The following is a 72,089-nucleotide window of genomic DNA, read 5'->3' as shown; positions in this document are numbered from 1 at the left end:
TCACATGAAGGGTCAATCTCAGGTCTAAATACCGGCATAACTTGATGATGAAAATCTAATGTTTGTTTATGGTTGATGATTTATTTTGGTAAATGTTTTCAAAGAATGTCGTACTTACTGAGCTAATTAACAATTGTATTGTGGTTGATATTTACCATTGTTCATCCTCGTCGTACACGGTGTGCCGTGTACTTGGCACGCCTACGACCGTGCCACGTAGTGCTAGAATAGAACATAGATCTACGCATTTTCGTCTGGTATATCAAAAACGATACCTAGGGAAGGTTAGGCTAGGTTTGGTTAGCCTAGGCTAGGTTAGGCTAGGTTTGGTTAGCCTAGGCTAGGTTTGGTTTGCCTAGGCTAGGTTTGATTAGCCTAGGCTAGGTTTGGTTAGCCTAGGCTAGGTTTGGTTAGCCTAGGCTAGGTTAGGTGTTTTAGCTCTGTTGGCAGTTATTTCTATTAACAAGAGTGAAGCATTTGGGGCAGCCAATCCTCAGGCATTGTTCGAGAAATGTTCCAAGGTCATTAGTGTGAATTATGTGTAAAGGGTGTTTTATTAATTAGCAGCGGGTTTTGGCGGCTGGATTAACAAGCATTTGATTTGCAGAAAACAGCACTTCCATTCACCCAATTAACATAAAGGTTGTGTTGGTGCCTTGGCAACACTTGCTCTGAGAGCAGCGGACAGGTTGTCTGTAAGCAGCTTTGGACTTCTTGAGTCTCTCATGAGCTGAAGGTGCCAGGTGGAGGTGTGCAGGACCTCCGTGTGTGTGTGGCGAGGGTTCAGTCCTTCATGACGCCTCACAGCTACACGAGACCCAGAGTGAGAGGGCTACAGGAAAAATGGAGGACGGAGGGAAGCAGGAATAAACGGAGACAAACAGGGAAGGATGGAGTGATGCAAGAAAGGACGGGGATAGGCGGGAACGGGGAAGGAGGCAGGAAAGGTAGAGGCAATTAAATTGGCAGGAAGGGGCTGAGGGTGTGGGACAGAGAGGGACAGAGTGAGGAAGGGAGGGTCACAGGGAGGGAGTGAAGCCTGGCGTTACAGTAATGGTAGCGGGGACGGTGTGAGTCTGGTCATTAATAACAGCCCAGAAGGTGACGGAGACGGGCGCTGGTTGTTGTAGGCGGGGGCGAGTGGTGACGGGCGTGGCGCGGGTAGTAACGGGTGGCGCGGGTAGTGACGGGCGTGGCGCGGGTAGTGACGGGTGGCGCGGGTAGTGACGGGCGTGGCGCGGGTAGTGATGGGGGGCGCGGGTAGTGACGGGGGGCGCGGGTAGTGACGGGTGTTGAGGGAGGCTGGTGACTATGAGAGTGCGCTGGAGAGAGCTGTCCCGCCAGGTGTCAAGGGTTCCAATGACTCGCAGAGTTTCTTGTCATATCTGGTTTAATAATTATGGATGGAGTTAGTCTCCATAATTCCTCCCAGATTGTTCCACTTGCTTACTCTACTTACACTGGATAAGTGTTGCTCTCAGCCGTATGGCGCACCATCCTGTCTCTCTCAGTCCCCTCGAAACCCAGGAGTATTTGGAATGTCTCGCTCATGTCTCTTCTATTTCTCTTTCTTTCCAGTATCACTAGCGTTAGTTCCCCTTAGTGTATCCTTGCAGCTCAGTACTCTCAGCTCTGTCTTTACTGAGCTTAAATTTTGTGTTTTTGTTGCGAGGCTCCACGCTGGCGCTGCTTGCTCTAACAATGGTCTGACGTATGTTAAGACAATGACGCAACACACGAGTTACAACACCCGTGATGCAACACAAGAGACAGGATAGAGGCCAGAGACTGTGAGATCTGGACAGGAAAGACAGGGCACAGACAGGATTGTTGCAGGAAGAGAAGAGTTAAGGGGGGAAAAAAGGCTGAAATGGGACGGGGGGGAAATTGAGGAAAGAGAATGGGGTCTGGGGAGGGGAGTGTCTGGGGCAGGATGAGACAAACAATTATTCCTCTTCTCCGGGAATAGTATGGAGTAAGTTCCGAGCCCCTATCCCACCACGCCACAACAAAGTACTCATTCATTTTCAGCGGGAAGTGGTGGGGGGAGGGCCATGGGTGGGGCCGGGCATGGGGGCCAATTAGACCAGCTTCACGAATGCAGTATTAAGTAATTATGCAGTTAAGGTGTTAGGCTGTGTGTTCTGCGGTCGGCTGAAGCCACAGTTAGCGTGCGCTGGAGGTAGGGAGGGGGGGGGGGGAGGAGGGAGAGGGGGGAGGAGCGGCGAGGGTGACGAAAGAGAGGGGCGGGGGAGATGAGGGAGAGAGGATGGCCGGGGTGATGAGAGGGAGGAGGAGGCGGAGATAACGTGAATAATAGACATTCTTTTTATTACAGAAACACAAGCACGACCCTCTTCAGAAACACCTGCACATCCCCCCCCCCCCTCCTCCAAACAATACAAAAACACCTACACAACACTAAACTACATGAAGAGTCACGTAGTTTGTGCCTAGTTATATCATACAAAATAATCCCCATCTCACTGGGTAGTTAGTCACACAGGGCCATGTTTCTTGTAGCCCGTGGGAGGACTGGAACATATGACTAGTGACCAGCAGCCTAGCTAGGCTGCTGGTCACTAGTCAACTCCAGCGTGGTCAACTCCAGCGTGGCCTAGTCGGATAGAACACGTTCTTAATCCGGATAGACCTGCGTTCAAGCCTGTCGAAACGGTTGCAAGTACAGGGCACAGATTTCTGTGAATGTCCTCTCCTGTAGAAGCATTAGTTTCGATAGACTCTCTGGATAGCCGAAGATTGGTTAATTGGATTGGAAGATTGATTAATTAAGATTGGAAGGGAGAGGTCTCAGCTGAGATCTCTCCCTTCCTGTACTTCGTGGTAAGCCTTACTCTACTAGTTCTCCCTATAACACCACCCGCCAGTTGCTTAACCAGGTAGCCATTTACTGTTGGGTGAACACAGTTGAACAGCTGTAAGTGTTGGCACCCACACAATCTTCACTGGCCAAGACTCGAACCCAGACCAAAGCGTTCGTGAGCCACGGAGTGAGCGTGTTACCACTGCGCCATCACAGTCTGTCGAATAGTCTGTAATGGCAAACATTTTGAATGCATTGTGAGGGTAGCCTCAAGGACACGGGAGTGGCTACAATAATTACAAAACCATGCACCTCATACCAGCAGGTCTGCAAGATCTGATGACTGGACATTCAGTAATATAGTGTATTAACTCATGACCCAGCTCCTGCTCGCAGAGTTTACGTGATACAGTACTAGAGTAAACTCAATGTATATGCACCAGCAGGTACACCTCTGTGTATATATCCCATCCCAGCAAATACACAACGTAAGCTCAACGTTAGTTTACTATTTCTACGTTGTTTCGTTAAAACCGTTTTGTTTACATTGTGAGGCTGCTGGAATTGTCAGATCCATATAACTGTTGATCAAAAATTCTTGTACTAGCACGCTGGCATCTTGCTGTTGCTAGTGAATGTTGTGGGAGCCTGGCACTAGCGGGTGTAGCCGAGGCGGGGTCCGCTGAGGTCCCAATGACCCTCCCTGTTACTGCGGCCTCAGCAACTTCGCCTCTGCCAAGCACACACTTAACAAGATGACAGACACACATCATTACTGTTGCATTCTGGGGGTCGCCCGTCTGCTGGGTCATCGTAGACCCTCCCGAAGACTCCCACACCGTGTCAGCAGCCAGTCCTCCTGTTTTGGCAGTACTTATAGTAACGATGAGGACCATAGTATATATATACCGACGTACAACGAAAGTAGAAATGAGTTAGATAAACCGGAAAACTATTTTCTACTTATGTTACAAAAACAAGCTAAACTAACCTTGCCTAACCTCCCTAAGCCTAATATACAATATCTGAGGACTAATATAGAACATATGTGTGCTATACTAGGCCTAGGAATTTTTAAGTTTGCTTTTTAGCTAATTTTTTTTCGACTCTATAAAGTGAATAATACAAAGATCTACTATTTAATTGCTTAGAACGGCAAGCTTTGTACTATGGTGCACATAGTTACAAAAACTACTATCTAAACAGGAGGATGGGTCGGTGTGAACCATGTCTCGGCCATGGGAAGAGTGACTACTGTCACCTCGTGACCCGAACAAGGCTTTCCAACAAGGCAATAAACATTAAACAATAACAAACTATAAGTACAGATCGCTCCACGGATAAAAATCTATATTAAGATGTTCTTGTTGAGTAAACAATTTGTTTAAAATTTTAGTGACATTGTGCCTTTAGTTCAATTTAAATATATATACTGCGTTTTAGCACAAAACATGTATATATATATATATATATATATATATATATATATATATATATATATATATATATATATATATATATATATATATATATATATGCAAACAAGCCTGAATGGTCCCCAGGACTATATACAACTGATGGTTCTGGGGTGTGAGTTTTCAGTTATATATATATATATATATATGTATTAGTGTTCAAAAGTTGCTGCTCTAAAGTGTTTGGAATTGATTGTAAGAACAGGAGAGTTGAACAAACTCCAGAAGGCCTGAGTTTCCCATACATTGAAGCTGTGTGTGTTCATCGGAACTCACTTATATGTGTAACATTATCTCAACTTGTTATGTAAGTTTCCCATTCGGCTAGGTTTGTTTGTACTTGGTGGTGGCGGTGTTGGGTCAGGGCGTAATGTGCCAGGACAATCATGACCTTACTCTTAAGACAACAATCTCCACTCAACCACTCGACACCGTAATTTAGACCTGACCAGTGACTTTCTCTTTAACTTGGTCTGCTGCTATAGACTTGCTTTACACAAGTCTACAGCAGCAGACCAAGTTAACTATGAGATGCACAACACTAGAAGCTATTAACAGTTATCTTCAAAATCTCAACCTAACTGAATCCTATGCCTTTACTGATGGTTCTGTGCAATTGAACACTGATAGAGCAGGTTGTGCATGTGCAGTATATAAAGGGAATGAAATGATCATGTCTAGTACACAGAGACTGAACAACTGAGCAAGCACCACACAGACTGAGCTGTTGGGTATTTATCTAGCCACTGAGTACATTAAGCTCAATGGTGGAGTGATATTTTGTGACTAAAAGTGCTCTGCAGTCTTGAAATAACCCATCACACTTAATGTCTGAAGTAGCTCCTAATATTGAATGAAATGTAATTTTTGCCAATGATAATAACGTTTGTATACAATTTGTGTGGATCCCATCCTATGTTAGAATTGGAAAACATGACTTTGTAGATCTATTAGCTAATGAGGCTTGCAGAAAAGAAAACATTGATCATGACTTTGGACTATGATTATGATCTAATGTAATTATTAGAAAGATAGAAATTAAAGAAATTACTTCAGATTTAGAAGAACTAAGAAATGCCCATAGACCTGAACGCTGCAGTATTAAAAGCTAAGCCAACTTTTGTAATAATAGGTATTTGTATGGTCAGCACAGTAACAGGACCAGGCAATGTGATGTAGTCATTGTGGTAATTCACCTTGGCTATAGGCACATCTGGCAGATTAGTGAGGCTGAGCCACTACCAGAATATTCAGATTGTAAACTCTGTGACAAACCTTTAATGCATTTACTAGAACACTATATTGTTGAATATGAAACCGTAAAAGATTTTAGACTTCCTGGCCTCTTGTACCACCAACTGTGTAACTATTTCATTGACTCAGGTGTTCTGGACGACATCCTAACAATTTATCCTAAATTTTCTTGTCCATTTTAAAGAATGAAGAACAATTTTATTTATATTATTTTTTTGTTGCATCTCTTATGAACCCATCCCTGCCCTTGTGTGGCAGTGCACAATAGAAAGTTGCATTTACATATTAGCATATTGAAACATGTAGTTTAATGTAGTTGACTGTAACCATGATATTTATGTACTTCAGCTTACAGTTTAGACCTATTGTCTTGTGTATGATCCTGTCCTGTGTGACAGTGAATACCAGCATTATCCTTGTTATAATAAGATCTAATAGAATTACTCAGATTAGGCAAAATTGTAATTGATTTTTGTCAATAAAGATGTCAATAATAATAATGTCTGCTGTTGTGTATGGCTCTCTAACTTAGTCTACTGTCATCTTCTCTAACTTAGTCTACTGTCGTCTTCTCTAACTTCAGACTCCATAACTTGGTTTACTGCTGACGTCACTAACTTCAGAGTGCCTAATCCATAGGCAAGACTAGGACTATCTTTCTCCGTAGTCATGGCAAGGATTATATATCTCTCGTGTGCGCTAGGAGGCCTGGCCGAGGACCAGGACGCGGGACGTTAAGCCCCGAAATCATCGCAAGGTAACCACAAGGTAACCTGCGCTTTGTTGTTGTTTTAGATTTATCTAATGGGAACTAAAATGTCTATGTAGTAAATAGGTACCTGGGAGTTAGACAGCTGCTACGGGCTGCTTCCTGGGGGTGTGTAATAAAAAGAAGGCCTGGTCGAGGACCGGGCCGCGGGGACGCTAAGCCCCGAAATCATCTCAAGATAATCTCAAGATAGCACGGACTATGGTTCTCGTGTGCAGTTATACAATATTTGTGAGTACTACAGGCACCAGGAGCCGGCGCGGAGGCCAACCCCTGACGTGCCTTAGCCTCACTAACTCACCCTAATCTTATCAATAATATGGGGAATAACAAAATTGTTCCTATGGAACAGTCATCGAGGGAGAACTCCCAGGCAGAAACCACACAACACAGGGATACATACGGACACACCCTCATGTTTATGTTGTTGTGTTGATTTAGGGGCGACGACGATCGAGGAATCGGATGCGCCCCGGCTGCCCGATATAGGGAAATAGCGAAGGGATGGGGTCCCTATAGTCTCTTCAGGCCATAGACCCTACAATGTCGTCAGGCTACATATTTTACAGTCTCTTCAGACACACATGCGCTCACGCGTATGTTTGTTTACCCGAGTGTCCAGGTGAGTGGACCAGGCGGCTCCGAGCACACACTGCCACGGTTGCCAGATCTAAATTGCGGAAAGTAGCGAGCTGACGCTCTAAAAGTAGCGAATTTGTAATAAGAGTAGCCCAATTTTTTTTAGTGAATGATATGGGTTTCAAAGTAATATATTTTGATATATAGAGTACACTACACGATGTTAATTGTTTTATTAATATTATTTCTGCACATATACACACACACACAATTATATATATATATATATATATATATATATATATATATATATATATATATATATATATATATATATATATATATATATATATATATATATATATATATATATATATATATGTCGTACCTAGTAGCCAGAACGCACTTCTCAGCCTACTATGCAAGGCCCGATTTGCCTAATAAGCCAAGTTTTCATGAATTAATTGTTTTTCGACTACCTAACCTACCTAACCTAACCTAACCTAACTTTTTCGGCTACCTAACCTAACCTAACCTATAAAGATAGGTTAGGTTAGGTTAGGTAGGGTTGGTTAGGTTCGGTCATATATCTACGTTAATTTTAACTCAAATAAAAAAAAATTGACCTCATACATATTGAAATGGGTAGCTTTATCATTTCATAAGAAAAAAAATAGAGAAAATATATTAATTTAGGAAAACTTGGCTTATTAGGCAAATCGGGCCTTGCATAGTAGGCTGAGAAGTGAGTTCTGGCTACTAGGTACGACATATATATATATATATATATATATATATATATATATATATATATATATATATATATATATATATATATATATATATATATATATATATATATCACTTGTTCCCTTGTAACTTGTAACTCACTTGTAACACTTGTATGCTGTGTTTCCTATTTTAACCTGCTATGTTAAATGGGATTCTTGTATTGTGATTTGTGTACTTGTACTCACTGAATTTGTGCGCCCCTTGAGGGACTTGAAGTAGAGGGGGGGTAGAAATAGCTTAAGCTACTCTATCCCTTTGAGATGTATTTTTTTTTATTGTCTCAATAAACATACTTGAACTTGAAGTGGACTTTAATGTTTTTTCGGCAGCTTTATTTCCTTAGTTTCCGAGCTGTTTTCTTTACCGTGTATGTTGTAATAAACTATTCCTATATTTACAGTTGTTTCTCCCTGTGAAGATTATTAAACAATGGTGATTATAAGGGCGCGGAAGTTCAGCCTGGCCAGGGCCGCCAGCAGCCCTTGGGCCCGCCCGGGCAGCATCCAGTCTTTAATTTGGCACCTTTGTGGCACCTTGGTATAAACCTAACATGTATACATACACACTGGCTGCCTGTCCCCCTACACAATGATTTATTATTACCCATTATTTTATCATTTAATTTAAATATTAAATACAATAATTTATTTAACTATTATAGTAAGTACTTAATAATTTAGTAATAAGTAGTAAGTACAAAAAATGATTAAAAAGTACAGTTTAGTCATAGGAGATTCCTAGATTGGAATTCACTACCAAATTTTAATATATCCAAGTATTTTTAATGTGAAATGCTGTTATTATATGAATAAATTGTTGTTTTAATAATATTACGCTTGACCACTTGGGCTGGACGGTAGAGCGATGGTCTCGTTTCCTTACAGGTCCGCGTTCAATCCCCGACCGCCCAAGAGGTTGGGCACTATTCCTTTCCCCCGTTCCGTCCCAAATCCGTATCCTGATCCCTTCCGAGTGCTATATAGTCGTAATGGCTTGGCGCTTTCTCTTGATAGTTCCCCCACCCCCCTATTATAATATTACGAGAGCAGTATTTACGGGCTATTCATGCCCGTGCCACCTCTTAGGTGGCTTAATCTTCATCAATCGAGAGTAGTACATCCTAACCAGACGTTATATAATGATATCCTGAACAGTTGATAAATAAAAGTAATTGCGGAACTCCAGTTATCTAATACTGATCATAAATGGCATAAAACCTTATCATAAGCCAAGGGATTTGTAGATCAGTGTTGAAAGGAAATTCGGAAGTACTAATAACACAGCTGATGCCATCTGTCGGCAGAAGAGAACACTATCAACTGGCTGGTCAACAGTGGCCATAAGATACAGCTTACGCCATCTGTTGACATCAAATTACACCTATAACAAATTCCCCCACAAAATACAACTAACGACATCTGTTTTTTTTCCAACGCACTATAAATAGCCAAACAGCAACCCATAAGGCGGGTTGTTGTGCTCGGGCAGGAGGTTCCAAGCTCCGCCCACAAATGGTATAGGGTGCATAATAAATGGCTTATCATTGGTAGATATTCTTTGTTGACATTCACACAACAGCCAATCACAGGAAGGGATCAGCTAAAGGCTCCATCCACTTAATAAATCATCTTTATTCAGCACACCAGCTTTGCTTATAACATTCTGCTTCAACTTTAATCTACCTAAAAAGTGAAATGTTAAGTATTTAAAAATATTAATATAGTGATAATTAAATACTGCAGGATGTAACGAGTGTTACAGAAACATGGGCTGGCTACCTAACTTGGGACGTTATTTTTGGGGGTTGCCTTGACGCAAATAATGATACACGGCTCTGCCCTCTTATTCGAGTAAATTATTCAGTTAGATGGAGATTTCTGTCAGGTGCAAAGCAGAAATTGTTGTTCTTTTTTCACAACAACCTTGTTGTTGCGCACAAGGACCTATTTCTTAGTTTAAATTTTATTCATAAAAGAGTGTTGGTATTCCCAGCAACAGCCAATCACAGGAAGGTATTTCTGGCAGCTCGCCCTCCTTATGGACTCAGCACATCGCTCTAGCTCATGGCTCTCTGTTTCATCTCTTGTATATACAAACTATGACTTTTTTTCGATTACCGTTATAATTAATAATAGGAGATATAAAAGTTTTTACGCAAAATGGCTAAATTCTGCCATTAAATGGACTTTGTCTGGTATACATACAAACATACACCAATTTATTACCATTCATCCATTATTAATTTCAAATGTAATGTATACTGTCTAGTTCTTTCCTCTCGCCATTACTTGGTGCAATATTTGAAAGTTGTCTATTTATTTATCGATATATCTATTATCTTGTATTTATATTTACAAGTTTCTGTGCTTGGAAGAAAACTCAGCATTGAATTGGGACTAATTTATTAAATAATATTATTTAGTATTAATTAATATTTACAATTATTATTAATTACAATTATTTATAGCTTAGTTACTTTCATGTAACTCGCAATCGTACATTCTTAACATTAATAGCCCAAAATTAGCACATCTTGCTTTTAAATTAGCCCAAAAAGTAGCAAGTAGCGAAATTAAAAATTTGGGAGCGCGGGGCTCTCAAAAGTAGCCCAATTCGCTATTTGTAGCCCAATCTGGCAACACTGCACACTGCTACACCACAGTAGCCTAGTCCAACTTTCGTTTAATAAGTTTAGGAGCTATTTTCTCCGCATTCTCCCTTTTAAATAGTTGAATAATTAACAGTCTAAGTTTGATCAATGTAACGCAGGAAGTATGTTATTTAAGTGCCTTTCTAAGGAGATTTTTATCCAGCCACTCGCAAATAATAGTTCGTCCGGCATGTGTTGAGGGCGTTGTTCCCCGCCCGGTACTGCCCTTCCTCCTGCAGTCTCCCGGCTGGGTCACAGCGTGTTCCAACTATGCATAGCGGCAGCCTCTTTTGTTTTACAGTGTGCTTCATAAACGTTCGGGCGTGAACACACCTAAATTGTGCTTGTGGGGGTTGAGCTTCAGCGCTTTGGTCCCGCCTCCCAACCGTCAATCAACTGGTGTACAGACTATCGTATATACATTTCAAACTGTGTACTGAGTCCGCCTCCACCACACCACCACTACCTAGGACATTCCATTTGTTAACTACTCTGACACTGAAAAAGCTTTCCAAATGTCTCTGTGGCTCATTTAGGTACTCAGTTTGCACCTGTGTCCCCTTGTGTGAGTACCCCCTGTGTTAAATAATTAGCCCTGTCTACTCAATGAATTCCAATAAGAATCTTGTATGTAGTGATCGTGTCTCCCCTAACTTTGTCTTCCAGCGACGTGAGGTTTAGTTCTCGTAGTCTTTCCTCGTAGCTCATACCCCTCAGCTCGGGTACCATCGTGTGTGTAACTGCACACTACTAAACAACACTACCACCATTGAGGTCCGAGGCCAATTACTCAATGAGTCCTCCCCAGACCCGGACCATTACAGTGTCTACCTTCACTTACACAGCACACAAAAATTATAAGTGCCTCACTTTACTTTCTTGTCAGTTCAAGTGTCAAATGCAGGAGTTAAAATCCAGTCTCATCGCGGCCTTAAATTAGGACTAATCCCCTGGCAGCAAAAACCCTTAGACCAGGATCACTGTAATTTTGAAGATATGTACGGCACTAACAGCCACATTAATCATAATTGTCTTGACGCTGCGGTGCTAAAGATGTCGGGGGAGGGGGAGGGAGGGGAGGAAGGGGCGGGGAGAGAGAGAGAGAGAGAGAAGGGAGAGGGAGACAGCAGCCACCAAGAGTGAGGGAGACAGCAGCCACCAAGAGTGAGGGAGACAGCAGCCACCAAGAGTGAGGGAGACAGCAGCCACCAAGAGTGAGGGAGACAGCAGCCACCAAGAGTGAGGGAGACATCAGCCATCAAGAGTGAGGGAGACAGCAGCCACCAAGAGTGAGGGAGACAGCAGCCACCAAGAGTGAGGGAGACAGCAGCCACCAAGAGTGAGGGAGACAGCAGCCACCAAGAGTGAGGGAGACAGCAGCCACCAAGAGTGAGGGAGACAGCAGCCACCAAGAGTGAGGGAGACAGCAGCCACCAAGAGTGAGGGAGACAGCAGCCACCAAGAGTGAGGGAGACAGCAGCCACCAAGAGTGAGGGAGACAGCAGCCACCAAGAGACAATATGAAGGTGTAGGCACCACCCATATTAACCACCACTCAAGATGAACTCAATGAAGCAAGCACTGTGAAGCCTCTATGAAGCCATAGATAACGGGAAGCCTCCACCAAGTAACACATGGCGGGGAAGCCTCTGTGAAGGGGAATGCAAGGAAGCAAACAATTGGCGCCCTCATTAAGATAATTTGAAAGATAAACAGTCGTTATCCCCTCAACGGTAACTATTTTTGAAACTCCATTTTTTGTTTCCTCACAGCTAGTCAAATCCCTTGAAAATTGACTCACTGAATATATAATCATTAAATATATCTAGTCCTAAGTGCATATATTCTTGCACTAACTAGTGGAAAACACGCCTCACAAAAGGGATCTGGGCCAGCTGCGAAATGAACCTTAGAGACGGAGGTACTAAGATTCAGAGTTGCTTGGCCGGCGTGGCCGAGTGAGGCCATCTAGCGGAAGAGCCGACAATCTCCCAGGTCTCATCGTCTGCGCCAACTAACCCAGATGACATAAAGCTGCCCCCGCCTTCGCAAATAAGCTTAATAGTCCAACAACAAGGTTCATGAGACATAACGACCGCGCATGACTCACGCTCTGATGTAAGGGGAGGGGAATAGAGAGAAGGAAAGAGAGAGAGAGCAACAGAATGGGAGAGAAGTCACAGGGTAGAGGAGATTAAGAGAGAGAGACAGAGAGAGAGAGAGAGAGAGAGAGAGAGAGAGAGAGAGAGAGAGAGAGAGAGAGAGAGAGAGAGAGAGAGAGAGAGAGAGAGAGAGAGAGAGAGAGAGAAACACCTGACATGAAGAAGAAAATATATAGAAAAATAGTTTTCAGACAAAAGGGCAGAAGTGTGTGACATCCGGCCTCGATAAATGATACAATTGAAATACGAGAGTGAAAGTTTACTGACGTTCAGAAGATGTGCACTCCACACGCAGGAGAGCAGGTGTTAATGGACCACTCCTGCAGGAGGACAGGTGTTAGTGGACCACTCCTGCAGGAGGACAGGTGTTAGTGGACCACTCCTGCAGGAGGACAGGTGTTAGTGGACCACTCCTGCAGGAGAGCAGGTGTTAGTGGACCACTCCTGCAGGAGGACAGGTGTTAGTGGACCACTCCTGCAGGAGGACAGGTGTTAGTGGACCACTCCTGCAGGAGGACAGGTGTTAGTGGACCACTCCTGCAGGAGGACAGGTGTTAGAGGCGCTGCTCTGGAGAAGGTCATCTGCCCCCCCCCCCCCCCCCCCTGAACGCCCAGAGGATGAACGCGTCAACACTTAAGTAGAACAGGTTCATTTTATCGAGACTGCTGACCTGAATATACCGTACGTTCAAAAGCATGGTTCTAATAATATTATGTTCACTACACACAAGTGAGAACTTGAGACAAACTGTGCAGTTGAGCTCTACCATCTTGAGAGCTAGACTAAATAAGGTCACTGCTACTAACATCTTGACTTGGTTCCTGATCTGAGTGTCAATAAAATTACAAAATATAACTTAAGAGTGGTAGTAATTTAAAACAACTTAACAATTTAGTCACAAGTTTGACAAGTTTCGCAACCCGCGTGACCTACAACCTCTAACTTAGTCTACCAGACCACACTGACCGAGTGACTCCTAACCTTCAACTTGTGCATTCTGGCCGCGTATACTACCCAGTATCAACTTAATAAATTACCCCATCAATTAAATTTGAAGTAGTTAATGATATTTAATAATAAGTTGTGGTGCCAAACATCTATTGTAGAGGTGTTAAATGTTGTCGGTAGCGTGTGGCCTGGATACTAGTGGGGGGGGGGGATTTGTGGGGGGGGGGGGGAATGTGGGACTGGGGGGAGGGGGAGAGTGTGGGGGGAGGGGAGAGTGAGGAGGGGGGGGAGGCGAGAACACCAGCATGTTGCAGCCTCAATAAACATGCGTGTGTAAGTGCGGCCTCAAACCCACTCGCCACACGCCCACACTCCTTACACCCACCAACACCTGCGGTCACACTTGCAACACCGGTACTAACACCATCACCCCTTACAATACTAGCAGCAACAGCAAACAACAAACATCCCAGGGGTGAGGGCGGGAAGTGGGTCTCCCAGGGGTGAGGGCGGGAAGTGGGTCTCCCAGGCGTGAGGGCGGGAAGTGGGTCTCCCAGGCGTGAGGGCGGGAAGTGGGTCTCCCAGGGGTGAGGGCGGGAAGTGGGTCTCCCAGGCGTGAGGGCGGGAAGTGGGTCTCCCAGGGGTGAGGGCGGGAAGTGGGTCTCCCAGGGGTGAGGGAGGGAAGTGGGTCTCCCAGGCGTGAGGGAGGGAAGTGGGTCTCCCAGGCGTGAGGGAGGGAAGTGGGTCTCCCAGGCGTGAGGGCGGGAAGTGGGTCTCCCAGGCGTGAGGGAGGGAAGTGGGTCTCCCAGGCGTGAGGGAGGGAAGTGGGTCTCCCAGGTGTGAGGGAGGGAAGTGGGTCTCCCAGGCGTGAGGGAGGGAAGTGGGTCTCCCAGGCGTGAGGGAGGGAAGTGGGTCTCCCAGGTGTGAGGGAGGGAAGTGGGTCTCCAGGCGTGAGGGAGGGAAGTGGGTCTCCCAGGCGTGAGGGAGGGAAGTGGGTCTCCCAGGCGTGAGGGAGGGAAGTGGGTCTCCCAGGTGTGAGGGAGGGAAGTGGGTCTCCAGGCATGAGGGCGGGAAGTGGGTCTCCCAGGCGTGAGGGAGGGAAGTGGGTCTCCCAAGCATAAGGAAGGGAAGTGGGCATCACTAGAGTTGCTGCCGCGGCCTTCACCACTGACACTGCTGACGTCGGCTGATGACAACGCACCGCGCATCAGTCACACGGCTGCCTCAACCCTATCATATCCTCATGTAAATTATATATGAAACTTGTCAGGGTCGTCGTCAGCGTCGTCTGTGATGGTGGCCAAAACATGTTGTCATTCTGGCTCTTCCAGAGTTCGGTCCATGCCAGAGGCATCAATGTTATGCGATCCCTTAGGTATTTCATCGCCTGAACTAATTCATGATCAACTCACGTTCCATGACTATTAGATTATTAGTTAAATTTCCTCCTTAGTGAGTGATAATTTACACGAATATCTAAAGGCTAGAAAGTGTGAAATACCACAATCTCTGGCCCACCAGGGATTGGTGGTCGTAAGTCTCTGCCCTGGAAACACAAACCGAAACTGTCTCTATTTTCCGCTTGTTACAACTTGTAATAAAGTTGTTACATCTTGGCTTAACGTGTTTATGACGTATTAGAACTTTGTTACAACTTGCTATATTGGTTGTTATAACTAGTTAGGAGGTGTTAAAACTTGTTCGAACGTTGTACCAACGTCGTAGTTTCGGTGTGTGTTTGGCGGGTGGAGATCCTAAGTCTCTGGGAACAGCAGGTAAACTAAGCGAGCCCAGTTTAACATCCGCTCGTTCAGCTTCCTGGTACAAGGGAAAAATAACACCTTTACCCAAGGGTGTCATAAGCTTTCCTTAAAGCTTAACAAATAAACAAGGTGATGACAGTGGTAACTAAATATTAATAATTGTGATTACTAGACCCTATATGTGACACAGCCTATAAGTAATATCATAGCTATTGGAGAGCGAAGCTATTATTAGATACAAAAGAGAGTTCACATACGCATGTGAACTATTGCATGAATATTTTGTTTTCATAGATACATTGCGTTCTTGTGATTTCATGTTCCTAATATTTTTCTACAAAAAAATTCTCATGGAATGATAACGCTCTCCATTATATTATATATGATTTTAATTTCTTTTAATTTGACTTAAAACTAATATAGAAATTTGATCAAACCTAACCTAATCTAACATAACATAATAAAATCAGAAATTCGGTCACCCAGACGGGATCACGGTGAATACCTGGAAGAATGGTAGACAGTTGCTGTGGGACTACACTTGGGTTTCAACTTGAGCCAGCACCAATGTTGACTTCAGTGTTGTACATCCACCCGGCGCTGCCACTCACCGGGAAGCAGCAGCTAAGTCGCGTAAATACAAGGATCTTGATCACCACTACAATTTTGTCCCCATTGCCTCAGAGACACTTGGTGCCTGGGGTAAAATTGCTGCTAGTTTTTTTTTAAGGAGCTGGGTTCTAAGCTAATTGAAACAACTAGAGACCCTAGAGCCGCCAGTTTCCTCTTTCAGCGCCTAAGTGTGGCAATCCAGAGAGGAAATGCTCACTGCATCCATGGTTCCTGCCCGCCATCTGAGGAGCTAGAGGAACTCGACAACCTGTGATAACTGCCCTTATACCTTGAATGTAAGCAATGTTGTTACCCTTTTTGTGTAATGAAGTTTTAAATAAAATAAATTGGCAAAATAAAATAAACATAGGGGGGTGGTAGGAGAAGACAATATGTGGGTGTACGCGGGTGGCCCACAAGGCTTCCCCGGATGCTGCATATCGTCTTCTTCGAGGTCGAAGGTCCTTACAAACGCAACCAGAGGTGGTACAACCTATATTAAATATATATGTATATATATATATATATATATATATATATATATATATATATATATATATATATATATATATATATATATATATATATATATATATATATATATAAGTTTGTGAGGGTACCACCTCTGGTGCCAATGTGGGGACCCATAGCCTCGGAGAAGAAAATAAAAAGTATTCAGAGGAGACCTTGTGGTTTCTCACTGAACACTAATATTATCTTCTCCTACCACCCCCCATTCTTTTGTATGTACACATATATATTTACTTTATTTGAACTTTGTTACAAAAAAGGAGTTACATATGGGTTACAATAGGTTATCATAGGTTGTCGAGTTCCTCCAGCTCCTCAGATGGCGGGCAGGAACCCTGGATGCAGTGCGCATTTCCCCTCTGTATCGCCACACTGAGGCGCTGGAAAAGAAAGCTTGCAGCTCTTGGGTCCCTTGTTGTTTCAATGAGCCTAGAACCCAGTTCCTTCAAAAAACTGGTAGCACTTTTACCCCAGGCGCCGAGTGTCTCAGAAGCAATGGGGACAAAATTGTAGTGGTGATCCAGTTCACTATACTTACGGGATTTGGCTGCTTCCCTGTGGGTGGCAGCGCCACCTGGTTGTGCAACACTGAGGTTAATGTAGGTGTTAGCCAGGGTTGATACGCACGTGTAGTCCCATACCAACTGCTTGCCATTCTTCCAGGGGTTCACTGTGATACCATCCGGGCGACCAATAAGAGCATCAGAGTTACGGGGCGTTAGGTAACGGGGCTCTCTTTCAGCTGGGCATCCAGCTGTGGTGAGGCTCCTCTTGATGTATATATATAACTTTGAATATTTAACAAATAAGTAAGTACTAAAGTCTTAAGCTTGATGCTTTACCCTAAATTAAACATGTTTTACGACGAAATAAAATATATATTGAAAGTTGTAGAAAATATACTTAGTACTATTTTGTCAAATATTCCTATAACATGTTAATATTTTGTGCTGTTTTTGTGTGGTATTCCCATTTTTGTGGTATTTTTCTAAACTTATTTTTTTAAACGCACTGTATATACACACGTGCATTCATACAGTAAAAATAAAGAACTAGAAGAAACGAATAATAATGTTTAATTTTGCTGGAACAGCATATGCTAACAAACTAATTTCACAAATTAAAGGCTGAAGCCAATTTACCATTTATAATTATTTTTATAGGCCCCAAAAAAGGACAAATTAACGTCTTGCTTAAGGGGATGAAGGACGGAAGACAGAGTGCTCAAAAGCAGGACTGCCTGCCAGTTAAAAATGGTTTCTGTGACTTGCTTTCTGCCCTCTTATCAACCTGTGTCTTCATATGATTTTTGTCTGTTAGTGCACCTATAATCTTGTGTACTCTGGGTTCCCATTCCCCATATCTCCCAGTGTTCCCATCATCCCCATGTCTCCCTGTGTTCCCATCATCCTCAAGTCTCCCTGTGTTCCCATCATTCCCAAGTCTCCCTGTGTTCTCATCATGTGTTACATATGTTTGTAGATGTACTGAAGTGTGTCAATGACCAATATCGGTTCTGTAGCCAAAGGTGTGAACTATAATTGCTGACATTTTAGGAAGATGGGCTGTAACTAAAACATGGCAAGTGGCTCATGTTTAAAATGTAAGCTGGAACACTAAGTTCATTCGTCATAGAATTCATCAAGCAGAAATATAAATAAGGATTTAAAATTTACCTTCAGCCTATGTTTTTCAAAGTGCATTGATTAATTCCTCTCTTGTATAACGACATGAAAGCATCAGGTTCATAGCATATGTTTAAAAAGTATACACAAATTCAAACACTGTTAATATGTTTTTCGTACTTTTCAATATTTATATTACGCTACAACTCTTATTTATACTTCCCTCCGTAATCAGCTGTTCAATGTTAGGCTAACATTTGTGCAGTGACACCTCGGTAATTATCCAGCTTGTGTCAACAAAATTATGGGATGAGCTGAGCTGAGGCGCACCGATAACACCCACCGGTCACAGCAACACTGAGTCGGCCCCCTCTCACTCCCTCCTGATGACCCCTCCCAAGGGCTCCCAGCGTAGTCCCCCACCCCTAGGGTTCCATGGCTGGACCCCCACCCCAGGGGGCCCCAGCATGGACCCCAAAACAACAGGCCTCTCGCTGACGAGCCAAAAGGATAAAAGGCGACAGCGGCTGCTTATGTGGAAGGCGCCTGCTGTCATATGCTTAGTTCTGGCAACGTCCCGTCGTAGGCTTCGTGTAGCTGCCTACGCAACGTATAATTGTTATAAAGTTGTTTTCCCTGGCTTGACGCTTGCTTTTGATAATTACTTATGTACTTGTTCTAAAGTTCAATGTTTCCAGAAGTTGGTGTGTACTACACGTTCGAATATTTTGTATATATATATATGTAATTTGTAATATTTCTTTTTTAAAACAAATTTTCTTGAGGCTACACAATATAACAATTCAGCCAGTCGGCTATGGAACTCAAAAGTTCAGCACTTTTAAATACGAAATTACTTAAGGAAATTTCTGTTTCAATCCTTCCTTCGTAAGGAAGATATATATATATATATATATATATATATATATATATATATATATATATATATATATATATATATATATATATATATATATATATAATATGTAACCCATCCTCCTGTTTAGATAGTACTTTTTGTAACTATGTGCACCACAGTAGAAACATTGACGTACTAAGCAATTAGATAGTAAAACTTTATACTATTCACTTTATAGGCCAAAAAAAAGAAGCTAAAATACAACCTCAAATATTTGTAGGCCTGGTACCTTACCTTGAGGTGATATCGGGACTTAGCGACCCCGCGGCCCAGTCGTCGACCAGGCCTCCTCGTTGCTGGACTAAATCAACCAGGCTGTTAGATGCGGCTGCTCGCAGCCTGGTTGATCAGGTATCCATTGGAGGTGTTTGTCAAGTAATCTCTTGAGCACTGTTAGGGGTCGGCCAGTTATGTCCCTTATGTGTAGTGGAAGCGTGTTGAACAGTCTCGGACCTCTGATGTTGATAGCTCTCTCAGAGTACCTGTTGCACCTCTGCTTTTCAACGGGGGTATTCTGCACATCCTGCCATGGCTTCTGGTCTCATGTGATATTATTTCTGTGTGCAGGTTTGGGACCAGTCCCTCTACTATTTTTCACGTGTAAATTATGTATCTCTCCCGCCTGCGCTCAAGAGAATACAGGTTTAGGCCTTTTAGTCGGTCTCAATAGTTTAGATGTTTTGCAGAGTTCATTCTAGCAGTAAAGGATCTCTGCACGCTCTCCAAGTCAGCAATTTCTCCAGCTTTGAAAGGGGCTGTCATTGTGCAGCAGTATTCTACTCTAGAGAGCACTAGCGTCTTGAAAAGTATCATCATCGGTATAGCATCTCTAGTGTGAAAGGTTCTTGTTATCCAACCTGTCATTTTTCTTGCAGTTGTGACGGCTACTTTATTGTGTTCTTTAAATGTAAGGGCTATCGACATGAGTACACCCAAATCCTTTACATTGCCTTTTCGTTCTATGTTCTGATTTAACTGCGTTTTGTACGTGGTTTCCGTTTTTATATTTTCATTTTTTCCGTAGCGTGTATGAGCTGGAACTTATCTTCGTTAAACACCATAGCACATGGTATAGCACACATATGTATTATATTAGGCCTCAGATTATTAGGACTAGTTAGTCCTGGAGATTATAACTAAGCTCCATCACTAATCGATCCCCGGCAACTCTCGTGGTGCAATTTGAGCAATGCTTTTCATGAATGCTTTCTTTCACATTAGTAGGCCCGAGCATGCACCAAGATTTGATGAAAAACTATTCCCAAATTGCACCACGTGAGTTATCGGGGACTGGTTAGTCAAGAAGCTTAGTTAATGAGCTCCATGCATTGGTTCTATGGCTGGCCCAAAAATACCATAATACCAACACGGTTATATTCCTCAGTGCATAGTTGAAAAGTGGTTTAATCAAATAAGTTATCTTAGAAACATAACTTTAATAATTACAATACATTAATACTAATAAAGTATGAAAAATGGTTATCTTGAAGAGGAAAATAATAAGTCTGAGTATATAAATGAATCTTTATTAGTAGTACTGTATGTATAAATATTTCCAGTACGTGTACACGCTACCCTGTGGGTTAGTTCATGTATTGATTATATGCGTAGGAACATTGGCCTCCCTTGTGCTCGGGCCCAGGCTAGCAGGGACTGTTAGGAAGTGAGAAGGCTTTTGGGGTGCGTAGAACCTTTGGATATTGTGGGGGTGGGGCCGTTGGGTATAATGAGGGTGGGGGCGTTGGATATAATGAGAGTGGGGCCGTTGGGTATACTGAGGTTATCTTGAGATGATTTCGGGGCTTTTTAGTGTCCCCGCGGCCCGGTCCTCGACCAGGCCTCCAACCCCAGGAAGCAGCCCGTGACAGCTGACTAACACCCAGGTACCTATTTTACTGCTAGGTAACAGGGGCATAGGGTGAAAGAAACTCTGCCCATTGTTTCTCGCCGGCGCCTGGGATCGAACCCAGGACCACAGGATCACAAGTCCAGCGTGCTGTCCTCTCGGCCGACCGGCTCCCAAAGGGTGAGGCCGTGAGGCCGTGAGTACTGAGGGTGGGGCCGTTGGATATAATGAGGGTGGGGCCGTTGGATATACTGAGGGTTGATGATGGGGCCGTTACATGTTAGATAAGACTCTTAGGTAATGTGGCGGGGTAGGATAGGCCTGTTGTGATAGTGTATGGGTAGGGGCAGGACCTTTAGGGCACTATGGAATGAGGTGAGAGTGTTATTAGCGTACTGGAAAAAAGAGAGCCGTTAGATCAGGGTAGGGGCAAGAGGGTCACATAACAGGTAGTAGTGCGAGCTAGGCTGCTGAGCAAAAAATATTTTCGATTTATTTACACTTGTTGCCTATAAAAGCTCAGGTGGCTAGTTCATTAACAAGCGACGTTGATTCTGTCTTCAAACGCCGCTTACTCAACGAAGAAGTTGCATCCTCCCACAGACAACTCTCGAGGTAATGTTCCCCGGGAAGTATTGTGATCTGTCATTTAAATAACTTGGTGATAGATCAGTGAATAACATTATATAACATCAGGCCCGGGAACTAGGGAAGAGGTGGGTTGGGAGTGAAGAGCTGACGATAGGTTTTCATCATCCTAGATAAACAGGTTACTGAGGCTCCAGCAGTACCAAGAGGCCTACCATATGAAAAGTCGGAACCAGCCTATCTAGTAAATACAAACCAGCCTCCAAAAATATAAGTCCTTATTGAAACTGCCGATCCAACATTAAAAAAATATACTTCTGTACCCCCCCCACATAACGTCTTGTATTACCCCTAAATGGCTTGCAAAAATAATACAAAAGTAACTATACAACTTAATCTAATCTTACCTAGATTTTAATAACCAGTTCTAGGCCTGATCTACGTTACCTAAAGCCTAATTTGGCACATATATATATGCTATACTAGGCTTAGAAAAGTCAAGGTTATGTTGTAGCCTCTTTCTCTCCCTCAGCAAGATTAATAACAAAATGCTTTTTATATGCAATAATTAATTTTCGTACATTGGATCAGTAGTTTCTATAAGTACTATATCATATTTGAATAACAACTTGAAGAACTAGCAACATCACTCAACACTCTTACTGAAGATCACATATTGAATTTGTAATTTATATGCTAAGTATAAATACCTTTGCACTTTTCCAACCTATCCTCATCTTCAGGTGCTCTGATATCCACTAATGCACATTATTTTAATATTAGTCTCTGTAAAAATTTAGAGTAAGCTGAAAATTATTCAATGGTCCGAGACAGCATTTGCAAAATGCAATACAACTTTGCATACAATAAAAAATATCAAATAAGGTACATAGTTTGCAACAGCTCTTAAAAGACCCAAGTTAGGTTATGTGATTTTAATTAGGTTTCGAACAAAGGCCTTTAATTTATGTTTTTTTTTACGTGTAGCCTATTTAAACAATATTTACTGTCAATATTTCTTGTTTATTAATGTTTACAGCATATTTCTTTTCCTTTTTACAAAATATTTCATACTATGACCAACACAAAATTCTCAGACTTCCTGTTAATATACACTGACTAATTTTTAACTAATATACATTAGTTAATAAGTAAATATTCATTGATATCGAGTAAGTGACAAGATTTATCCTACAAGTAATAAATAACCAACGGGCTCTCATAAAGGGGAGGAAGGTGTAAAAATCACCAATAGATGATAGTCTTCAAGCGCTTCAGATGATTCAATGAATTTAAACAAGTATTATGATAGGTATATCAACTTTCATTCAAGAATTAGGCTGTTAGTTTTTGACATGAGAATGCATATATGGTTTTATATAATCGGAGAGTATTACATTCCGGGTATTACATAACTAACTAACTTGTCTGATTATATTACATATGTACATACCTGCTCATTTGGTATCATTACCTCCAGCTGTTTCTATAGCTAGGACTTAAAGATACATGTCATATTTCCTTATTGTATATACACACTATATATATATATATATATATATATATATATATATATATATATATATATATATATATATATATATATATATATATATATATATATATATATATATATATATATATATATATATATATATATATATATATCAGACTAATGCGTCGTTTTCTGAAATTTATTACACATAAAATAACCTCAAATGTTCACATTATATAAATGGCAAGCTTCACCTTGGGTACTAGTACTACTGTTGTCACCGTGTACTCCACAAGTAACGTAACGCCATAATGCAACGCTCACATATGCACTATTTACACAGTCAAAAGACTTTAAGCTGACATCCAATGCACTACCTACCGTACGTTTCTCTGAGCCTTGTCAGACTCCTCACCTCGTATTCACCACAGATCTAATGTGTGACCATAAAACGCTTTATTGAAGCCAGGAGCTAAATAGCGAAACACTGCAGCAGACCAAGTACAGTGATCAGTACAGTCCTCAGACGTCTAATAACACAGCAAGCAGACCAAGAGCAGACATGTTCCTTTCTGTACTTCGAATCAAATTTCTTTGAAAGGTGTTACATATTTCTTAATTGGTTTAAAATAATATTTTCTAATAGAAAACTGAATTCGAGACTAGGATTGCGTCTCCTCGAGTGTATCAGCAGCAGGACGGAATCTGTAAACAAAGCTGGGGACGCCGGCCGGAGACGCCGGGCGAGGACGCCGCAGTAGACCACAGTTGAACATCCTGGTTATTGAGTACTCTTGCACTTGTGCAAGCTGCGTCAATACACTTAACATTAAGTGCGCCTGGATTGACAGCCCACCTGTGCACGAAGCTGGCAAGTCTGACGGTCAAGACCTCTTGACAATAGCTTGCCAGCTGATGCAACGATTTGAAGGATTTTCATCTTTTCCGGAGTAAACGCTCCGGCATCTTTAATTGCGCTCGAGCTTAACAAATTTTATGGAACCCGATTTATTTAACTTTCATGCAATTTTTCTAACACCAGCATCACAGTGAGCCATCACTTCTTACAAAAACAGCGAGTCCCTTATTTTTTCTTAGATGATTTCTAGTTCTGAAACCCCAGAGTCAAAGGCCCATCACTAGATGTTAGCTATAGTCAGTTTCTGGTGTACGCGTACACCAGAATTTGATACTCAATCTTTTTTACATATACTTGCAACTCTGCCACTTGGTGTGCGATGTCCTTCACAAGGCGAGGGAGGAGACGTGACTGAGGCGAGGCAGATTCGAAGTGAGTGTCTGCGACAGGGAAATCGGGATGGATTGCGGAATAGTTTGTTGCACAGATAAAGGCAGAGACTGAGAGAGGCCCTGCCCTAAGGACACAGACAGCGTTTGTGGCAGACCCTGGAAGGCCGAGCGTCGCGACTGAATATTTGACTGCGGGTCCATGGGCTTGATAGATGGGATCTGCGACGCGTTGGTGCTGCTGCCTCCCGTGCCTCCCGCAGCCACTCCTAAAGGTATACCAATTAGTAATATTAGTTACAACTGTCTTTGCATATATAATCCATACACCTATGTTAATCTTCGTTATCCTCACATATGCGATAATTACCGTTGTAGGGGACAACTGCCTGTACCAGGCTATTATGAATTTCACCCTCCTCTCTGAGGTCGAATTACTGACCTCCAGGATGCAACCCACAATTTCCTAAATCCCAAGTTCATACTTACTGCTAGGTGAAGTGCACCAGGTGAAAGGGAACGTGCTTAACTATCTTGGGACCTTACCTGGAGTGTTGGACGACTTCTCCATCTGTTGAGACTGTGAGAGGTTGGAAAGGCGGTTGACGTGGACAGGAATAGGAACTATGATCTTATGCCCCGACGCAGAACTCTTGCCCCCACCAGATGATCCGGAGACCAGACCAGCCTTCACACGCTTCCACTTGGCACGACGGTTTTGAAACCATATTTTCACCTGTACCTGTGATGGTGAACGATTTTTGAATAGCTGCATTAACCCCGTAATAAAGCTTCTTTTTTTAAGTTTATATATGCATGGGTTTTGTTGCAAAGTCTTTAACAGACTTAAAGTACATTGGTGAATTTCCAATTACTTTAGGCATTCTGTTAATAGTTACCATACCTTGCAAAGAAAATTATTTATATATAAAAAGACCAAATAACTTTGATAAAATATATAGAGTATTGAGTGAAGATGTGCACTACTCAAATGTCCTGCAGGATTTCCCTCTCACATGTGATCAGATAACGCGCGCGCGCGCACACACACACATCTATCTACATTTCTATCTAACAACAACCCGCAAAGAATAACTTCAGATGCATTATGATATCCTCAAGAGTGGATAAAGTAACTGCAGAGCTCTTGGTACCTTACATTAGCTGAGTACAAAACCTTTATCATAAGTTATGGGATTTGTATATCAATGTTCAAAGGAAATACGGAGGTAATATTACAGCTGATTTCATCTATCGGTAAAAAAGTACACTATCAGCAGGCCTGGCCAACAGCAGCCATAAGCTTATACCATCTATTCGCACAAAATTACACTATCAACAGGCCACCCTATAAGATACAGCTGGTGCCATCTGTTGCCATGACGTTGAACTACCAACAGGCCAACAGCAACCCATAAGGCGGGTTGTTGAACTCCACGAAGCATTCCCGCGTTTGAATTTTATTGGCAGAAAATCTTTGACATTCACCATAACAGCCAATCACAGGAAGGGACCAGCTAAGTGCTCCGCCCACATAATAATATCATTGGTGTTCAGCGCACCAGCCCAGCTGATGACATTCTGTTTCTACTTTCAACCATTTGAAATTGTTCATTAATTGATTATGAAATAGTTTCGGACATATTGTAGGATATTATAGGATAAAAACGTTGTTATTCTAAAATAGCGTGACCTCCTAACCTGTGACGTCATCAGGTCATCAGTGGTCGGTTTTTACGCAAAACTCGGCAACTAGATGGAACTTCTTGCGCGCATGCGCACACACATACATGTATTTTAATTTGTTTACATCAGTTTATATTGTTTACTGTAAACAGTAAAATATCAGTAAACAGTATATATATAAATATAAATAAATAAATATAAATATATATCGTACCTAATAGCCAAATCGCACTACTTAGTCTAATATGCAAGGCCTGATTTGTCTAACAGGCAAAGTTATTTTCTAAATTTTCAAATATTCCTATTCAAATTGGTTTATATGAATTAATATTATTATAATATATTAAGAACATAAATTACTGACTTAGGTTAGGTTATGTTTGATCAAATTTCTTAGTTTTTACTCAAATTAGAAAATGTTAATCATATATAACGGAAAGCTTTATCATTCCAAAGATAACAAAAATTGAAAAATATAACATTTCAGGGAAACTCGGATTGTTTGGCAACTTGGCCTATTAGGTACAACATATTTATCACTGAAGAACTCTATGATCCGACCAGGGTTCGGATCTCTGTTGCCCGGGATCACCCCTGATGTACACAGTACCACAACCGCCATCGATCGTCTTGGTGCAACCCGTCCTCAGACCAAGTCCGTTCCATCCAACGGTCGACCCCAAAGACGTTATTCTTTGGGGTCGACTCTAATATTGAAGGGTCGAAACTCAGCAACTCTGCTGAGTACAAAACTCTGGCCTCCAAATACCCGGCGGTGCCCGGGATATTCTGTCTATCCCCCCACCCCTCTTTCTCCTTTCTTCCTCCTCCATTTTTCCTCCTTCCTTCGTCTCCCCCCATCCACTTGGGCCCTCTCCCAGTTTCCCCCTCTTTTCCCCTTCTCTCAGAAAATGTATGGACCTTCACCCCCCCCCCCTTCCCTGTCACTTTCGTCTCTCCCCTTTGCCCTCCCCCTCCCCTTCACACCGCCCATCTCTTTCCTCCCCTGCTTCTCTATCCTAGCAGTAAATAGGTACCTGGGAGCTAGACAGCTGCATCCTAGGAATGTGTGTGTGTGTGTGTGTGTTTACTAGTTGTGTTTTTGCGGGGGTTGAGCTTTGCTCTTTCGGCCCGCCTCTCAACTGTTTACTAACTACTTTTTTTTCCCCCACACCACACACACACACCAGGAAGCAGCCCGTGACAGCTGACTAACTCCCAGGTACCTATTTACTGCTAGGTAACAGGGGCACTTAGGGTGAAAGAAACTTTGCCCATTTGTTTCTGCCTCGTGCGGGAATCGAACCCGCGCCACAGAATTACGAGTCCTGCGCGCTATCCACCAGGCTACGAGGCCCCTGTGTGTGTGTGTGTGTGTGTGTGTGTGTGTGTGTGTGCTTGCTTATGAGAAATATGTAGATATGATAGATGAAAAAATGTCAGGAATCAGCACACTCAACAACAGACGGTTAGGAAGGCGGAGTCCAAGGCCTTAACAGCTCGATCCTGCAACAACAAACGATATATACAAATAGTAAATACACACACACACACACGTGTGCGTGTTTATGGATGTGTATACGGTGTATGAGTATGCATTTATGCATGTGTATAGTGTGTGAAGAGCAGGAGGAAGGCTGACCTCGGACAGGTTGAGCGTCTGGGCGATGTGGGAGCGTTCGCTAAGCGTCAGGTACTTCTTGGTCTGGAACTCTCGCTCCAGCTCCATCAGCTGCTCCGAGGTGAAGGCGGTCCGACGCCGCCTCGACTTGCTGCCGCCCACGCCCGCACCTCCGCCCACGCCCTCATGGCCATCACCTGGTGTAACGTGACATATCTTTTGATAGTAATGCAACATAAAGTGTTAAAACACATTAACACAAATCATGTAATTGGAGAACCACTCAATCATAAGCGATGTTATTTGTTTTAATTGGTAATCTATTACATTTAGTGTACTGTATATATATGTATATATATATATATATATATATATATATATATATATATATATATATATATATATATATATATATATATATATATATATGACAATGTCAGACCACGGAGGAAAATGAAACAGGAATTTCCTTAAGTACTTTCGTATATTAAATACATCTTCATTCCTTCTGAAGATGTATTTAATATACGAAAGTACTTAAGGAAATTCCTGTTTCATTTTCCTCCGTGGTCTGACATTGTCACATTCTTAATCACGTGTTTATTTTCGTGATATACACACACACACACACACACATATATATATAAATATATATATATATATATATATATATATATATATATATATATATATATATATATATATATATATATATATATATATATATATATACTAGGAAGTGCCCGGCGTTGCCCGGGTGTCTTACCCCTCCTCTGTCCCACCCGTCCCCTGATCCAACCCCCCCCCCAACACCCCTCACCAGCTTAGCCCCTCTTTCTTGCAAAAAAAAATTATATTAGGAGGTATCTGGCGGTGCCTGGGATATTCTCTCTCCAAGCTCCCACCCCTCTCTCATCTCCCTCTTAAACCTCCCCCCCCCCCTCGTCCCTCCCATGTCCTTCCCTCTTTCTCTCTTCCCTTTTCCTTCGCCTCCCCCCTGCTTCTCTCGCTCCCCCCATCCACTAGGTCCTCCCTTCCCCCATTACACCCAATTACCTTCTTCTCTAAGAAAATGCATGGGTCTCTTCGGCCCTTTCCCCTCCACCTTCGTCACCTCTTCATCCTCCCCCTCCCCCTCCACGTGCACTTCTCTATCACCCTCGCTCCCACATTATAACTAATATCATAATAAAAGAGCAAATGTCACATGTCTTTATAATATTAAAAAGACATTTATACAGAATATAATAATTCCTTCTTTCGAATCTATGAGTAGGGCATCAGTCTTTCATGGAAGGGGACGGTTCAGAATTAAATTTATGTTTTATGGGATTATGGTCTTAGTTTAAATGGCACGATTTTTCTGCTAATTTTCCCGAGAAAAATTAATAATGGTGTATAATTCTATAGGAAAAATCTGCTTTGATTTTCTTTTACAAAATGTTTTCAAAGGTGGCGGCCAGTGGGGGTGCCTTAACCTTATGGGGGTGCAACCCGTTCTCGCACTTTCTTATAGTCAATATTGACTTATTGAATAAGTGCATATGTGACATACTAATTTATTGTGTATATTTTAGTTTACCTTGAAAAGCTTCATAGAAAACACCGACCTTACCTAACCTTCTTTGTATGTTAAGATAAGCATCTTATTGCTTCGTAATTACAATTATTACTTAACCTATTATAGGTATAGGTTAAGTAATAATTGTAATTACGAAGCAATAAGATGCTATTATAGGTATAGGTTAAGTATAATACTTAACCTATTATAGGTATAGGATTAGTAATAATTGCAATTACGAAGCAATAAGATGCTATTATAGGTATAGGTTAAGTAATAATTGTAATTACGAAGCAATAAGATGCTTATCTTAACATACTATGAAGGTTAGGTAAGGTCGGTGTTTTCTATGAAGCTTTTCAAGGTAAACTAAAACATTCACAATAAATTAGTATGTCACATATGCACGTATTTAATAAGTCAATATTGACTATAAGAAAGTGCGAGAACGGGTTGGGGGGGTGGGAGGGGGGGAGAGGTGATCCTGGCACGCTGTTCCCTTTTGAATTCTAGCGACCCCGACCAGCCTATGTTCATCCTGGATCCCAGACCATTGTTCCTGTCAATTTGGGTGAAGCGAGGCCCAAGCCTCTGGCCTCCAGCAACCAGGAGGACTGGTCGACGACCGGGCCGCGGGGACGCGAAGCCCCGGAAGCACCTCAAGGTAACCTCCAACTTCATACAGACACATACACATTCCCTCTTATACGTATATGTAGGCTGGAGTGAAATTACGATGTGAGTCAACGAGCCTTATACACTAGTGGTGAGTGACTGTAGCATCAAATTAGATTTGATCCCGGGAAATTTGTTTGCATTGTAAGTGCGTTTCCTCAACGACCTGTCAGATACTGCTTACTAGACAAGGATTGGCAGCCTTTCTAGCAGCACTCACTCATAGATATTCAATGTCTGTCTTTGTGCCTATGTATGACTGTCTGCCTGTTTGTGTCTGAGTGTCTATATGTATGTTTGTCTGTCTGTGCTCCCCTTTCCCCCACCCACTCACCTGTCCTGGAGGAGCGGTCGGCCGAGGAGCCAGCATCGTCGTCCTCACTCTCAACGGGGTCGATCTCCAGGTCGTCGGCCAGGTCGTCTAGGGAAGAAATAAACACCTCTTAAAACGCATTCAAAAACTCGTGCAAACTACACACTGAGCCACGAGCTAGCCACAATAGGGAAGGATTTCAGAGGCACCAAACCACTGCCCAAACTGAAACTTTAAGCCTTGCCTAGGCAGCCACTTGAGTACCGAAGAATTAGGTGATCCACACCCCGAATTATACAAATTGTCAACCACAAAACCGGGGTTGACAATTATCGGCCTAGTCGATAGAGCACTCGTCTCTGAGGCTGGAAGTCGCGTGTTCGAGGCTCCTGTTTCCCTGGTGAATGTTGCTATCCTCCACGGTATTGTGGTTAACAATATATATATATATATATATATATATATATATATATATATATATATATATATATTGTGGTTAACAATATATATATATATATATATATATATATATATATATATATATATATATATATATATATATATATATATATATATATATATATATATATATATATATATATATATATATATATATTTATATATATAATATATAAATATTATATATATAAATAAATAAAAGCTCTAATATAGAGCTTTCTGAAAAACTTGTCCTTTGATTTTAAATACATAAGAGTACATATAATTATAAATAACTTTAAATAACTTATTGCCTAATTAGTGTATCAAATACCTGTCAAGTAACATCATATTTATACTTTGAAGGTGTTGCTATTTCTAAATATCTTTGCTGCTAACCTTCTATCCTGGATTTATTTGCTGTACTCCTTCCTGATATGTCATTAACACCTGGCACGCCACACATCGAAGTTACTACACAAAATATGCCAATCAAAATTTTGTTTTCAAGTGTATAAAATTTACAATTTCCAGCAGCGTCCCTTGACCACAGCCCACGCGAGTCAGCACCGGCGTCAGGAGTGGCCAACCTACGCAGGAAGCGTACACACAGCATGTGTTTTAATTTCAATAGATCAACGGAGTTTTGACATTGCAAGTCGATAGCCTCAAAATTGCAGTGTTTCAAATTTAATAACATGACGCAGGTAATATCGATAGGTAGATCGATTTGTCCACCACATTTCCAGCTAGGCTTCCCAGACCACCATACTTCCAGCTAGGCTTCCCAGCCCACCATACTTCCAGCTAGGCTTCCCAGCCCACCAATCTTCCAGTTAGGCTTCCCAGCCCACCATTCTTCCAGCTAGGCTTCCCAGCCCACCATTCTTCCAGCTAGGTTTCCCAGCCGACCATTCTTCCAGCTTGGCTTCCCAGCCTATCACACTTCCAAGTAGGCTGGCCAGCCCACCACACTCCCAGGTAGGATTACTTCCTATTATATTCCCAGTTCCAATCACTGGTTTCTACCCAGTTTATTGAGATCCTCCTGAATAGCTTAGTCTGTTAACTCATAAGACAGAGAGCGTCTAGCGTGACACAACTCGCCCTCTCGAATATTGCATCGCCTTTTGGCGTATAAATCCCTTAAGGCAGTACATCAGTGTAGTACACTGAAGTACTACAAATCATAGTGACTCGCAAAATTGACGTGATGTCCTGTTTTCTATGCGTGGGTCCTCAGTTAATTTAGGTTTGGGAAATTTAGTACATCAGTTTAATGACGTTGGGAACTCTGGTGAGGACGGGGTGCATAGTGAGCGCCTAGTGTGGTATTACCGACAGCGTCTGAAGTGGTGGCTCTTAAGACAATAAGCACCAGGAGTAGCAACACTGACACTGCAGGCAACAAGACGTGAACGCCCCTGACCACTACACACAAATTTCAGCTCCATAAAAACGCGTCTTTGTGTGAAGAGTAATTGTGCTAATGAGTGTGGCGGCGGGCAGCGAGTGGGCCTCTCCACACAAACACTGGCGGGAAGGTGGGTGTTAGAAGCTGTATTATACGTTGTGATGAGGCTATTACCCGCCGGGTTGTCAGTGAGGCGGGGATCGCTCCAGGCCCGTGGTTCAGGAGGCGGCGTGTGGGCCGCCGGACTCAACCCTACCTGATACTTTGGTCCTCTCAGCCCTACCTGATACTCTGGTCCTCTTAGCCCTACCTGATACTCTGATCCTCTCAACCCTACCTGATACTTTGGTCCTCTCAGCCCTACCTGATAACTTTGGTCCTCTCAGCCCTACCTGATACTTTGGTCCTCTCAACCCTACCTGATACTTTGGACCTCTCAGCCCTACCTGATACTCTGATCCTCTCAACCCTACCTGATACTTTGATCCTATCTGATACGTTGGTCCTCTCAACCCTACCTGATACTTTGGTCCTCTCAACCCTACCTGATACGTTGGTCCTCTCAACCCTACCTGATACTCTGATCCTCTCAACCCTACCTGATACTTTGGTCCTCTCAACCCTACCTGATACTTTGGTCGCTTCAAGCCTTGTCGGTTCTTTGATCGCTCATAAATGGTTACTATGGGGTCGTACTGGTTCAAATTCCCCTGAGCTCTTTGCCTTAGATCAATGTCTTCTACCTTTGTACCGCGTCTACTAAATTTTGCTTGTGTAATTAGCAGGCGTTTGATGGTACGTAATTAGCGCATGGTTCCTGTTAAACAATGCATTCTTAAACAGGCTTTGTGATATCTATAGTGACAGGTTTTTATCTTTTCATATCTGGGACTGGTTTTTTATATACATTGTTAATAAAGTTTTCTTTATCTATAACACAGTATCAAACGCACAACAAAAAAGTACCATTTACTGCGAGTTTCATTAACCTTTACATAAGAATCCCCTAAAAAATGCTCCGAAAATATGTGGAGTGAACGCATCGCGATCGTACCATCCTCTCTAATGTAAACTTGCCCCCTATCAGCTGATGATGTAAACAAATAACATAACTCTATCAGCTGATGGTGTAAACATTAAAGCTAATGATTTAGACAAACAATACAGAGTAATGTCAGCTGGTCGTGAAATTAAAACAAAACATCATCAGCTGGTACTGTCAACAAACACGATGGAGCCTAACGCGAACTATATAAATAAATTTGAAAGTACTAAAATAACATGAGACCGTGTTTATCAGATTATATGATATAATAACGAGCTATTAACCTGTGTAGCGTGTTCGACATAACTAACTACCTTTATGAATTATTATGTGACTGGTTAATATGTAGCACATTGGCTTAGGGAACCCAGACAATGGTAATGATGCAGTTCCCACGCAGTGATGGCGGTGCAGTACCCACAGTGTGAATATTTCTCCCTCATTACTGTGAGGATACTCCTTCACCATCACTGTGTGGGGTACTCCTGCACCATCACTGTATGGGTACTCCTTCACTATCACTGTGGGTACTCCTTCACCATCACTGTAAGGGTACTCCTACACCATCACTGTGTGGGTACTCCTTCACCATCACTGTATGGGTACGCCTTCATCATCACTGTGTGGGTACTCCTGCACCATCACTGTAAGGGTACTCCTACACCATCACTGTGTGGGTACTCCTTCACCATCACTGTATGGGTACTCCTTCACCATCACTGTGTGGGTACTCCTGCACCATCACTGTAAGGGTACTCCTACACCATCACTGTGTGGGTACTCCTTCACCATCACTGTATGGGTACGCCTTCATCATAACCGTGTGGGTACTCCTCCATTAAAGCGAAAACTCCTTTACTGCCACAAGGCAAAAACACCAGTGGTCTGGTGATCCATCAGACTGTGAGACATAAAACCTGGTGTGCCAAGTCGTTCAGAACTGTTAACTACGTGTTACAGCAATTCGTCTCGGTTAATGATGGTCAAGGAAGAGCAATAACCGGAGCTTAATGGTGGTAATCGACGGCAACATATCATAGCATGTCAAGTATCACAACGAGGTCAAGCGAGGCATTATCATATATTAAAGCAAAACACACATTAACAGTGAGAAAATTAGTTGTGGCGATGTAATGGTATCGAACTTGCTCCCTGGGGTCACTCCAGATGCACGCGTGACCAGGGTTCGGTTCCATCTCATTGCCACAAAAGATTTTCTAATAGATATATCACACTATTGTGATTTCATTGTGCATACGGGCAGTTTTTGCTGAACAGTTTGCCACTGTCTTGTAATGTCTTTACAAGTGTACTCTGAGAATGTAAATTTTTGAGAAAATCGGTAGAAGCCATGAAAAGGATTCGAACCTGCACACTGGGTATTCTCAAGCACACTACTCGTAGTCCAGTGGTTTAAGGCGTATGCTTAGGCATACCCAGTGTCCAGGTTCGAATCCTCCTCATGGCTCCTACTGATTTTCTCATCGACACATCACATTATTGTGATTTATTTGTGCAATGTAAACTTTGGTGGAGATGAAAACGAACACCATTAAGAAATAATATATTAAAACAAGGCACGGGGCATCAGCCACAGTTAAGGATTTGCGCCCAGTAAATCCTCCCCGGCCAGGATACGAACCCATGACAAAGCGCTCGCGGAACGCCAGGCGAGTGTCTTACCACTACACCACGGAGACTGTTAAGTTCACTTAGTTTTGTTTGCGGGGGTTCAGCTTTGCTCTTTCGGCTCGCCTCTCAACTGTCAATCAACTGTTTACTAACTACTTTTTTTATCCACACCACACACACACCCCAGGAAGCAGCCCGTGACAGCTGACTAACTTCCAGGTACATATTTACTGCTAGGTAACAGGGACATTCAGGGTGAAAGAAACTTTGCCCATTTGTTTCTGCCTGGTGCGGGAATCGAACCCGCGCCCCAGAATTACGAATCCAGCGCGCTATCCACCAGGCTACCAGCACCCCCCCCCCCCCCAGGAATGTGTGTGTGTGTGCTTACCTAGTTGTGCTTGCGGGGTTTGAGCTCTGGCTCTTTGGTCTTTGGTGTGTACTCACCTAGTTGTACTCACCTAAATGTGTTTGCGGGGGTTGAGCTCTGGCTCTTTGGTCCCGCCTCTCAACTGTCAATCAACTGGTGTACAGATTCCTGAGCCTATTGGACTCTATCATATCTACACTTGAAACTGTGTATGGAGTCAGCCTCCACCACAACACTACTTAATGCATTCCATTTGTTAACTACTCTGACACTGAAAAAATTCTTTCTAACGTCTCTGTGGCTCATTTGGGTACTAAGTTTCCACCTGTGTCCCCTTGTTCGTGTCCCACCCGTGCTGAAGAGTTTGTCTTTGTCCACCCTGTCAATTCCCCTGAGAATTTTGAAGGTGGTTCTATAGTCAAAGACACATTGATTACTGACATTAACAATTCAGTCTAGAGAGGCTGTTACCCTGGCAATTGCATCACCTTAACAACACAGCCAAGGCCAATTATCATCCTGACGACAGCACACCCTTACGGGCTCACCATAGCCCGTGCTACTTGGAACTTGTTCCGAGTAGCTGAATCTATAACAACAAACAACAGCACACCCAGGAGCCGCTGTCACCTTGACAACACAGCCAGGAGTGACTGTGTTGTCAAGCGTGACAGGGGAAGCTGTCATTGATAGCCAGAGTTCTACCTGATTGCCTGTTTAGTGAAAGCATTAAAGCAGTCATCGGCCAGACCGCCAGTGTTATGGTATCTGATCTTCCTTGCTTATTGGGTACCGCTTCTGGCGCCATTTATACGTCTTTCATCCCAACTCAAAAGACATTCTGTGATGGAAATGCCTCGCAAGGAGAGAAGCGTACAGTGTGTGACGCTCGTCTGTGATGACGGGTGTATTTACGACCCGGGCCTGGGCACGCTGCTGCTGGTGGTGGTGGTGGTGGTGGTGGTGGTGGTGGTGGTGGCGGTGATGAAGGTGACGTGGGTGAGGGTAGTGAGACTAATGGTTGGTGGCAGTAGTGGTGGAGGTGACGCGGGAGGCGGGGGCCAGGCCGCTCGTGTACTCACTCTTTACTCATCAATATGAGACATCTTCTACAATAACTGAAGTTCACAATATATATCTAGATACCGTGGCAGTGTCTAGCTGTGCCTACTGGAGGCTTCACATACAAGTAAAGCTTCAGCTCCTCATGTATGCTCAAAGTCTTGGCCCATTATTATTAATGATCACTTTATTAGTAGAGTCACTTAGGATGACGGTGGACACCCCCCCACCACCACCACCACAGACCCGCACATTTTATTTAGGAGTAACGAAGATGGAGAGGTGGCGGTGAATGAGAAAAGTTAAGAAATGTTGCCACACAAGAGTTATGAGGCGGACTGTCCACCTTGCTAAGATTTTATGGGAGTAATGGAAACATGAATATGGAATAGGGTGGAAGGGAACGCAACTATCCCTTCCTTTAAGGTAACAGGAGAAAGCGCCGAGCCATTACGACTATAAAGCACTTGGGATAAGATGTTGGGATGGGATTTGGGACAAGGAATGGTGGCCAACCATTTGGACAGTCGGGAATTGAACGCCGGCATGCATGAAGCGAGACCGTCGCTCTACCTGTTGTTGTTGTTTTATATTCAGCTACTCTGAACAAAAAGTTTCAAGCAGCACGGGCTATGGTGAGCCCGTTGTACACACCTGGTACAGGAGACGTGCAGTCACTTACCGTCCAGCCCTACCATTAGGCAGGATATGGACTGGGGAAGTGCAAAAATATTCATGTACCTTACACTTGTTGGGATTGAATTCTAGCAACCATTGATTTCTCTACAAGAGTTTGTCGAGGTCTTCCTGTAACTTTCTAGTGTTAATTTTGATGGTGATGGTGGTAGTGGTGGTGTTCATGGTCTTTATGGTGTTCAAGGCGAGGTGTTCATGGTGGTAGTGGTTATTTCAAGGGTAATTATGGTGGTAATTATTATGGCGATGGTGATTATGGTACTTTGCTATCAGTGTCTACGAGGAAGTGAGGTTCTAGCTCTTTATGTCCCGCCTACTAGTATTGTTGTACCTGTGGTTGTGGTAGTGGTAGTGGCCTCAGGTTAGCCTGGAAAAGCCCAACCCGAAGCAACACAACCAGAGCACAAGACCCCTGCAAGACGCCCACAGATACATAGTCTTCCACCACCGTCTGTGGCATCTTTGGCCAGCATACACAGACGGCCTCAGGCAACACCTAGGCCACAGACGCCCTCAAGCAACACCTAAGCCACAGACGGCCTCAGGCAACACCTAAGCCACAGACGGCCTCAGGCAACACCTAAGCCACAGACGGCCTCAGGCAACACCTAAGCCACAGACGGCCTCAGGCAACACCTAAGCCACAGACGGCCTCAGGCAACACCTAAGCCACAGACGGCCTCAGGCAACACCTAAGCCACAGACGGCCTCAGGCAACACCTAAGCCACAGACGGCCTCAGGCAACACCTAAGCCACAGACGGCCTCAGGCAACACCTAAGCCACAGACGGCCTCAGGCAACACCTAAGCCACAGACGGCCTCAGGCAACACCTAAGCCACAGACGGCCTCAGGCAACACCTAAGCCATAGACGCCCTCAGGCAACACCTAAGCCACAGACGCCCTCAGGCAACACCTAAGCCACAGATGGAGGCCCTAGTGTAAGCATGAACATCCCGTTGCAGTCTCTCCCAGTACGTCTCTCAGGCCTATACTGAGGAGTCGTCTAGCAAGAGCCACTTTCCCTCCTAAGCCACACCTGTTGTTGCAAGTTAGTCGCGATTTATAACCTGACAACCATAATGTATAGTAATATAGCAGTATTATGGCCTCTTTTTATCTGTGATGGGGCGGTGTTGGCGAGGTGCAGGGGGCGGTGTTGGCGAGGTGCAGGGGCGGTGTTGGCGAGGTGCAGGGGGGCGGTGTTGGCGACCTAGGTGCAGGGGGCGGTGTTGGCGAGGTGCAGGGGGGGGGGCGGTGTTGGCGAGGTGCAGGGGGCGGGCCAAAGACGACTAAGTGCACCTCAACACAAGTGAGGTGCACTTCGACTTATGAGCAGTTTTGTAATTTGAGCCACGCCCAGCCCATGGTTGGTCGTGTCTGAGGGAGCATACAAATCCTCTTGCGTGATGCTCCATTCATCATCAAGCTCGTGCTATGATCCGTTAATCAAAACCTACGTCAGACGAGTGAGCTTTAAAATAGCCTCTCTTGTCTCGGTGAACCAAGTTTGCTGATACTGGTGACATGAATGATGGCGGAGTGTGAGTGGCGCGTGACACCGCCAGGGCCCGGCCGCCACGGGCTGTCATTACCTCGTCCTGTCAGGAGCCGCGGGCCACAGCGGCCAGCTGGGTGGCCGCCACCAACAGTTCCCAGCTTAAAAACGTTTAAGCTGGGAATTCTAATGGGGCTAATTAAGGAACTGGCATCATTAGAAATGATAATTATAAATGATGCGGTTCGGATGTACTAAGGTTGGGGAAGGGTTAAATTAACAGGTGTCTGTTCCAACGTTTCTTGACAAGCGTAATTGAGGAGACAGACTCATGAAGGCACAAACATCTTAGCTGAAAATTAAGAGATAGAGCAATTAAGTGCTTGGGATTCCCGAGATATACTTGTTAGGCTCTCTGGGGATGAGCAGGGAGCCTTAACCAGCAACTTCCAGGGATCGAGAAGACTAAATGTTCCTTGCGTCTCTGTTCTCAGTCTCAGGAGATCCTGTATGTTCATTCCTGTTAACGCACTGTCATTAAACTTATGTAGTCTTCACTGTGAAGTTTAATTATTCGCGTGCACACACGACCAAAGAGCCAACGCTCAACCCCCGCAAGCACAACTGGGTGAGTACACACACACACACACAGAGGTAGCTTCAAAGCATTATACGACAAAGAGTACTGGGAAAACGGGACACCACAAGCGTAGCTCTCATCCTGAAATTACATTTAGGTAACCACAAACACACACAGGGCCTTCCGACTGAGGAGACAGCGCTCGGGGGGTGGTAGTCCTAAGGGACAAGGTTCGATTTCCAGCCGTGGCAGAAACAAATTGGCAGAGTTCCTTCCACCTGGTGCTCCTGTTCACCTAGCAGTAAATAGGTACCTGGAAGTTGGACAGCTACTACGGGCTGCTTCCTGGGGAGGTGTTTGTTTGAGAAATATGTAGCAGTTAAGATAAAGGAAATTCGGTAAGGAGAGAGTATATTAGACAACCGACAGTTAGAAAGGTGGGGTCCAGGAGCTAACATGTCGATCTTGCAGGCACAAAGAGTAAACACTGACGTACACACACACTCGCTCTCTCTCTCTCTCTCTCCTTATAAATAACGCTGTACTTACCCTATATCATTTATTTCCCCTCTCTGCATCACTCTTCCCCTTTTTCCCTGCCCCTCTCCGCCCCCAGCCCCGGCGGGGTCCCTCCTGCCCGGGCGCCAGATAAGGGATAGCGCTGAGCCGGGGATCGTGGAGGGGCGGCACCTTCGCGCCTCACTGACTATCAGCTGTGAACAAACGTTCCTGCTGAATGTTAATGTTGACAGCCGGCCACGCCCTCCACCCCTACACCCTCGCACGCCTCCACCACTCTCCCCTCCCCCCCTGCCTCTACACCTTACTCAGCTCGCTACACTGCCTCTACCACCATCCACACCACGGCCATCCATCCACATGCTAAACTTCTCACGATACAAAAAGACTTCACACAGCCCACGAGCTTATAGTCAGAAGTCTCTACCTCCGTCCTGAAAGGTACACCTTAAACTGAGCCAACAACCTAAACCTGGCATCTATTCCACCACCCCGGAATCTACACCTACACCCTCACCACAGTATATATACGCTCCATAAGAAACAATAGTTTGAAGGTTCAATGCTTTCCAACGCTTACCGCCACCCACTGAACGGTTGTTATGTTTTGGACAGCCCATCCTCATCCAACCCGTACTCGCGAGCGTTCCCAACGTCAAGAAACTGACGTACTCAAGTACCCTAACCTAACCTACTAGAGGACCCACGAACAGAAAACGGGCCATTATGTCAACTTCGCGAGCCGCTACCATTTTCTTGTACATTAGTTTTTGGTCTTAGGTAAAGTATATGTCAAGATGCGACGTGCTATAAAGAGAACAGGCTACCTCCTTGAGGCTACCTCATCAACAAAGACCAAATGCTCGTTAATCGAGCCGCCAAAGCGCAGATTTATAAATGAAAAAATAGTTTACACATGACTCACAACTGATGACGTTTGATCATTTCTCGAACAGTGATTCGCTGACGACTTCCGTTTGAATCACGCAGCTGTAAATGCTTCAGCCTCGTACTTCAAATACAAATAACTACCAAGAGAACCTAAACGCATAACCTAGCCTAACTATACATAGAACTTTAATATATATTAATATTAATATATAAATTAGCAAACCTGTTTTTAATTCAAAATTCGCTAAAATTTATGACTGTGTCTTGAGGGACGGCCGCAGCTTTAACGAGCCTGGCCTGAGGACGGCTTGGTTTTGGGAAGGTTGCAGTGTGGACCAGGTGTGAGACAACTTGAACATGACTAACACTGGTTATGGTCTTAACATCATTAACATCTCTGGAGTAACTGTACGATTACTGAACCAAAGCGGGATGTTTCATTAACATTATTTTTGCCGTTTAATATATTTTTTAATTTAAAATAACGGAACATTGTATATAATAATCGTGAATATTAACGGTGGTTTGCAAATGTATATTAAAAATGTAACACAAATTCAGCATTGAGAACCTGACGCTGTTCATTCAAAGTGAAACCAAAAACTCACTTTATGTAATATTGTCACGTAAATGCAAACCCTCAGTAGCCCTTATGTAGACTCATTGAGACTCACGTGCTGTTGATTTATGTAAACTCATGCGAGTCTTAGTAACAATTCTGGGAAGAAGTGCAGAGTCACGCGTGAACTTGCTGTAGTCCTCCAGCTGTGAACACAAGATCCTCATATTGTATGTCCATGAGTCTACGCCATCTGATGGACGAAGTATTTTTGTATTAACACATTTAGGTACATGTGCATTTGTGCAGCTGCCCTAGACTATATGAAAGGGAGTACAGTCACATTGTGTTGGATATGTTGCGTCACATTGTGTAGGATACGTTACTCCACATTGTCCAGGATGTTGCACCACATTGTGTAGGATATGTTGCAACCACATATGTGGGGTATATGTGGCGTCGTGCACGGAAGAGAAGTGCTAGAGCGAGTAGAGTCTAAGACCTGAGAAGAGTATGTAACCCTATACGTCATTAATACTCGCTCCACAAACCCAACCTAACCTAACGAACATTAGAGATAAAACGTAATTTCATATATAGTGTGCACGAAGTGTGTGAGGTCTCTATGAGGTCATAATAGTCATGTCTGTTCTGGTTTTGAATGTTACTGCCAAGAGAAGCCTAGCAGTCAGGCCTCTCAACTATCAGGTGGCGACTATTATGCTAACGAACATTACAACTACTATGTAAAGTAAAGGCTCACAAACGCCTACATTTTCTATGCATTGGACTCGATTGGTTAGGTGGGATGCTTGGGTTCGTACGTGTCTGGTTAGGATATAAGGTTGGAATTACTAGGTAGTGGCGCCAATATCAAGAGAGCGGACTGATCTAATACGGAAATATCCCGAGAGTGACAACAACGCCGTCAGCGACTACACGGGAGGAGGGAGTTGTGAGATGACGTCACCCATGATTGTGTGTACACCGTACTTACCTATCAGTGACTATGAGGTCTAGCCATTCACGGCCCACCTACCAGCCTTCTTGTACCGGTTGCGTTATAATGTAACTATTCTGTCACCCATCGCCTTCCTTTCCACCAGCACCTATCGCACTGTTTCCATTTCCACCACCTCTCGACCGCTTTCCTTCTCACCGGCTCCCCTCCCATCCCATGGTCACCATACACCAGAAAGTTCAATGGGACGGAACTATCACACTCTGTCAATCCCCGTCCTTCTTCCCCTCCAGTTATACCTATATTTACCCCTACACCCGCACTTCCCTTACACCCGCACTTCCCCTACATGCTCACTTCCTTACACCCGTACTTCCCCAATACCCGCATAAGAAGCCTACACCCGCACTTTTCCCTTTCTTCGTACTCTACGAGGCAGCTCCTATTTATATTCACCCGAACTCATTCGTATGCGTCTAACCTACGCTTGAAACAATCCAGCGGACGTACGTCTATTATGTTACCGGTAATTTGTTCCATAAATCTACAACCCAATTTTCGAACCAGTATTTACCAAGTTTTATCTGAATCTTAAATTATCCAATTTGTATTTAAAGTTTCTCTTTCTATTTTGTGTGTTTGTGTTAAATATGCATATGCATTTACAAAATCCTTTAAAAAATGTAAAATGCAAATTTGAAATTCTTGTGCATTCACCAAGGGCAGCGAGAACTTGAAAACCTCCTGAAATTACAACATAGAGGCGTGAAAGCTATGGTAGGAAGTGTAAAATAAATCCACTGAAAACTGTGGGGTGTCATAGACACAATTAGAGAACACAGTGTCCACCCGCTTCACTGATTCTCAATAATCCTTTAATTGTAAGCTTAATTTCCTTCTTTTATCAATCTGATAAAAGAAGAATTATCAATTTATAAACGATCGGAAGTTCTGTTTTTTTAAGTACTGTACTTGATTTGGCCTGTTGTCCACAGACATATACAGTATATTATCTAACTCCCCAAGTAATAATTCTAATTGAACAATTTAAAATCCAATTCCATCCATCATAAAAGCTCCGGCACCGAATCTTTGTAATGACGTGAAACTTGCTCCTGTAATTATGATATACATATTTTTGTTTTTATTATTAAAACATTTGGATACATCTACATTTGTGCAGCTCCCCTAGATATATGAAGGGAAGTACAGCGTGTCAAAAAACTAGTTACGTGATGCAAACTATGAGTCACAATAACGTGGCTGAAGTATGTTGACCAGACCACACACTAGAAGGTGAAGGGACGACGACGTTTCAGTCCGTCCTGGACCGTTCTTAAGTCAAGTTACGTGATGCTAAAACTCCCTTAGAAGTGTTGACGCAAGTAACCCCAGCAAGCCTCTCACAATCCCTGCACTGATGTGTTGAGGCTTGAACCGACAAGCTTACATTCACACTTATGTGAGTGAATTCATAGTCATAATTATATTTACACATATTTTAGTAGCCTGTACACAGTCACTGAGACATATATAAGCTCACATAAACATATATATACCAAGCATCGTTGTTGTTAAAATTACTTGACATATAAATTTAAATCCAAGAAAGAATTTTAAATGAATGCCCATCACATTGGAGTGAACGAGCGTAATCAATAGCTCACATACAATTCCCTGCTGATTTGTGTGATTTCTCTCCATCGTGGAAGGAGACTGAACATTTACTGTACAACACCAACCTCTTTTCGCCAACAGCCAATTCTTCGATTTTCCTCAGGTCGTGATCGTAATGTTTGGTAAATAACTCCAGTAATAATACGATCAAGTGCAATAATCAACATAAATATTTCAGTTTTCTCCAGCCAGGGACCATTAAGTCGGTCAAAGCACACGATACAGAAGCTAGGGACGGCAAAACCATATTTGTTGAACATTATATATTTTCAGGAAGTGCAAGGGCAAGGGGGAGGGGCGGAAGAAGTGAGGAGGGTGTACTAGGGACGACAGGCACCACCAGACTAGTGTCAGCGAGAAGGCGTATAGGAGTGGGACTATTACCATTAGTAGCTGCGTAATATTAATATTATAAAACAGGCATACATATACTCTTCAAGAGTTTCATAAGCATAGTGTTGCATTTTTGTCAATCCTGTTGGACTTATAAGCTCCTCACAATGTATTTAGTATTAGGCATATCATATTATATATTATTTGAATATATACCTAAATATACTTGAGATTATTAATACAAACAATATCTTATATACCAATCTCAGATCGGAAATTCCACTAGTGATAAACTTCACCTCGCAAAGCTGGTAACACACCCACAAGGTTTTCTCTAATATTTTTCACTTGAGAAATGTTTGCCAGTAATTAATACGTATACAGCACCTAGAAGTACATTATGCCCCAACATGGAGCCTGCATAGAGACCTTGCTTGACTCAATTAAGTCAGGTGTAGCGTGTGATAACGCACTCAGTCACATTTAAATTTGAATAATGCACTTGTTGAATACCCGGAGCCTGTGTTGAGGCTACGCGCGCAGCTGTCCACCTCTCACATAGATATGTACACTGAAAGATATACCCTGCTTCTTGATGTATATACACTGAGGGTTTAATTTAGTTGTGGACTATGTTCAAGACTAAAGTATATTTGCTGGATAGTCAATAAGCTACTGTGGTGGCTTACATAACTCTGAGATGTTGATAGGTATTAAGATAAACACTACACTAAACCCAAGTTCTGTAAGGCTAGTGGTGTGTATCAAGAGCCATAAAACCAGTGTGACTGATTTCGCCTTTTGAACCTGAACACAATTTTTTTTTAAATTTGATCCTTATAATTAGTTATGAATAAAACACAAGACCACATCTCAATAAATTTAATTCTTTAACCAGCTGTAAGAACCAACGCAACATCATCCTAATTCTCCACATGGTCACATGGTCCACGGGTTGCTGCTGTCCACAATAGGGAAGGAAAATATACTTCTCGCACTCTTTAAACTCCAATTAACATCAGTAACCAGTTTGTGGTGGCGTTCCAGAGCAATAGAGATGAGTGTCACCCTCGATGGTCTCCTCCCTCACGGGCCAGACTTTTGAAATCTGCAGTTAATCACCATTGTACCAATCATCAGAAGAACGTTTTCAGCCAGTTCTCACCTAGACGTGCTTGCGAGCATCGGGTCACGGTTCGGTTTGGTACTAGGCTGTCAACCGCGAGAATTTTATTGCCACCACAGTAACTTACAGACTAATCAGCAAATATACCTTAGTCCTGAACATAGTCGAAGACCAGAGGAAACTTTCAATGTATATATACACCAAGAAGTGGGGGTTTACACCTATCGGTAAAGACATATCCTAAAGGCGAGGTAACGAGCCTTTCGGGTGTACCGTCGCCTTAGTTCCTGAGCCCATTATGTGCTTCTAACCCTTTCCACTACCGCCCACAAGATGGGTATGGGGTGCATAATAAACGAAACAAACTGAAAAAAAAGATCTTCGCTTTCTTTGAGGTTTCTTTTACAACTGGCTTAACCGAGTTATGGCCATCTCATCTATCACAAATTCTTCAACAAGAATCAGCGAACTTGAAATCATAAAACAGTCAGTGATTTTACAGAATAAATCTAGGAATACAGCATTTCCTTTTTGTCATTGGTCCATTCAGTTAGTATTGTTCAACGTACATAACTTGTAATGATAAATCGATCATGTTTGCCCGGGTTCACTTTATAGAACCAATCGTATGTAACACGAACCTAATATACAACACACTGTACATAAATGCATTAATAAATCGTGAATACACGATTTTATTTATGTACAGCTGTTCTTACAAGTATGTGCAACGAATTTACGACCTTGTACGACAGAAGTAAAATGACCGTTTGTATCAGAATACAACCAGTGAGCTTTTGTGTGGTTGGCCTGACATTGTAACCCAGTGTGTGGTGGGGCTGACATTGTAACCCAGTGTGTGGTTGGCCTGACATTGTAACCCAGTGTGTGGTGGGGCAAACATTGTAACCCAGTGTGTGGTGGGCCTGACATTGTAACCCAGTGTGTGGTGGGCTGACATTGTAACCCAGTGTGTGGTGGGGGTGACATTGTAACCCAGTGTGTGGTGGGCTTGGCATTGTAACCCAGTGTGTGGTGGGCCTGACATTGTAACCCAGTGTGTGGTGGGGCTGACATTGTAACCCAGTGTGTGGTGGGGCTGACATTGTAACCCAGTGTGCGTGGGGCTGACATTGTAACAGTGTGTGGTGGGGCTGACATTGTAACAGTGTGTGGTGGACCTGACATTGTAACAGTGTGTGGTGGGGCTGACACTGTAACACAGTGTGTGGTGGGCCTGACATTGTAACAAAGTGTGTGGTGGGGCTGACATTGTAACAAAGTGTGTGGTGGGCCTGACATTGTAACACAGTGTGTGGTGGGGCTGACATTGTAACGAAGTGTGTGGTGGGGCTGACATTATAACACAGTGTGTGGTGGGGCTGACATTGTAACGAAGTGTGTGGTGGGGCAGACATTATAACACAGTGTGTGGTGGGGCTGACATTATAACACAGTGTGTGGTGGGCTGACATTGTAACACAGTGTGTGGTGGGGCTGACATTATAACACAGTGTGTAGTGGGCTGACATTGTAACACAGTGTGTGGTGGGGCTGACATTATAACACAGTGTGTAGTGGGCCTGACATAGCAAGAGAGTAAGGGCCATGGCTAGGTAGCCTAGCCAAACGCCAATAACGCACACCGTAGCAGCTTTTTAAAATATTTAAATTATGAATCTATGAGATTATTTTGTTAACGGTCATCTGGTACGGTGATTCAATATTTCCTTTCTTTTTATCGTATCAACGCTGGCAACTATAAATGAAGATAATCTAAATTATCAGCTCTTCATATTTCATTCCAGTTGTCTATTATCCTCTGAAGAAGTGGTTCCTTACATTCTTGTGTCTTATCTCCGTATCTGACTGTCATTCTTTGCCCTCTAGTTCTGTTATTACTTATACTAAGAATTCTATATCTTATATCTTAGGATTATATTCCCTCTTGCATTCCTTTTTATCATGCGACGTGAGATTCAATTATCTCAGTCTAGCCTAATACCCAGTCCTGTTAATTTTACCGTTAGATTTGTATTATATCTTTGAATTCTCGGTATTCTCTTTTGTGCTTTATGAAGTGAAGGTGTCATGCTGGTAATGCGTACCCCCAGTTTAAATCCTATATGCAGGGTTCTGAATGCCTATTTGTCAAGGTTCCTAAAATTGTTAAAATGTTCGCCATCTTAACATACGCTGATGATAATTCAATGACGTACTGATTCATTGCCCTGATGTCACCCTGGTAGTCAAACGATGCTGCGTCCGTGTTATGGCTCTAGTGCAAGATGTGGATAATGTTTTGGTGGTACTAATTTTGGGAATGATCAATATGCTGAACAGTGTTTAATAAGTGTTATTTGGTACACTATGAATTCTCAGTGAGCAGTGCGAACACATCGTCACAAGATTTCCATAACTGATCGAGTAACGTGTTGTGATAGGTTTGGTGTTATACCTTCTCTCAAGTCCTTTTCTTTCACTGACGTTGGACGATTCCTCTCTAACACCATGTAGTTTTCCTTTGGTCTCTCGCCTGCCTCCATGCACATACCTTGCACTTGCTATGATTTAAATAAAATACCGTCTTTCAGATCAGTTATTTAGCCTGTGGACAATGACAGGAAGGATGCCTGGAGTCGCCCGGTCTGGGACTAGGTAAATCTTGAGATATCTTGAGTAGTCCATATCATGGGCAAATACTAAAAAACAGTATGGGGTACAAAACTGACGCCTATTGGGCTTCCTTTGTCGTGCTCTTCCATTCCCACTTTTCTTCTTTAACTGTTGCTATCCGTCTTCCGTTTGTAGGATATTCACCCATCTACTTAAGTCTTCTGGCAGTAATTCGAGTTAGTTCTTCCAGTCTGTATATAAGCCTCTTTGGTGGAATAGTATCAACACTTCTCTGACAGTGAACGAATATGCAATCCGCCCCATACATCTCTTTCATGATTATTCTGTCAATGAAGCCTCACGGGTTTGTGAGGCAAGCCTTTCTTTTCCTCCCTGTCTCCGTGATGCACGTTTGTATGTACATATGTACAGGCATGAGGCTATTTAGGATAGGTATTTAAGATAGGACGGAGGAAAGAAATAGTACCTAACCACTTGGACAGTCGGGGATTGAACGCTGACCTGCAAGAAACGAGGCCGTTGCTCTACCGTCCAGTACAAGTGGCTGGGCATTCGATTAAAATAGAACATCAATTCCACCTTATGAAAATTGGTATAGATCATGAGCTGTTCTTTATATCAAGACTAAGATACATATTTTTCTCTGCTGTCATACATTATCATATGACAAATATTTTAATAGAAATATGAAATAATACAAATTAATCATAGTTTGCTTCTATAACAAACAATATATTTAAATAATAAATACACGAAGACAGATCTTTTGTGTTTAAAACTTGCTTTTAGTATTACTATGCCAGAAGCTATGAGTCTCCAGGTTCAAAATTCTACGCAGTACATCAAACCAAGTGGCTAAAAGTTAACACAACATGTTTAACACCAACTATCCCAGATGGCAGCTGCTCAATATGCTAGCTACGTTATGAGTTGATAAATGTATTGTATTATTTCGGCTTTAGTGAACGCCTTTTCGCTTACAAAAAGGTCCTTCGATCGTATTAATAATTTACATTCATCTCTGCCCCACAAATGTATGAATAAAATAGGTACCTGCAGTAGTACCCCGGTACTACCCCAGGTTCCAATACAATATGTAGCTTGAATATCCAGCAAGCAATCCTGCCACAATAAAACCAAGTCTCCAGTGAATAAGATGTGGAATTTGAAGAGTTTTCAGAAAACATGATCAATCACTGCAAATTGTAATAAAACTAGTGAAAAAAACTTTTGGGTAGTATATTCTCTTTTAGACCTTTTGGATTCATGACAAGAATAAGCTCAGCTTACGGAACTTTTTTGAGTCAATACTTCATATTAATTGTTTAGTGTATCCAGGTCATTTAGATGACTTAAAAGTGAGTTGAAAGAGAGTGCAATTGTAAGGTAGAAGGTAGACTGCCAGGTGTACTCACCTGGGGAATTGAGTGCGTTTATGTCAGATGTATTCATCTAGGGGTGATCTTGTGTGAGTATACCAAATGTACTCATCTGGGGGATCGAGTGTGTTTATGTCGAATGTACTCATCTGGGGGATCGAGTGTGTTTATGTCGAATGTACTCATCTGGGGATCAAGTGTGTTTATGTCGAATGTACTCATCTGGGTATCGTGTATGTTTATCTCGGATGTACTCATCTGGGGATCGTGTGTTTATGTCGAATGTACTCATCTGGGGATCGTGTGTTTATGTCGAATGTACTCATCTGGGGATCGTGTGTTTATGTCGGATGTACTCATCTGGGGATCGTGTGTTTATGTCGGATGTACTCATCTGGGGATCGTGTGTTTATATCGGATGTCCTCATCTGGGCATCGTGTGTTTATGTCGGATGTACTCATCTGGGGATCGTGTGTTTATATCGGATGTCCTCATCTGGGTATCGTGTGTTTATGTCGGATGTACTCATCTGGGATCGGGTATGAAAGTGTCAGATGTAACAATCAGGCAGTTGATTACACAATCATGTTCCTCCATTAGTAAGAACCATAAGATCCAGAGTTGAATGTGATTATTTAAACAATGCTTCCTAATATTAATATTTTTCTCAACTGTCTGGTGAGCATTTTACTGTAGCTGCGGTCACATGCAACTCTGTTTTCTAGACGCATAGTAAGATGCCCAAAGACTGTTATGTAGCAATCTCTCCAACTGTCTGTAACCACAACGCTGCTATCCTACTATGCACTCACAGAATGCAATTCCACCTGCACAGTATAACAACCACCACACATTTTGGTGAAAAATATTACGATTATCAATACTGGAATAACAGTAATGCCATTAAACTTGAGTACCTTTACTAATGACTATTAGTGAGACATACTTATGTAATCAATAGCCGGAGAACAACATCTGAAACTCTACACTTCCCATCACCTGCTATTGTTTGTCACCTCAACTATGCTTTGTATATATTCACCACCTGACTGTAATAGTAACAACTGCTTGTGTTGAAACGTCCTGTAAGTTAAGACAATTAATTATAGAAAATTCGTATATAATTTACCTGGATATACGAAGCAAATAAAAATTATGGAACCTTTTTCTAAACATTTAATTATTTATATAATTAAATGTCACTATTAGTCTCAAACCACCGATCTCAGGAGCGAGAAACAGTAGCTCTATCAACTGCACCACGAACAGTCTTAATAAGGAAGGATTCCAGAAGCAACTAACTGTTGACCAACTGGAACTTTAAGCTTTCTCTGGCTGCCACTAGAGTGGGCGTGGATCGTCTAAATCCTCTGTTCTCCTGTAATAGCCATAAAAGTCTTAAAATTGCAGTTGTGCAGCGGTTAGTTGTTTCTGTAATTGTTCCTAATTAAGGCTCTTAACTACGTCTACTTAACTAAAAGAGCAAACCATGAAAACAATGGGCCATAGGGTTTACAAAGTTTAAGTATATACTGGCTAACTAAAATCTATATAAGTCAAAACAATGGGCCATAGGGTTTACAAAGTTTAAATATATACTGGCTAACTAAAATCTATATAAATCAATGTTTGACTTGTAGTCCATTTTGGAAATGTTCAAAGCTATGACAAGAAGTGTTTCGTTCGTTCAACCTAATCAAACACCTTACCAAGTCCTAACTATTCGTAAACCAACCATATATAACAAATTTAATTTATATTTCCGAAAATAAAAATGTTGTTATTATACCGTTTGGAAGATCCATGCTGGTCGTTGGTTATCTGTTGCATGAGTCAAATGCTGACTTCTTACGGAAGTCATTGACAAAACATGGGTTGAAAAAATATTAGTTACTAGAGTTATCCTAGGTGAAATGAAAGTTAATTTGGAGCCATAACCACTTTTAATACATTTTTAATCTGGATAATTTCTTCATTATAACCATTTTAAATGTTTTTAATTTAAACTAAATTAAAAATATAAATCACAAACCATCCAGTTATTGGACAAATTTTCCTATAGGCTCGGCCCTAAAACCCCGGGAATCCTGATTTAAATCAGGATTTATTAACATTTCAATGAAATCTGGATCAACTGATTACAGCCTAGCCATTTCCAGCACATTACATTCTTCATATTTTTGTTATTCTTGTGCTTTTCGTAGTAAATATTATTTGAATTATACTTCTTATTTTAAAACGGATTTAATGAAATTGTACTGTTGAATAAAAGATAAAAATACAGTTAGTACACGGGACATATTTTCCGGGGCGTCGTCCTCCCGCCATGTGGTCTTCACCTGTGTGGCGGCGGCATTTGCGCGCGGACTTCTACCAGTGCGTCGTGTGACAGTTAATTATTTGCGAGTGGAAGCGATATTTGCCAGCAACTGTGTGCCTAGAACAGTTAGAAGGCAGAACAAGTGCTCCTAGAACAGGTAGGAGGAAGAACAAGGAACATAACATTGAGGAAAAGGGTAAATATTGATATATAAAGGTTACCATGGCCGGGTGCTGGCAGACACTGGTTTGCTCTTGACACTTGTGGACTCGGGATGGCATTAACAATGCCAGCCAAAGACAAGTTCTCATGGCATATATTATGACAAAATATCTCAGTGATAAGATGGTCAAGTTCGCTCAAGCGGTTCACAAGAAGCCTACTGCTGTTAGCCTCAAATTGACGATCTGCGATATGGTAAGTAAAAGTTAAGATTTGAGTACGTAGTTAATGACTATAAAAGGAAATATTTGATAAGACATTATTTGTGAGTATTTGTATATGTATATATGTATATATATATATATATATATATATATATATATATATATATATATATATATATATATATACATATATATATAAATATATATATATATATATATATATATATATATATATATATAAATATATATATATATATATATATATATATAAATATATATATATAAATATATATATATATATATATATATATATATATATATATATATATATATATATATATATATATATATATATATATATATATATATATATATATATATCCTCACCAAACTTTGCACGGTGACTGGTCTTTATCCGAAGATTGTCATAGGTGGGTCAGAGTCGAGCCCGTTCCCCCCTTCCTCCTTAACATTAAGTGGTAAATCATACTAATTTCGAATCTCGCTAAATGAAAGACAACAGTTTTACTAAGATTGCTGGGATAAAGAGTAAAGAGGGTGGTAGGGAAGTTAATACAGGGTTTGGGAAGGTGATGGACCTCCCTTCCCATCATCACCTTCCCTAGCCTTCACCATCTTTCATACCCCTTCACCACCTTACATGTCCTTCCCTTTTTTTCTTCTTCACCACCTTCCCTCTTCTTCACCACTTTCCATCTCCTTCACCACCTTCCTCATTCACCACCCTCCCAATCTTTCATCACCATCCCTACCCGTCACCACCCTCCGAACTCTTCACCTCCATCCCCACCTTTCACCACCCTCCCAACCCTTCACCACCATCCATACCCTTCATTTTCATCCCTACCCTTAACTACCTCCAAACCCTTCACCACCCTTCCAAGCCTACACCACATTCCCTACCATTCACCACTTTCACACCACTCACCACTTTCATACCACCCACCACTTTCCCTACCCTTCACCATCGTCCCTATTATTCACCATCCTCCCTATCGTTCGCCACCTCTGCTCTTCACTTTATCTTCATCCTTGTAATCTTAGTGAAGATGAAATCTTTTATTTGGCGAGATTATTATGATTTGCCATTTCATGCAAAGGGGGGTGCATGTAACTTGGCATTGATCCAGGTATGACCATCCCCCAGACAAAGCCAAGTCATCATGCAAAGTTTGGTGAGGCTAGCCCGAAGCGTCTGGCCCCAACCTTGAACAGTCAAACAAACTGAATTTCTATTTTATAGATATAGCTTGAAAATCCACTAAATATCTTTTGTCTTTTTATTTTTATGGTCTTCGCTTACTTTGCTCTGCGATATTTCGTCCATATATCTGGTCATCATTAAACCATGGAAAAAGTTAATAATAAAATACCAAGAGTGGAATCACAGTGACTAATGACTGTTTAGGCAATAAAAGGCTTAAGGTCTAGAGGGACGCTGGAGCTGACTAAGCAGTGTTGCCCCTGGTGACCCATGCTTTACTACTTTTAATTAACCTCACGCTTCGTAGTTTGGTGGTGTGATGTTGCTGGACCCTTCTAGTGTCCTCATCAGTGGCCTGGTGTTATTCCAGCAATTATACTTGAGTAATGTTTAGTGGCGACCTGTGAGGTGTATAATTTTGGTTGGTCTTTGTATGTCTGAGTTTTAAATGTGTTGATTGCAGGATATGCTCCACGAATGTATATTGCTTTCAATAATTGCCACTTCGTTTTGGCGTTTCTGTTTTAATATTTTTGCGTTGCCACTTATCTTCAGCCATGTTATTGTGACTCTTCGATTACATATTTTTGCGTTATTTGTCATTATCTGACTTTATGAATGTGTTGTGTATTTCATACTTTTCTTAAGAATTCATTATATAATAATTGTTCCAGTTAAGGAAACTATAGAGTAACCAATGTTCTTACATCTTATTATTTCGAATTTTAAATTTTTTATCTGGGCAAAAAGTTAACAACTATGTTAGTATTCATGGTTATATGTATCATTTACCCTTGCAATATTAATATAACTAAATGAATGTTTTCATTTATTCAAATTGCAAGTTGTATCTTTGCTATATCAGTTACTGTACAATATAGTGTTTATTTAAATCTACCATATTTATACGGATATTACAAAGGGCCTTCAATTTTCCCAAATACAGTGTACATATGAAAAAATTACTATGGGGCAGATGATTTTATAATTGATATAGCACGTCATTGTGACTTCTTTGTGATATATATATATATATATATATATATATATATATATATATATATATATATATATATATATATATATATATATATATATATATATATATATATATATATATATATACATATTGTGTTTGTATATTTAACACCTAAATAATATCCCCTAGTTAAACCAATTTATTCAGTTGTACACTTCAGTCATGTGACCCTTAACTCTTAGCCTTTCGAGATATCGTAAATTAAGCTTCAACTCAATTCTGTAGTATAACTGTTTTTGTTTCTTTATTAAATAATATACAATATAACGAGCATATTTACATCAATTTACAATGAAAAATGCTACACTTATATGTATGTTATATAATTCTCAGTAAACCAACTTTCCATATCATCACCGAGCATAAGCCGTAAACCCTAAATGGTATTAAACTGCAAAATCTGAATGGGGCCTAACAAGAGTAAGGTACAGCAGAAGAATAACATTAATTTAATTGTCTGCGTTTCTGCAAATATCCTATTTGCCTAATGTTTGTTACATTCCATTGCATCAAAATATAGCGATAACCTCTCGTATGTTATTTCTCCAAGTGTCTTGCTAGTACACTCTAGCAAACTTTTAAACCTAGGTTTGAAAGTTTTCTTAAACATGATGAAAGGGACACATAATTAGTAGTACAGTATGATTGGTTGCTCCATCACGCTAAATACACGAGTTATGCTCGTCTGTCTCCTTTATGTTAATAAACAGATGAATAATGCTTTGATAGTAAAAATCATTTATGGTTTGGGTGTAGGGGAACCAACAATAGGCTACGCCGCCGTGACCAAACACCAATTAGTGAGCCCAGGGATACTTCTTGGGGAAAACATGGAGGCTTTCTGTCGCTAAATTCTGTAAATTTTGCTTATTGAAACAAACATTCAGATGAAATCAGGCTTCACTTGATGAAATCAAAGCTTGTTTTTTTTATACTAGGCTTTATTTGCCGAAACAAGGCTTTTATCTGATGAAACCAGGCTTAATTTGATGAAACCCAGTTTCATTTTATGAAACTAGATTTTATCTGATGAAACTGGGCTTCATCTGATAAAATCAGGCTTTACATGATGAAATCACTCTTCGTACAACCAAACTCCATTATATGAAACCAGGATTCGTCTCGGGAAACCATGTTTTGCATAATGAAACCAAGCCTCATCTAACGAAACAATGCTTTATCTGAAAAAATGCCCAAAGTTTCAACAGCGTTCAATTCGGTATGAGTGGACCTATAGTTTTCTTCTTTTTTTTCTGAGAGATTTTCTTGGCGATTATATCATTAACTTTTGCCATTTTCTTCCGTCATAACTACATCTCCCGTACTATTGTCACAACGTTTCTCGCTAGGTGTTCGGGACATTCATGTCGCGCAATATATTTTTGTGCTCCTTTGTGGCACATAAAACCATTTTGAATCAAAAGACGCCTTCATAATAAACATATAATGCTTCTTCGCATACAATTTGATTTACAGTTCCGATGAAGTCCCTCCGCTCACACTTTTTAAACGCCTCACAGAACTCCTCAACACTCATGCATGCTGCAAACTTTTGTACGCGGTTTCCTCTACCGATCTACTTCCTACGTGGAACAGGTGATGATGGGCGCATTACTCATAGTATAATAACCGTTGATAGTAGCCATTAATTGGGTGGGTAACCACGCGAACAGTTTTGCCCTTGGTTAAGGGACCTAGGTGAGCCTAACTGGTTTTCTGTCCCAGACACTGTTGTTGCATATCATATGAACCTTGTTTTGATGAAATCCTAGTTTTTCTAGGTTAATTTTTGTTATATACATTAAGCTGTGCGACCTTAGACAGAGCTTGAATTCATGCGCCCAGCCCATCCAGCTGTCCAATGTAATGATCCCCGACCTCTTTCGTGTCATATCTGTTCAACCTAAAGATTTTGTATGTCATCTGACAACTGTGTATGTCTGGATCATATCCTCCTTTTTTCAAGTACCATTGGGCTTAGCTCTGTCCTGTAGCTGTTTCCTCAGTTCTGGATAACAAGTATCGTAGTAAATGCCTATTTTCTCTTATTTTCGTGATATGTTTTTAGATGTGGCGACTCGACGCTAGTGGGACATTAGCTGTGTATAGTGTTCTGGAAGAATCCTATTATTGTCCACTGAAGTGCCCTGATGCTCGGTAGCGTAGCGAATGGTTCGGCGGTATGTCGACCCCCAGATCCGAGTGTGTATGTCTGTAAATCATGGAAGAAAAAAATCGAGGACAGATTTGACAACGGGAAATGACAACTTGACAACCCAGATGGGAAATATAAACTGAAAGATGCTTATGTACTCTCATGTACAAGCTATTTTGAAGCATAGAAAGCGTTCGCGCACTTTAGGTATACACTTCCTCCGTGATTATCTTTTATTAAAGATAGTGAATTAGAATACCCGGTAGGCTCAGTTTTACAGTGTAACTGATTATTTTAAGAGAATTTAAGTTTAGGAATAACTGATGTGCAGTAGATACAAACACATTGATGTTCTACAACAATATACATTATCTTGTAGTGTCATTCGGGACTATTATTATTTATGCTTCTCAATTAAATTGCCATAACTCTGGTATCCACCAGTCCCGACACTGATACCTTGCTTGTCTGGCACCCGACACAGTCTCCACACTGATCATATACCTTGCTTGTTTGGTACCCACCAGTCTTCAAACCTTTATCATTCCTGCCTGGTACCCGCCACAGTCCTCTACACATACATTTTCTGTCTGGTACCCGCCACAGTCCCTCAACCTTGGTTGCCTGGTACCTGGAACCCGCCACATCCCTCACATTAATACCTTTTCTGCTTGGTACCCGCCACATCCCCCCACACTGATACTCTTCCTACCTGGTACCCAGGTAGGGTACCAGGTAGGAAGTTTGATAACTTGTTAGCATGATACAAGCCACAGCCCAGGATATAATTTTTCAGGACATTATTTTCCCCTATTTTTCAATATTTTCAACGTAGCTTTAATAATCATGATAATAATTTTATTTGGCACAGTAAAACAGTACAGTAAATCTTAAAGTACTTTGGGATTAAGTGACAGCCGTGTCCGCTGGACTCTCGCTTTCCAGCAGACAAGGACGGTGGTACTAGAACTATAAAATTACTTGTCGTTATTCTCAGCGGTGCCGCAGTGGTTTTATATGGAGACTATGAAATGATTGATTGGTAATGAATTTGATTGATATTTTAAAAAAGTCCCTTCCTCATTAACGAGGTCGCTAGCGTCAAATAAATACAAATAATGAACTTAGCTTGTGTTTTATAGTTTTGGCGCGACTCCCCAATAGGATGAGCCAAACTGTATGGAGGAGAGACAGTGGGACCACACAGCTTACTCCTGTAGTGTGGAACATATTTTGTCCTTTTGTTACTTTGATCAGAGAAGCTTCTCAAACCACTTAACCACCTTCACAGGCAATAAACCATGCATTCGTCCATCATGACAATGTTCCTCTAAGCATGCAGGTTACATTAAATGAAATGTTAACGACAGACACACTGTATACATATTGTTATTTTATTAATTTCAATGAATTTTTCATTGTTTTGGTTAATACAGAAAGTTTATACACAGGTTCAACGACCTCCATAATGTAACTCTTTTTCGAGATCATACCAACAAACATTCCAAGCAAGTTTGAACAAAACTGAATTCAAGACAGGTAACTTACCGTACTTAAAATATATATTTGTTTACAAATGCAAATATCCAAACACACTCAGCATTCTGTCGTTCATGGTGAGAGTAGCTGGGGTTTCATCCCACTTATACTGTGTGCGGAAATTACGAAGATATTAACCACGTAATGAATCATATTAAAGCGTATAATTACGAAGAAAAATGAAACGTGTAATGAGCGATTCCGTGTCTATTTCAAAACATTTTTGGAGGTAATGGCTAGAGAAAAATTTATTTACTCAGAATTAAGAATGACAAATGAGGTTGTTATGATTATCCAGGACCACGTCGCTTCTAATTTACTAATGAGAATAATTTCCCAATAATCTTCTTACTAAGAACTTGTTTAAATAAATATAACAAAATAAATAAAGAAAGTAGTTACCAAAATTGACTTAAAGTGTTTTCGTAGTTAATATTATAGCAGATTCAATAATATTTATATTCACAATGCTTCTAAAATTAGTTATGGAAGAAAAACCTTCCCAATCAATTTGGTGAGAATTTTCAGACAAAAGAATAAACAAAGTACTGGACATTTGAACACTTCTAAGAGAATATTTATGATGAGAAATTTTGAAATTTTAAATATAAAATTTCTAGGAGGTAGGATTTATAATGAGCTTTGTGCAGCTAGTTCCAACACATGTTGGTTATATGTACTTCTTAAGATCCATAAATTTTTTTTAGCAATTAAACAAATAATTTCTTTTGTTGGAACGCTGAACTATAAATTAACAATACTTTTGGTTCCACTTATAATATACCTTTAACTAATAATATTTAAACTATTGAGGAGTTCATTACATAAATTACTTCCAGCTTAAAATAGCGATAAATAGCGTATTTATGGCACCTGACAGCTGAGTGGACAGCGCTTCGGATTCGTAGTCCGGAGGTTCCGGGTTCGATCCCCGGTGGAGGCGGAGACAAATGGGCAAAATGTTTCTTTCACCCTCATGCCCCTGTTACTTAGCAGTAAGTAGGAACTTGGGAGTTAGACAGCCGCTACGGGCTGCGTCCTGGGGGTATGTAACAAAAAGGAGGACTGGTCGAGGACCGGGCCGCGGTGACACTAAGCCCCGAAATCATCTCAAGATAACCTCAAGATAAGATATGGCTAGCATGGATATTGAATGGTTGTTTACAAATATTCCACCTTCAGAAACTTCTTGCAATTACAGATTCTTGTAATTCTTGTTTACCTACAGATTTTTGTAATTTTAGTATGAATGGGAAAGTTATCAAATGTTGGAGATTGCAAATTCACAATAAGGTTTTTCATCCGATGGTAACCTGTATTCACAAGTAGCTGGGATAGCAATGGGTTTACGCTCTTGGTCCAACTTAGACTAATGTATTTCTTTGTACGTTTGAGAAAATACTGTATTGGTTAGTCACGTGTCCGTCAGTTTTTAAGCTGATTTTATGTTATCAATATATTGATGTTTCTTTTTTAATTTTGCATGACCATTCACAGTTACTTATGCTCGTTTCGTACTTGAATTCTGAAAAATTTAAACTTGACATTTACTTATGAAATTGATAGTGTAACACTGTTGATATTTATACCGGTAATGATGGTTGAACATCGGGAATGACAGTTAAGACCACTAATAATTGATTAACACCGGGAATGATAGTTTAACTAAGTTAATATTAGTGTAACACCGATAATGATAGTTTAACACCGGCAATAACAGCTTAACACCGTGTAATGATAGTTTAACACCGGCAATAACAGCTTAACACCGTGTAATGATAGTTTAACACCGGCAATAACAGCTAAACACCAGTAATGATAGTTTAACACCCGCAATGACAGCTAAACACCAGTAATGATAGTTTAACACCCGCAATAACAGCTAAACACCAGTAATGATAGTTTAACACCCGCAATGACAGCTAAACACCAGTAATGATAGTTTAACACCCGCAATAACAGCTAAACACCAGTAATGATAGTTTAACACCCGCAATGACAGCTAAACACCAGTAATGATAGTTTAACACCCGCAATAACAGCTAAACACCAGTAATGATAGTTTAACACCCGCAATGACAGCTAAACACCAGTAATGATAGTTTAACACCCGCAATGACAGCTAAACACCAGTAATGATAGTTTAACACCCGCAATGACAGCTAAACACCAGTAATGATAGTTTAACACCCGCAATGACAGCTAAACACCAGTAATGATAGTTTAACACCGGCAATAACAGCTTAACACTGATTATCTTGAGGTTATCTTGAAATGATTTCGGGGCTTAGCGTCCCCGCGGCCCGGTCCTCGACCAGGCCTCCTTTTTGTTACACATCCTCAGGAAGTAGCCCGTAGCAGCTGTCTAACTCATAGGTACCTATTTAATGCTAGGTGAACAGGTGCATCAGGGTAAAAGAAACTCTGCCCATTTGTTTCCGCCTCCACCGGGGATCGAACCCGGAACCTCAGGACTACGAATCCGAAGTACTGTCCACCTGTCAGGCCCCCCTGTCCTTTGTACACTTGGCTGGGTAGGTCTTCTTTACCTTATAAAAGTAATCAAAACTCAGGTTATAGGACTGCGTATTTACATCCTCCCTCCCAGCAGAATTTAGTTTTGATTTATTTTCATTACAGTTTTGAAGGATAACTATTAGGAATAGTGTCGAGCAGCGTCTGCGTCAAGTCACACACATGTTTCTGACTGCATTATTAGGCGTCGTAATGGTTTTGAGATGGATTACGTACTCCTATAGCCATTCAATGTATGCCTCCATTAACTGCACATCTATTAGGAAATTTGGGGAAAAAAAATTTGTTCTACTAGGTTAGTTATGATACAGAAAATAGTTCTGTGATATATAAAGTAAACTGTGTTTGTTAATTTATGACTAAATCTGTCTTTTTAATGAAGTGTTTAATGTTAATTCACCTGTTTCTGAACGTTTAACGAGCACTAGCTTGTTTTTGCGACAATTACAATGTTTCAACGATGCTTTGTGATGGCTGTAGGAGCTGCAGATTGTACCAGAGGCTGCGCTTGAATAGTAGATAACACTATTTTGAATACCTTTCCTCGTAACCCGACCTGTTGCCGTACCGAGGCCCCAGTCTAAATCTCATCATAAACTTAATTAAAGTAATTAGTTATGAAAACGTTTTAAGATACCATTGATGTATGGCGAATGCAGTGATATATTGGCATTTTCTATAATTATTTTTACGGAATATGGCACTATTGACAGTGGTGACAACTTTGACACAGAAACAACAATATTACCGTCATGATTAACTTAATACAAAACAGGGCGTCTCATGGCACGGCATGTTGACCCTACCTGTTATACGTTTACCGACTCAGTTAACAAAACATTAGTATTTAAAGTGTCTAGTTTAGACTGATGTAAACATGTCAGCGTGTAACAAAGTGACTGGGAGGTGATTGATGATGATAATAATAACTTGGTGACTGTACCTGATTTGTCATGGTCGTGGTGATCAGAGTCGGAGGTGTTGGTGTGATCCCCAGCTGACCCAGGGCTCTGGGGACCCTCCAGGCCTAGTGCGTCCCGCCGGCCCATGCTAATGTCCCCATAGTGGCGCCCTCCCAGCCCTGGGTGCCCCAGGCCTAAGAGGGGCGGGGGAAGCGCACCTTGCAAGCCAGCAGCCAGGGCATGAGGAAGAGGGTAGTGATGCAAGGGCGGGTATGGCAGCGAGGGCAGAAGAGGAGGCGGTAGACCAGGCAGGTGTGGCAGTAAGCAGGTGTTGTACAGGTGCGGTAGGCTTAGTCCAAGGGGTGCCAAAGCCCCGCCGCCTGTGCCACCGCTATCTTTCCCTCCACCTCCGCTACTGCCACCGAGGAGGTACTCCATAGCGAAGCTTTTCCCCCTCTGACTGGTATGAAGACTGGCTGCGGTGTTTCCGGACATCATGTAACACGACTTCCGCTCTAGCCCTGCAAGTTACCCAGGAAAATGTCACAAAATTTGATCCACCAACACACTTCTCACACAATTAGTGGGATTCGTGTCGTTATACCCCAACTACTTCAAATTTTTCGAAAAAAGCGAAACAAATGGCCGAAGTAAAGTTATTTAGGTTGACTTCACTGACGTGTCTCAACAGTAGACTACAAAGACTCGCGTGGACAAGGTAAGAAGTGATCGCGGTGCACCGAACTGCGTCTCTCGCCAGCGGCAACGAATCTGATAACACCGGAGCGAGTTCGCCATAAGCCGTCGAGGTGTCGAGCTCCGCCCACCGCCGCTCCGCCCGCCCGCTTCCATTGGCCGGCCGGGAGAAGGTTAATCCATAGTCACCGCTGAGTGGTAAAGTTGGGCCGCAAGCTCCACCTTCGTCGTTACAGCACATCAAATGGGGGATGCAGCACCGCCCTGTGGTAAATTGTGGAAGGGAGATTGTGTTTCTGCAGGAAATTGACGCCCTATTATTTGCATGTTTGCTTCTGGTAAGAGCCTACAGATTTTATCAGTCCCGCTATACATCAGTGGCAATCAAGCATGATTGTCGACCATTATGTACCGATTGGGCGATACACTGCCACTAAAGAGACGGTATCTGCAGTCTCTGACGAACAGGGAAGCACAGGGTCTCATAAGAAGGATGTTAAATACGTCCACTACGAGCTCACCATAGCCCGTTCTACTTGGAACTTTTGCTCCGAGTAGCTGAATCTAAAACAACAATCCGAAGGGATTGTAGTGACAAGACTGCGCTGCTTGTTCGTCATCTCGGACTGTTACTGTACTTGAGGACAATGGTCTGGCTCCCCCCCATTCCTGGCTCTGGTCGCTTATAACCTCAGTTCGTTTGCCAATATACAGTACCATGTTCATCACTAGTTATTGAACGGAGAGATAGGCACTGCAAGACACATATTGGGACAATAAGTGATTTCAGCAGCCAAATAGTGGGTGATAATATGTGAGTTAGCATATCTCCTGATGTAGAGATGAAAAATTCAGACAACGAGAGGCTAGGCATAAGAGCTTAAATGTACTAGTAATTGTATATTATTGGTAGTTGATATTCATTAAAGTTCTCGGTAAATTTATTGAATAATACCGTCACAAACTTTGCTGTAGGATTAGTGTACATTTTTAAACCGCCATTGTGGGATATACTCCCATATTCCAACACCAACTCTGCTACTGTCGGCATGGTCCGGGTGTTGCTTTCCCTAACGTACCGCAACTAACAGTAGCTCATCGATTCACATCCTATTCAAAAAAATTATGTACAATACCATAAACTATACGACAAACGCACAATTGTTATAAAGTAATTCCACTTTTGCTTAGAGACTTCACCAAGATTGCACATTCACCTGTTCAAAGAAAACTGCGCAAATATTGCATTCCTCGTAAGGTAAAATCTAGTTTTCAGGTAAAACTCGTTTTGACCTGCGAGGTAAACAAGCTACGTATCACATGTACTAAGCAGCACTAATATTTTTAAATCACCGGGTATATTTATTGGTGGTGACATGTGCTACAGCTTGAAACTTAGTGATGACATAGGCTACAGTTTGATAAGCGCAATTTGTGCTGACTTATTGACAACATTACTCATGAGGTTATAAATTAGTCATTGTCATATAAATTACATCAAATCTAGACAATCTTACAATCTTATTGGTAACGAAGGGACCTGGTTGAGTAAGCTTTTTGAAACTTAAAGTCACGTACGGCTCAACAAACCGTCTTCAACTATAAGTAGACCTGTGCGTCTTTCCCATGTACAGCTAGAACTGCGCCTATACAACCCGTGTACAATTGTAATTTTGTACCTACAACCCGTGTACAACCAAAGCTGTTGCTACATCCCACGTACAGCTGGAGCTGCGTCTTTATAACCCGTGTATAACTTGAACTGATCCTCTACAATCCTTGCATACTTGTATAACTAGACCTGTGTCTATCTCTACAATTCCCGTACAGCTACGCCTAGACCAGCGTCTCTACAACAATTAAATTTGCACCTCTACAATCCGTGTACAGCTAGACCTGGGTATATATAACCTGTGTTCAGCTAGAATTGCGCCTCTACAAGCCTGTAACTAGACGTGTATATCTATAACTGGTTTTCTGCTCTAGCGGCAATGTCATTTTCTATTTGCTGTTCTAATTCCCTCCTTACCCTCTGGTCTCCTGGTACCTTTCTCTGTTCTGGTATTCTTTTGTTTTTGTAGATTTTTCATGCCCTCGTGCTTTGCTTCCTTCCGTCCTTTGTTAATCCATGGGTTAATCATAGCCTATCACTGTCCTTCCTTAGCAGAGGGGCAAATTTTCCAACTGTCACCCAGCATTTCTCGTCGAAGTTCATCCATCATTCAGCCAGTGTGTGCAGCCTATCTTCCCAAAGCGAAAGCACTTATTTTAACGATGTGGTCGATTGTACAAATATGGACGTGACTGACCAATAGAAAGTAGACTTTTGTATTATTGAGTTTGGACAAACCAGAAAAGTTTTTGTATTTGTTACTTATGAAACCAAACCTACCCTAACTATCCTAGGTCTAATACAAGCTGTCTGAAGCCAAATATAGAACGTATATGTGCTATACTAGGCTTAAGAATATTTAAGTTTGGTTTTAGCTTTATTTTTTCCGACTCTTTAAAATGAATAGTACCCGTTTTACTTTATATTTGTTCATAACGTCGACATTTGTACAATCTCGTCTACAAAGTTTCAGTTCTATTTTATCAGGAGGATAGGTTGGTGTGTATGTGTGATAGAGAGTTGTGTGTGTGTGTGTGTGTGTGTGTGTGTGTACTCACCTAGTTGTGTTTGCGGGGGTTGAGCTCTGGCTCTTTGGTCCCGCCTCTCAACCATTAATCAACTGATGTATAGATTCCTGAGCCTACTGGGATTGTGTGTGTGTACTCATCTAGTTGTGATTGCGACAGGGGGGGGGGTTTGAACTCTGACTCCTTGGTCCCGCCTCTCAACTGTCAATCAACTGGTGTACAGATTCCTGAGCCTACTGGAATCTATCATATCTACATTTGAAACTGTGTATGGAGTCAGCCTCCACCACATCACTGCCTAATGCATTCCATCTGTTAACAACTATGACACTGAATAAGTTCTTTCTAACGTCCCTGTGACTCATTTGGGTACTCAGTTTCCACTTGTGTCCTCTTGTTCGCGTACCACCCGTGTTAAACATTCTATCCTTATCTACCCTGTCAATTCCTCTGAGAATTTTGCAGGTAGTGATCATATCTTCCCTTACTCTTCTGTCTTCCACTGTCGTGATGTGCATTTCACGCAGCCTTTCCCCGTAACTCATGCCTCTTAATTCTGGGACTAGCCTATACCTCTGAACTGTTTCCAGCGTCGTCTTGTGCTTGACAAGGTACGGGCTCCATGCTGGGGCCGCATACTCCAGGATTGGTCTTTCATATGTGTTATACAAGGTTCTGAATGATTCCTTACACAGGTTCCTGAAGGCAGTTCTGATGTTAGCCAGTCTTGCATACGCCGCCGATGTTATTCTTTTTATTTGGGGTTCAGGAGACAGGTTTAGCGTGATATCAACTCCTAGATCTTTCTCTCTGTCCGTTTTATGAAGGACTTCATCCTCTATTCGGTATCCTGTGTCTGACCTATTTTCGCATCATATCTACTTTTAAAATTATGAATAGAGTTTGGTTCCTTAACCTACTCCTTTAGTTCATTCTTTCCCGCTTCTCTTACGCTAAATGAAAACCTAACATTTCTATGACTCATCTGAGTTTGAAGCTTCCACACATACCCCATTGTGCTGTCGGTGTTCAGTGTGAACATTTCATCTATTTCCACTGTCAATTACCCCTATGTATTTTATACGTTTCTATCATGTCTCCCCACTCCCCCCTTTTTTCTAGTGTTATCAAGTTCAGTTCTTTCAATCACTTCATACCCTATCCCTCGCAATTCTGGGAATAACCTTATCGCAAACTTCTGAACCTTTTCACATTTTCTTATGTGCATTTTCAGGTAGAAAAGTCGTTCCATGATGGGACGGCATGCTCTAAGACTGGTCTCACATAGGCAGTGAAAAGCGCTCTAAATGTCTTCTTACTTAAATTCTTGAATGATGTTTTAACTCTTGCTAGTGTATAATCCACTGCTTAGACATTATCGTGTTTATGTGTGCCTCTGGAGTTAGATTTGGTGTTACATCCACTCCCAGGTCTCTTTCTTGAGTCGTTACATGTAGGTAGCCTCCTTTCATTGTGTGCTGTCCTGTAGGTCTTCTGTACCCTATTCCCATTTCCATAGCTTTACACTTACTCGTTTCGAACTGAAGTAGTCATTTCTCCGACCATCTCTGCAACTTGTTCAAGTTCTCTTGGAGGATCCTACAATCCTCATCGGTGACAACTCCTCTCATTGATTTCGCGTCATCCGCAAACATCGACATATAAGTCTCCACTCCTGTTGGCATATCATTTACGTATAATAGAAATAAAATTGGACCAACTCCGATTCCTGAGGTACTTACTGTTTAACAGTCCAACTTCTCGCCCCTTACTGTTACTCTCTCGCTCCTGCCTGTTAGGTAATTCCTTACCCCATGTTATGGCTTTTCCGTTTACTTCCGCCTGCCTCTCAAGTTTGTATAGTAATCTTCTGTGCGGTACTGTATCAAAGGCTTGTTTGGCAGTCCAGAAATATACAATCTGCCCATCCTTTCCTGCCCTGCCTCATTCTTGTTACTTTACCATAGAATTGCAGAAGGTTTGTTAGGTATGATTTCCCTTTCCTGAACCCATGCTGGTTCAGCAAAATTTGTTTACATACCTAATTCTCTCTTAAGTATGTAACCAGTCTTAACCTTATTAGTATTTTAAGTACTTTGCAAGGAATACTTGTCAGCGATACCGGTCTATAGTTAAGTGCCTCCTGTATGTGTGCGTGAGTGTTTAGATTTTGTATATATGGATGTACTAAATTACTTAGCCTATTCTGTTCAATCATACCTACAATCAATAATTTATAAAACTGTTTCGCACATTAATTCAATATTAGGAAATTTATTTTTCAACTAATTTAAAAAAAGGGGAACTTGATTAAGTCATGTAAAGCTAAAACAAGGAACGTTGGCCATTTGTGAGCCAAACCAATTACCCATTGCAGCTCCGGCTACTTGAGTATATACCGAATCATTAAACCTAAACAAACAATCAGTTACTGCTTAGGAGAGCATCTGGTCAAACTGAGACAGTAAGACCATTAATTTTGCCAGCATCAGCAAACAGGCTCTGTACTAATAGTAATAGCTTATGTTGAATGAATGTTTGTAAACAAAGATTTAGCATTAGAAGAAGCTAAATTCGAATAATTTGAACATTCAATGTTACCAGTTACTTAGAAAATGAAAGAGTGTAATTCATGTACAATTTATTGCTCCATGTAAAAATGTATTGTATTTAATCATGTAAAATGTATTGCTCCAAAACAACATGAACTATTCTGTCGCTATATTCATGAGACCCTGTCTACTAATGATAGGTTGTTGATGTTGGGAATTAGACACAACAATAGGTGTGAGAAATGTACTGAAATTAAGAATAATGTGCATATATTTTATTTTTATAAGCAAAAAGTTGTTCTTGTAAATTGGATTAGAGACACTCTTAAAGCTTTATGTGAACCAAGCATTAGAGTGGAGTTAATGAGGTTTTTAATGTTTCATATTGACATAAAATGCAAGAAAATTAAAAATACAATAATTATGCTACTTTCTGATTACATTTTTTGTGTGTAGATAGACAGGCAGGAGGGTTACTCAGTAGACAAATAATGAAGTTTTTGCTAGGCAGGATCAGGTATAACATTTGGGGTAAAATTTAGGACTTATGCTCTGTGAGAATATGAAAAATTGATTTACTGAGACTTATATAACTATATATAAATGTAGCATTTTCCCGTGTAAATTGATGTATATATAATCCTTATATTGTATAGTATTTAAATAACAAAACAAATGAAAGTTTAATAATAGTCTATAAATATTCGTAGAAACTGGTGATAAAAAATGATTAACAACTTCACGAACAAGAGGACACTGATTCCAGCTAAAGAAACAAAGGTGCCGAAAAAATGTTAGAAAGTTTTTTTACAAAAAGAGTTGTAGACGGTTGGAACAAGTTAAGTGAAAAGGTGGTGGACGCCAAAACCGTCAGTAGTCTCAAAGCGTTATAAGACAAAGAGTGCTGGGAAGACGGGACACCACGAGCGTAGCTCTCATCCTGTAACTACACTTAGGTAATAATTACACACACACACACAGGGGCCTCGCGATTGAGTGCACAGCGCTTGGGGGTCGTAGTCCTAAGGATCCAGGTTCGATTCCAGGCCGAGGCTGAAACAAATGGGCAATTCCTTGCACCTAATGCGTCTGTTCACTTAACAGCAAATAGTTATACAGCTACTACAGGCTGCGTCCTCGGGATGTGTGTGCGTCTGTTAGAGAAATATATGTAGTACACATAATAGAGGACACCATAGATCGGTTAGAAAGGCGGGGTTCAAGAGCTAAGAGCTCGATTCTGTACACAGAAATAGTAAATACACACTATAATTATTTTTATAGTGTAGCATGGCTTATAAACATATAAACACTTTCTCTTTTTCCGGGTCTTGTTTTATCGTTGGACGACGAGTTACTCGACTTTTCCTCGAGTTATTAGTCTTTTTTTCTATAACTCACAAGAAAAAGCTAACATATTTTAATCTTATGTCCGGTGAATTTCTGTTTATACCAATTTATGTACATTATTTTCCTGTTTCACGAAATGAGTTGCTTTCATGCACAAGAAGTGGCGTTATTGTAAAGTAAAGTAAAAAGTGAACTTAAGGAACGTCTCTTAAATCTGCCCTTCCTTGCGCACGCCCTTGCGCTTCCTCTGCTTCCTTCCCGTCGTCCTCCTGCGGCAGCGTGTCAACAAGGCATGGCAGCAACAGCTGACAGGCAGGTCGCCCTCTCTCATTCCTTCATCCCTCACTACCCACACACTGGAAACTCGCGCTCCTCCTACTGCCACCTTGCTGTGGGGGGTGAGCCCGACGCCCCTCCTGTAGCACCAGTTGTGGGGGGGGGGGGGTGCCCGTAGCCTATCATGCCAACCCGTCCTCTTAAAAATAACTTCACTTTTCGCTCATCATGCAGCTCTGGTTGTGGGGCGTGCATGTAGCCCCACTCTTGCTGAACCAATTATGAGGTGGGGTGAGGCGCCCATAGTCCCTTATGCACTACTGATTGTGGGGGTGTGTTCGTTGCTCCATCATTCAGCACCAGGTATAGGGGTGTGCCCGTAGTCCCTCCTGCAGCACCGGTTGTGGGATGTTCTTGTATTCTCTCCTGTAGCACCGGTTGTGGGATGTTCTTGTATTCTCTCCTGTAGCACCGGTTGTAGGGGGTGGGGGAGTGTCCGCAGCCCTTCCTGCAGTACTGGTTGTAAGGGTGAGCTCATAATCCCTCCTGCAACACCAGTTGTGGGGTGCCTGCAGTCCCTCCTGTGGGACCGGTTGTGAGGGCTCTGCCGTTTCTGCCTCGGCCGAGAATCGAACCCGGGCCGTAGGGCTATGACTCCTCAAGTGCTGTCAATTCAGCCGCGAGGCCCTGTGTGCGTGTAATTACCTAAGTATAATTACCTGTGTGTGCGTGCGTGTTTGTTGAAACAATGCAAACAAAGCTACTATGTATTTTATTTCCCGTGTCGATACGGAATGTCAGTAGTAACCAGGCAGTGAATATAAGTAGCATCCTCACTGTATTAAGATCTCTTTGAAGTATTCCAATTAGGCAAAGCTCTATATTAAATTTGTAAATAAAGATGTTAATAATAATAATAATACTCACGCTTATCGCAAAAGAGCAAATAATTGGCTGCACGTAACACGTAATCTGGCAATCTCTGTATTGACAGCATGCTATACTGTGTGTAGACAGACCATGCTACACTGTGTAGACAGACCATGCTACACTGTAGACAGACCATGCTACACTGTAGACAGACCATGCTACACTGTGTAGACAGACCATGCTACACTGTGTAGACAGACCATGCTACACTGTGTAGATAGACCATGCTACACTGTGCAGACAGACCATGCTACACTGTAGACAGACCATGCTACACTGTAGACAGACCATGCTACACTGTGTAGACAGACCATGCTACACTGTGTAGATAGACCATGCTACACTGTGTAGACAGACCATGCTACACTGTGTAGACAGACTATGCTACACTGTAGACAGACCATGCTACACTGTAGACAGACCATGCTACACTGTGTAGACAGACCATGCTACACTGTGTAGATAGACCATGCTACACTGTGTAGACAGACCATGCTACACTGTGTAGACAGATCATGCTACACTGTGTAGACAGACCATGCTACACTGTAGACAGACCATGCTACACTGTAGACAGACCATGCTACACTGTGTAGATAGACCATGCTACACTGTGTAGACAGAGCATGCTACACTGTGTAGACAGACCATGCTACACTGTAGACAGACCATGCTACACTGTAGACAGACCATGCTACACTGTGTAGATAGACCATGCTACACTGTGTAGACAGAGCATGCTACACTGTGTAGACAGACCATGCTACACTGTAGATAGACCATGCTACACTGTAGACAGACCATGCTACACTGTGTAGATAGACCATGCTACACTGTGTAGACAGAGCATGCTACACTGTAGACAGACCATGCTACACTGTAGACAGACCATGCTACACTGTAGACAGACCATGCTACACTGTGTAGACAGACCATGCTACACTGTGTAGATAGACCATGCTACACTGTGTAGACAGACCATGCTACACTGTGTAGACAGACTATGCTACACTGTAGACAGACCATGCTACACTGTAGACAGACCATGCTACACTGTGTAGACAGACCATGCTACACTGTGTAGATAGACCATGCTACACTGTGTAGACAGACCATGCTACACTGTGTAGACAGATCATGCTACACTGTGTAGACAGACCATGCTACACTGTAGACAGACCATGCTACACTGTAGACAGACCATGCTACACTGTGTAGATAGACCATGCTACACTGTGTAGACAGAGCATGCTACACTGTGTAGACAGACCATGCTACACTGTAGACAGACCATGCTACACTGTAGACAGACCATGCTACACTGTGTAGATAGACCATGCTACACTGTGTAGACAGAGCATGCTGTTGCATTGAACACCCTGCGTGTACAAACGTAGAAATAAAGTAGATGATTATATCGAAAATTAGCTTGAAGAATCTTTTAGTAGTAATATTATGGTGAGTGGTGTATTAGAATGGTATACTATACCATTATATACTATATTATGGTATACCATAATATTGAGACAACAGCACCATGAAAAAAACTGTTTTTGGTTAAATCCAAAACAGTCCAGTTTTTCCATTTTTAAGACTATATACTTTAAATCATAACAAAATTGGAAAAGCATTTACGAAGTAGGAATATTTCCACCTTTTTCGTGGTGCATGTAGTAGATTCGAGATTTGAAATTCTACTCCGTTTGCACTTGAGATTATAATGTGTTGTTCAATAGCATGCCACCTCCAGCAAGCTATGAACCTTACACTCGAGTCGCCACGGACCTTACGCCCTAGTCACCACGGACTATTCATAAGGCATTGCAACGGACCTTATACGCCTGTCGCCATGGACCCTGCATAAGCGTCGCACGGACAAAACCCAGGCGTCCCCATGTACCTTGCACACGTCGCCGCTGACATTACCCGCGTCGTCACGGACCTTACACACGCGTCGCTATGGACCTTCCTCGCGTCGCCACGAAGGGTGCTGGTCGTCACCATCGTGGCTCAGGGAGCCATAAGTCTCCTCGGAGGTATATATAATCAAATATTATTAAGCTGAATGCATATGCGCATTCGTCAAAACCGACTGCCTGCCTGCTTGTAGTTTTCAAATGCAGTATTTGCGTCACCCCCCCCCCCCCCACTCTGGATTTGTTCTCGCAACTTTTTTGTTCACAATGTTCTTATGGCTTATTTGGATGTTCAGGGGGAAGGGGTGGTTGGTACTGAGACTAGTTAGTGTGAGGGGGAGCTGGTTCGCACTGAGACAAAGTGAGACTGGTTAGTACCCCGGGTTGTTTCGTACTATAACTAATTACTGTGAGGGAAGGGTTGTTTCATACCGAGAGTCGTTAGTGTGAGGGGAACGGTAGCCTAATTCGTACCAAGACTGGTTAGAGGTTGGTTAGGGCTTTCTCCAGTCACAACTGTCGTTATAGTGTCACTTCAACACGACAGTCTCTTCAACACACAGTTATCACAACTCTTGTTTACTTGCTCCGAGAAATACAAAGGGACGGTGTGCTATCAAATTAAACTCATTAAATAATAATAATAATAATAATAATAATAATAATAATAATAATAATAATGTGATCAAGATCATGATACTTTTTTTGCTATTTTATTTTAATAATTTGAAATAATTGGTAAAGATGTCACGCAGTTTAAAAAATACAAGAAAATGTATGTGTAATTATTATAAACAATACGGCACCCAAGTATACGATATATAATTTCGAGTTGAGGATTGCTGACATCCCAAACTTCTGTGTGTGTGCGTG

The 72,089-nt window shown here is 41.9% G+C and overlaps 1 protein-coding gene across 2 annotated transcripts; it reads right to left on the bottom strand.

Moving 5' to 3' along the window:
• Positions 1-20,414: 20,414 nt before the first annotated feature.
• On the bottom strand, positions 20,415-61,623 carry LOC123766480 (homeobox protein unplugged). Of its 2 annotated transcripts, XM_069308293.1 has the most exons (6): positions 61,536-61,619; positions 60,898-61,377; positions 29,959-30,045; positions 27,410-27,585; positions 24,628-24,823; positions 20,415-24,350 (listed from the first exon to the last, which is right to left on the bottom strand). In XM_069308293.1, the coding sequence occupies exons 2-6, from the start codon at positions 61,352-61,354 to the stop codon at positions 24,079-24,081; spliced, it is 1,188 nt and encodes a 395-aa protein (XP_069164394.1). In that variant the 5' UTR covers positions 61,355-61,377; positions 61,536-61,619; the 3' UTR covers positions 20,415-24,078. The 2 variants fall into 2 exon arrangements, with proteins under 2 accessions (XP_069164394.1, XP_045611607.1); XM_045755651.2 differs by having other exon boundaries at positions 60,898-61,623.
• Positions 61,624-72,089: the final 10,466 nt, after the last annotated feature.

The sequence above is a fragment of the Procambarus clarkii genome, chromosome 62 (assembly GCF_040958095.1).
Source record: "Procambarus clarkii isolate CNS0578487 chromosome 62, FALCON_Pclarkii_2.0, whole genome shotgun sequence".
Classification (NCBI taxonomy): Eukaryota; Metazoa; Arthropoda; class Malacostraca; order Decapoda; family Cambaridae; genus Procambarus; species Procambarus clarkii.
The sequence above is the reverse complement of the archived record's forward strand: the minus strand, read 5'-3'. Positions and strand labels throughout refer to the sequence as shown.

What these genes read in the sequence shown, in the direction of transcription:
- LOC123766480 (XM_045755651.2), bottom strand. Translation starts at nt 61,354, where the DNA reads ATGATGTCCGGAAACACCGCAGCCAGTCTTCATACCAGTCAGAGGGGG. An exon ending in CCACGACCATGACAAATCAG is followed by an intron (nt 30,046 to 60,897) that starts GTACAGTCACCA and finishes TTTCTTCCCTAG; the next exon opens with ACGACCTGGCCGACGACCTG. An exon ending in AGACGCTCAACCTGTCCGAG is followed by an intron (nt 24,824 to 27,409) that starts GTCAGCCTTCCT and finishes TCACCATCACAG; the next exon opens with GTACAGGTGAAAATATGGTT.